We start from the raw sequence: 72,089 nt of genomic DNA on the forward strand, positions 1-72,089 counted from the left end.
CATGTAACGCAACTGGTGTCTGTGTAAAGCAAAATGATACCCGATACCTTCGGGTCAAGTTCACGCTATAGAAAACTATCCCCCAAAAAATAAAAACCCATGTTCACTAAGAGTTTGCACCCAAGAAATAAACGCACACATGCACACAGCTCAGCTCATGATGGCACCTAAATCCAGTCACTCAGAACTCTGCTGTTTAAAACACACATATTTATGGTAAGTTATTTGATTCAAAAGGGAGCTCATAATGAGACCCTCTGTGTGACTCCACATATATCTGATGGTGGTCCCTTGTGCAGATGCCTTTGGCAGGGGACGCCTGAATGCATCTCATCCACCTTCAATAATGGCATGGCCCAGATGCTCTGGCAGTCCACAGTGCATAGATTCCACTGCATCCCATCCCCGAGTACCCAACCACATGTTACATGCTCCTCAGTAAAATCACTGCACTGACTTTTACCAAGGAGGATATGGCCACCACTAGTCCTGCCTCTTTCAATGGAATGTACTTTGCTCAAGTCCCCTCTAGACTTGAACAAAGGCCACTGCAGACTTAATTTAGGATCACAGAGCTGCATTGGCGATGTGCTGTTTGAGGCACATGGCACAGCTAGCACATCTGGGTATACATAGTGCACTCAGGATGTCACCCAAACACAAAGGTGATGGGGGGAATGCTTGCAAAAGATTCAACTACTGGAAATTACTCAGCACACCTTCCACTCCAAATCCCTTTTCCCACTATGCCCATTAGGTAAAATAGCAAACGGTGATGCTATTCCATTGGAGCTGGACCAAGTCTGATTGGCATATCGCTGGTTCTTCCCTCGAGTGGCTTAATTGACAAAAAAAAGTATGAAGTGTGATACAGCCTGAGTGCTTGCTTGTGGTTGAGATTTTTGCAAACTATCCACCCGTCTTAATGTTCCAGTGTTTGCCAGTAATACATCAGAACTGACTGTAATAGCACAAAATTCGCCATGGAACTGAAATTGTAAATCTCATCCAAAAATGTAATGAAAACATAGATTCACAATGATGTTTCCCTCGTGTGCCTCAAACAAAGGAAACGTAACATGCACTGGGTTTGCTTCTTGACAGACCTTTGAATATGTGTTTCCATCACAAACCAGCTATATACCTCCTGCGTGTTTATGTTAAAACGTGTGTAAACTGTGAAAAGGAAGCTAACATTATTTTGCATGTAGGAATTAGTAAACGATTGCCACAGCCTACCTTTTCACGTCATACCTAAATGGTAATAATGAAATAGAGATTCATATGTTATAAATATATCTTCTTGGTTTGCAGGCAGACCAATGTAAACTTGATCTTATTGACAACATACTTAACAGTAGCTTTTAAAAGCAACATATCCCTAAATTAAGTAAATACTGCTGACCCCTTAAATATGTGCAACAATTCAACGGGCTTCATTTCTTCAGCAATATTATCCTAGGGGGAAGGCACTTCCAGGTATGTATGTGCCGGGATTCAGTCAAAGGATCCAGAGGCAAAGTTAAGGCGCTACTCTACCCCAATCAATATTTACATGGGAGTGGCCTCGTCGTTAATATTTCTGTTGCAAATCAGACACTTAGAATTTAGAGTGAAAGTAATTGCTTCTAAATGGGGTGTTTTTGATGGGACTACTTAGGTAGAAGGTTACAATAAGCATACCTGTTAAAAAGAAATTGGGTAATAAGGCTTTGCCATTTTTGTTTTAAAAAATTGGGTGATAATGTTTTGCCATTTTTGTCCCTTTGAAATGCATGGTAGTGAATGCCACACTCTGATGGTCCAGAAAAGGAGCATTTAGAAAGGGTGAGTGACCTGTGAAAAATGCTGATCCTTTGCTGGAATTTGATGAGCCATGTTTGAGAGACAATGGTTTTCTCTCATGATTTTAACAAGAAAATTATGAAAGGTGCCCTTGAAGTAAAAATATAGGCACATTTTCAATACATGCACAAATAGTTTCCTCATCCATGTGACAAAATCTATGACATGCTGACTAAACCATGTACTTACAACAGTAGCAGCAGTCTGTCAGGTGATTCCCCAGCACACTGCTTCAGCTTGAACTCAGAGTTCCAATGAACAACTAGAACGCTAACATTCTATATTCATGAGCATTGTTAGGCACACCTGAACGCCAGGTTGCTGGAATCTGAGCTATAGAACTGAAACCATTTCCTGTGGAACAGACTGAATTAAAAGAGCTTTGAGGATTCAATGCAGATATGAAACAAGCTAGTTAAAAATGTTAAAAAATGTGAGGATAGTTATTGTTATTTAAAAATATTTTATTTGAGACATAACAGTTTTTAAAGGAGCTAAAATGGTTAAAATGAGAGATCCCTATCTAAGCCCACCATCTCTTTTCCACATCTGTTAATGCAAGATAACATTTTCTCTGTCACTTGATACCTATTTTTAAAATAGAGACATTTTGGAAGACTACAAAGGATTTTAATCTTCCATTTACATTTATAAGTGTGCATTTTATTTTAGAGTTGCAGGAAGCTATTTACAGACAGATCATATATTTAAAAGTAATTGTATTGGGTTCCAGTGGGTGGTAAAATTATGCAAAGTAGTTATTGTTTGGTCATTTCATTTTTTCTTTTTACTTTTCTCACTTCCTCTTCTCTGTGGTTGCACATCCCTCCATAAATGTGAACCAGCTTCAAAAAAATTTGCATTGCAAGTTAAATATAAGGAATTTATTACATATATTTACATGTATATATATTTATTGTCTCTGCAATGTCTTTCTGGAAATTTTATAAATAGGCTAATTCAAAAGATAATTGATCATACCATATATTAAAACAATTAACATGGTAAATCAGATGGAAAATTAGTGTACTATTTTAAAATACATTAAAAAATGTAATTGACTACTCAATTTGCACAGAACAGGAATACTTTAAATATATAATACCAACACATGCAAAGGAATGAGTTAGGGAACTGATTTAATTTAGGAACTAATAGCAAAAGAGACACAGCATGTCCCATTTACCTGGTTGCCGTGAGTGACTCTCAAATTGACTCTTGAGGAGATTTTTGGATTGCTATAAGCCTCTAGTGAAGACAGATTAGGTACTGTGAAAGGTTTTGAACATAGAATCGTTTTGATAAAACATGCGATTCCTGTTGTACACAAAGTGAGAAATGTGCTGTTAAGTATCACAAAGGAGCTGAGAGAGCAATCATATATGCAGTGTAAAGAAAGCGCAATTGAACCGGTTGATTCTTCGCAATGGATTTTCCTAATTGTGGTGGCAAAGAAGAGAAATTGGGATCTGAGGTTATGTGTGGACCATATGTAGTTAATTAAAAAAACTTGTGGACCACTTTCCACTCCCTAAACACATTGGCAGAGTTGGGCAAGGCAAAGGTGTTTTCCATTATTCATTAAAGATCAGCTTTATCATCAGATGGAATTCAGCGTGGAATCAAACCTCTCACTGCTTTGAATATACCTGGTGGGGCTTATAGATTTCTTTCGACCATGGGTGTGGCCTAATTTGTGTTGATAACGGGCAGGCATGAATTAAATGAGTTGTGTACCAGTTGGGTTTTGGATAATATACATGTTGACAGTAGTGTGGTCAATCTGGATGATGTGTGGCACAGAGTGGAGTTGGTCCAGCCTAGGAGCAAATATAGATATGATGAGTTAAAAAGATTGAAGTAAGTTTGTTTTCAGACTGGGGATCTTGTAAGACTCACCTGGGGGCAGGTAAGAGTGGATCTAAACGTTACCCTACCACAAAAGTTGTGAAAGCATCCAAGCATGTGGTTTTGATGGAACATAGAAAGTGGTGGAGCAAAAGGAGAGTTGTGTTGGTTAGCAGGGAAGGAAATGTCAATTTAGCCATGTGTTCTTTCAATGTAAATAAGTCTGATATTTATTCTGACACTGTGACGTCTGAGGATAGTGCTGGACACTACGGTTTGGAGATGGTGAGCTTAGCCGCAAAGGTTTATGTTTTGTCTTAAGGTTTGTTAATTTTAGGAGGGGAGTTACTGCTAGATTTTAGCTTATTATTGTTTCTTTAATTGTGTGTGTTCTGTATCTAGTTTTCTATTTAGAACTCTTGCTCAGGCATTGCTTGTTGGGAGTTCCACATTATGGAGTCAGTTGACAACGGACGCTAGGACAAGCACTGGGTGATGTCATGTGCTGTTACACTGATGTAGTGAATCTTTCTAAAACCCATCAAGGCCTTTCCATTTCTTTGTGAGACAGCACAACAGTTATTTTATGTTAATCAAACTTGCCAAACCACATGTTCACCAATTTTTTGGGGTGTTCTAAGGTTAAGGATGTGAGTCAAAAACAAGTATTTCTATCTAAAAAGTCCCATTTTGCAAGCTTTCCCTGATGGTTATACAACTGCTTTCCAACCTCGTATGATCTGGAAGAGAATTCCACCAAGGGAGTGCCTGGACAGAAAAAGTTTGATGTCCCATGAGTTTCTTCTTCTAACTTCTTCTAACTTGGGACCCCAAGAAAATGGTGCTAGAATGTCTTATCCTGAGTAGAAAAGTACATTTTATGAATCTTTTGCTAAAAAATGAGGAGCTGAGCCCTGAATAGCCTTAAAGGTCGTGCAACAGAGTTTGAGCTCAATTCTTTGCCTAACAGACAACCAGTGAACTGCTTTAGAATGGAAGTTACATGGGAATACCTCAGTAGTCTGAAATTGAGGTGGGCAGCTTAATTTTGGATGACCTGGTGCCTGTAAACTTCATTTTTAGGAAGGGTTATTGTTAGAAATCGGGTCTGTAGTTGGCAGAGTTATGCACGTCGTCCAAGTAGGGACCAGCAATCTAGTCAGCGTAAGCTAAATACACACTAAAAGATAACCTGTGCTCACCCTCTGGTAGCTTGGCACAGAGCGGATAGGCTTATCTAAAGAGGTAACGTGTAAAGTGTTTGTGTAAGACACACACAAACACAGTAACAAAATGAAAATACCACAAAAATATTCCACACTAGATAATATGTTTATGAGTAAAACAAGCCAAGAACAACTAAAATCAAATAAGTAGAACCAGAGTTATGAATTTTTTAAAGGTTGAATCAAAATATAGTGCTTAGGGTAATCAAGCACCAACCGGGACATCCAGTCATTTTAGAAGGGGGTAAAGCCAAAGTGCAGGGTGACTGCGGTGGAGCGCAGGCTGGCTACAGGACTCATGCAGGACCTGCTGATTAAGTGCCTTGGATGGAGGAAGCGTTGACATTGAAGACCTCATGCAAGGAGCAGAGGAGGTGACATGTCATCATCAATCCCATGTTCCAATCAGTGCAGTCAGCGAGACTCTTTCGATGAACCCCTTTGCGATAAAGGTGATGCGTCGCCATCGAGCAGTGCAATCCATTGAAGCAAGTTCAAGTTCAAGTTCAAGTTCAAGAATTTATATAGCGCACTACTCACCCAGAGGGTCTCAAGGCGCTTGAGGGAGGGAAGGTGAATTACTTAACGAAAAGCCAGGTTTTTAGCTGCTTTCTGAAGGAGAGGCGATTCTGTGTAAGGCGGAGGTGAGTGGGGAGGGAATTCCAGGTTTTGGCCGCTAAGTAGGAGAAGGATCTTCCTCCCATGGTTACTCTGTGGATGCGCGGAATTGCGGCGAGGGCTTGATTGGATGATCGTAGTTGGCGGGTGGGTGTGTAGAAGGACAGTCTTGTGTTGAGGCATTCGAGTCCTAGGTCGTAGAGGGCCTTGTGTGCGTGGGTGAGGAGACGGAACGTTATTCTCTTGTTGATGGGGAGCCAGTGGAGGTCTTTCAGGTGACCGGAAATGTGAGCTTGACGGGGGATGTCCAGTATGAGTCTGGCTGAGGCGTTTTGGATGCGTTGGAGTTTTTTCTGTAGTTTGGCAGTGGTTCTGGCATATAGGGTATTTCCATAATCCAGTCGGCTAGTAACCAGTGCGTGGGTGACTGTCTTTCTTGTTTCGCCGCGGATCCAACGGAAGATTTTTTTGAGCATGTGTAGGATGTTGAAGCATGAAGATGAGACGGCGTTGACTTGTCTGGCCATCGAGAGGGAGGAGTCCAGGATGAATACCAGGTTACGTGCGTGATCTGTAGGTATGGGTGCTGCACCCAGGGCCGGTGGCCACCATGATTGGTCCCAGGATGAGGGGGATGATCCTAAGATGAGGACTTCCGTTTTGTCTGAGGTTAGTTTTAAACGGCTGTTCTTCATCCATTCGGCTACTTCTTTCATTCCTTCGTGTAGATTGGTTTTGGCGGTGTTTGGGTCTTTGGTAAGGGAGAGGATCAGCTGGGTGTCGTCTGCGTAGGAGATGATGTTGAGGTTGTGTTGTCGTGCGATGGAAGCGAGGGGACTCATGTAAACATTAAAGAGGGTGGGACTGAGTGATGATCCATGTGGTACACCGCAGATGACTTCGGTGGCCTCTGATTTGAATGGGGGGAGGCGGACTCTCTGGGTTCTCCCGGCGAGGAATGAGATGATCCAGTCCAAAGCTTTTCCTTGTATTCCGACGTTGTTGAGGCGTTGTATGAGGGTGCTATGACAGACTGTGTCGAAGGCGGCGGAGAGGTCGAGTAGGATGAGGGCGACTGTTTCTCCGTTGTCCAGTAGCGTTCTGATGTCATCTGTAGCTGCGATGTGGGCGGTTTCGGTGCTGTGTTTGGCTCGGAACCCGGACTGTGAGGGGTCGAGGGAATTGTTGGATTCAAGGAAGGCGGCGAGCTGACTATTGACGGCTTTCTCAATTACTTTGGCAGGGAATGGGAGGAGTGAGATGGGGCGGTAGTTCTTAAGTTCTGAGGGGTCTGCTGTGGGTTTCTTCAGAAGTGCGCTGAGTTCGGCATGTTTCCAGCTTTCCGGGAAGGTAGCGGAGTTGAAGGAACAGTTGATGACATCGCAGAGATGGGGTGCGATGATGGAGTCTGCTTTGTTGAAAATGTGGTGGGGACATGGGTCGGTTGGTGATCCTGAGTGGATGGAGTTCATCAGGCGGATGGTGTCTTCAGTAGTGATTGGGTTCCAGGCGCAGAGGTTATGAGGGTGCTGTTTTGGTTCGGAGGTGGGTGGAGTGGACTGTTCTTCGGATTGGTTTTCAAAGCTGTTATGTATGTCGACGATTTTGTTGTGGAAGAAAGAGGATAAAGAGTCGCAGAGGTCTTGAGAGGGAGTGATGTGGTTGGTGCCAGCGGTGGGGTTGGTAAATTCTTTGACGATGTTGAATAATTCCTTACTGTTGTGGGTGTTGTTGTCGAGTCGATCCTTGAATGCTGATTTCCTGGTGGATCGGATCAATTGGTAGTGTTTGCGGGTGGCGTCCTTGAAGGTGGTCAGGTTGTCAGTGGTTGGGTTTTTCTCCAGGTTTTCTCGAAAGTACGACATAACTTCTTGGATTTCTTAAGGTCAACGTTGAACCAGGGGGCCTTTTTGTTACCTTGTTTGATTTGATGGTTTTTCAAGAGTGCTAATTCGTCAGCGCTGTGGGTGATCCATTGTGTGAGTTTGGTGGCAGCATGGTTTGGGTCCAATGATATGGCGGGAGGGTTTTGGTTAAGCGATGTGAAGAGTTGGTCGGTGGTGATTTTGTTCCAGTTTCTTCGAGGAATAGGTTGTGGGGGGTTGTGGGTCGTGGTCTTTTCGTAGCTGAAGTGAACGCAGCTGTGGTCTGTCCAATGGAGAGCTGTGGCGTGATCGAAGGAGATGTGTTTGCTGGAGGTGAAGATAGGGTCGAGCGTGTGTCCGTCAAGGTGGGTGGGGGTGTCAACAAGTTGTTTGAGTCCGAGATTGGCCAGGTTGTCCAGAAGGGTGGTGGTGTTGCTGTTGTTTTTCTTTTCCAGGTGGAAGTTGAGGTCTTCCAGTAGAATGTAGTTCTCGGAGCTGAGGGCATGTGGGCTGATGAAGTCAGTGATGTCTTCGTTGAATTGTGTGCGGGTTCCTGGTGGTCTGTAGATGAGGGTGCCTCTAAGTGTGGTCCTGGGGTCGGTGTGGATCTGGAAGTGAAGGTGTTCGGCGGTCGCGAGGTTATCGTCTGAGTTAGTCGTGATTCGGATGGTGTTCTTATGGACTATGGCTATGCCACCTCCTGTTTGGTTGGTGCGGTCTTTTTGGATGATCTTGTAAGCGTCCGGGATGGCTATGGCGATGTCGGGGGCAGATGAGGCGTTTATCCAGGTTTCTGTAAGGAAGTCGACGTCCAGCGAAGTGGTGTCGAGTAGGTCCCAGAGTTCAGTGGCGTGTCTGTGGACCGAGCGGGTGTTCAGTAGGATGCACTTCAGGTGGTTAGAGTGGGAGCAGTGTTTGGAGTTCGTGGATTTGGTGTGGGTCCTGACGCAGGTGAATTTGCAGGAGTGGCAGGCGAAGGGTCCATGGGTGTGTCCTGGGGCAGCTTCGCAGCATTGTGGTTTACGGCCGGGGTTAAGGGCAAAGAGGGTAACGGTGTCATACGTAATGCGGGAGGAGTACGTTTTGCGAGGACCAGGGGGTCTGGCGCTGGGTGCGGTCCAGGCGCGGACGGGCGTAGACGGGCTTACCTCTGGCGCACCTTCGGCGCGCATAGGGCGCGTCCGCAGCACGTGAACGCTGCACGAAAGTCCATCTGTCATATATGGATAGTGGAGGGGGGCGGAGCGAGGGAGGGGCAGCTGGGAGGCGGGGGCGGGGGCGGGGTATGGTCAGTAGGAGCTTGAGGGAGCGGGGGTGGGGCCACGGGGGAGCAGCGGCGGCGTGGACAGGCTAAAGGCACAACAACAAATGCTGGTCGAGGTGGCAAGGGAGGTCGTGGGCACAAGCAAAAACGATCGCTGGCACAATCAGGGCACAGAATGCGGTCGCAGGCACAATAAGCTGGCACAGTAGTAGATGCGGTCACAGGCACAATTAGCTGGCACAAGACAAAATGCGGTTGCAGGCACAATTAGCTGGCACAATGGTGATCAATGCAGGCAACGATACCAGGCACAATGGCAGGGCAGGATGCAGGTCGCTGGCACAAATGGCTGGGTAGAGCTGCGAGAGGAGCGACCAGTTACGACCAGAGTCAGGCTGGACAAAGCTCTTAGTCTCGCGCTATCACCTAAGGTTTGTTTATGAGAGGGAAGGGCAGTTGGGAGGCGGGGGCGGGGTATGGTCAGTAGGAGCTGGAGGGAGCGGGGGTGGGGCTGCGGGGGAGCAGCGGCGGCGTGGACGGGCTAAAGGCACAACAACAAATGCTGGTCGGGTGGCAAGGGAGGTCGTGGGCACAAGCAAAAATGATCGCTGGCACAATCAGGGCACAGAATGCGGTCGCAGGCACAATAAGCTGGCACAGTAGTAGATGCGGTCGCAGGCACAATTAGCTGGCACAAGACAAAATGCGGTTGCAGGCACAATTAGCTGGCACAATGGTGATCAATGAAGGCAACAATACCAGGCACAATGGCAGGGCAGGATGCAGGTCGCTGGCAAAAATGGCTGGGAAGAGCTGCGAGAGGAGCGACCAGTTGCGACCGGAGTCAGGCTGGACACAGCTCCTAGTCTTGCGCTATCACCTAAGGTTTGTTTGTGGGAGGGAGGGGCAGCTGGGAGGCGGGGGGCGGGGTATGGTCAGTAGGAGCTGGAGGGAGCGGGGGTGGGGCCGCGGGGGAGCAGCGACGACGTGGACGGGCTAAAGGCACAACAACAAATGCTGGTCGAGGTGGCAAGGGAGGTCGTGGGCACAAGCAAAAACGATTGCTGGCACAATCAGGGCACAGAATGCGGTCGCAGGCACAATAAGCTGGCACAGTAGTAGATGCGGTCGCAGGCACAATTAGCTGGCACAAGACAAAATGCGGTCGCAGGCACAATTAGCTGGCACAATGGTGATCTATGCAGGCAACGATACCAGGCACAATGGCAGGGCAGGATGCAGGTCGCTGGCACAAATGGCTGGGAAGAGCTGCGAGAGGAGCGACCAGTTCCGACCGGAGTCAGGCTGGACACAACTCCTAGTCTCGCGCTATCACCTAAGGTTTGTTTGTGGGAGGGAGGGGCAGCTGGGAGGAGGGGGGCGGGGTATGGTCAGTAGGAGCTGGAGGGAGCGGGGGTGGGGCCGCGGGGGAGCAGCGGCGGCGTGGACAGGCTAAAGGCACAACAACAAATGCTGGTCGAGGTGGCAAGGGAGGTCGTGGGCACAAGCAAAAACGATCGCTGGCACAATCAGGGCACAGAAAGCGGTTGCAGGCACAATAAGCTGGCACAGTAGTAGATGCGGTCGCAGGCACAATTAGCTGGCACAAGACAAAATGCGGTCGCAGGCACAATTAGCTGGCACAATGGTGATCAATGCAGGCAACGATACCAGGCACAATGGCAGGACAGGATGCAGGTCGCTGGCACAAATGGCTGGGAAGAGCTGCGAGAGGAGCGACCAGTTCCGACCGGAGTCAGGCTGGACACCTGTCGGAAGCACTGTCGTCGAGCAGCAGCTGCGTTGCGTCGAAGGGAGGTGCATCAGTTTCAATCAGTGCAAAGTCATTGATGCGGGGATTCTGCTGGATCAGAAACTTCCAATGTCCCAGGACTAGGTTAGCACCACTTGGTAAGGCAGGATGCACAGATGGCAGAGTCCAAGTGCTGTTGCAGGATTGAATTATTCTTTAATGGACCTGAGACTTCAGAACGGGGGGCAAGCCAGCAAGTCTTTAGAGTCATTCTCTGTTCAAGTAAGATGGGTCCAGTTCTTTCCTCAGCAGGGCGGAGGGCAGCACATAGCAGGCAGCACAACAGGCAGAAAAGCAATTTTTCCAGAGCAGCAGTCCAGCAGAGTGGAAGTCCTTGTAGCAGCACAACAGGACATCTTCCTGGCAGAATTCTTCACAGTTCCAGTAGTGTATTACCTTAGTGGGATCATAGACCCAGTACTTCTAGCCAGTTGTGCCTTTGAGGTGGGGGTGACTTCAAAGATGGGTCTTTGAAGTGCACAGAAGCCCTTCATTCCCCATCTTGGCTCCAGACTATCAGTAGCGGGTAATCAGCCCTTTGTGTGGGGACAGGACACTACGTATTCAGTTGCAAGTGTCGGCTCCTCCCTCCATTCCTGTCCAGAAGGGCCATCAGAATGCAGATGAGTGTTCAGGCACACCTAACCTTCCTCTGTTATGTAACTGTCTAGAGGTAATGCACAAACTGAAGCTGGGACATGTTGTGGAGACAGCCTGCAGGCACACAGAGCAATAAGAGCAGAGAAATACCCACTTTCGAAAAGTACTGGAGGTAACAAATGACGGACAGAATTCTGAATAAATCAAACATTTTCCCCCAGCCAAGAGATCTGGGTTAAATCCATTGTTCTTTTGCTCACTACGCCACCCAAGTTTGGACCCAGCCATATGCAAATCAGTCTTGACCCTGCTCCTCATAGTAACAGTCCAGCCCGAACTGCCAAGCCAGGTTCTCCCTGTACTGGAAACAAGCATCCTGGGACTGGTTTCAGAGTATAGCACCCCTCATCATCCAGGCTAGAGTGAATCCAGTGGTAAAGCGAGCAAGGGACCCACATATGGGCATACCCATCCCACTTAGGGCAAAAAGTACTGTGGCAACAAATGATGGGTGGAATGCTGAATAAATCAAACATTCACCCGCCGAAGAAAGATAGACATGGGGAGCAGGGTCGAAACTGATTTGCATATGGCTGTGTTTAAAGTGGAATGGCATGGGGAGGCAAAAAAACAACACATTTAGACCCAGATGTCTGTACTGGGCTGAATGTTTTAAATTGCTCAACATTCAGCCCATCATTTTTTTTTGCATTTGTCACCTTGAGTGGGGCGGGTATGCCCAGACATTCGTCCCAGGCTCCCCATGCAACTGAAGTCAAGCTAGCCTGGCTGATGAGCGGTGAAACTCTAAAACCGGGTCCAGGATGCTTGTTTCTTGTCCAGGGAGAACCTGGCCTGGCAGCTCGGGCTGGATTGTTCCCATGGGGAGCAGGGTCAAGACTGATTTGCATATGGCTGGGTTTTAAACTGGAATGGCATGGGGAGCAAATAAACAATGTGTTTAGATCCAGGTCTCTGTATTTGGGTGAATGTTGGACATTGTTCAACATTCTGTCCATCAATAGTTCTTTTTGCACTTTCTAAAAGTGGCAATTCTAAAAAGTAATGTTAAATCCAACTTTACTACTGTAGAGGGTTCATCATTACCATTCCAATGATATACAACTTGACACAGCTACTCCTTTCTGATTAGAATTTACAGCTTAAAAGTGTATTAAGAAATTCCCAATAATAACCTATGAAAGGAGTAGGCCTCGCAGTAGAGAAAAACACATTTCGGTTTTTGTCACTACCAGGACATGCAAAACTAAAAAGTACATGTCCTACCTTTTACTTACATAACACTTTGCCCTATGGGCTGTCTAGGGCCTGCCTTAGGGGAGAGTATGTTGAGTTGAGTTGAGTTTTAAGGCATGGCAAAGAGTTTTAAATGCCAAGTCAAAGTGGCAGTAAACTGCACACACAAGCTCTGCAGTTGCAGGCCTGAGACAGGCTTGAAAGGCTACTTGTGTGGGTGGCACAATCAGTGCTGCAGGCCCGTTAGTAGCATTCAATTTACAGGCCCTGGGTATATGGTATGCTACTTTAGAAGGGACTTACAGGTAAATTAAATATGCCAATTGTGTATACACCAAAGTTACCATGTTTTAGGGTAGACGCATATGCACTTTACTTCTGGTCAGGAGTGGTAAAGTGCTCAGAGTCTTAAGGCCAACAAAGAGATACAGCAAAAATAGGAGATAAGCAAGCAAACCATTTGGGGGAAGACCACCCTAAGGATCACAGGCCTAACAGCTATGCATGCAGAATTAGCTTAAGCCAGCTGTGAAATGACCTTAGCCATAATTATAGTTTTAGGAGATTCCATAATGAGGATGGTGGATATATTTCTAATCAATTTCAGAATAAATATACATTTGGATACAACAGCACTGATCTGAGATGCCATAGTCAGTCTAATATCTATCAATACCTCAAGGTCTTAGCTAAATTCTTGGGTTGAGGAAATTCTCATCTCTACAGGCCATTAATACCTCTTCCAGAGATTAACTTTGGTGTTTAAAATCACAATCTATGTTTTATTCACATTTAACTTGAGCTGGTTGTTTTCATACAGCACCAAATGAATCTCATGATGTTCTGAAATTCCAACTACAAAGACATGGTGTGCCCTAAGCATATAAGAAGCTGAAAGTCATGTGCATAACTGTACACTACGGCCCACATGCATCATTGTGACATTTTGCACTTCCTAATTTGCGAAAAATAAGGAATCGCAAATTAAGAAGTGCAAAATGCTATGCATCATTTTTTTCGGTATTTCCTTGTGATTCGGTAAAAATCGCAATTTTTACCGAATCCCAAAGAAATACCGAATTCTTAAGTTAATTTTCGCAATTCCCATTGATTCCTATGGGCCAAAAGGCCCATAGGAGTCAATGCAAATTGCGAGTGGCACTTAGAAAATTTCATGGGTGCAGGGGGGGGGGTCCAAAGGACCCCCCCCTGCACCCCTGAAATGTATTTTTCGCATCATGTTGCACACACACATGTCCTAAGGACATGTGTGTCCGTAACATGAATGCTTTTAAAATGCGTTAAAAGTGTTAATTACACTTTTTGCAAATTTACCGAGTAGTTCAACTACTCGGTAAATTTGTCCCTCTAATTGCGAATTCGCAATTTCAAAATTAATCATGCATTGCTTTTAGGAAATCGCAAATTTGCGATTTCCTAAAAGCAATCGCATTTTTGGAAATCGCAAAAATGTTGCGATTTCAAAAAATGCTTCATGCATTCCAAAAAGCATTTTTGGAATCGCAAACGGCCGATTTTAAGGAATCGCACCGTTTGCGACTCCAAAAATGAATGATGCATGTGGGCCTACATTCCTTGAATACTAGTTCTCTGATTTGGTGTTAGCATACATGTTAAATAAATGGAGAAACATGGAGGAACCTTGCTGAACTCCTTGTATAATGTGGTCTCTAGCATACACATTAAATAAATTGAGAAACAGGGAGCAACCTTGCTGAACTCCTTATATAATTGGGTTAGAAGTGACTCGAAATGGAGCCTACCTGGGTATGGCCTTGGAGGAAGTATTTCATCTAGTTCATTGTGGTGTTCTTAAGCCCCGATTCCTCCAAATGGTCGACAAGAATCTTATGGTTGAACGTTTCGAAGGAAACTGATAGGTCCAATAGCAGCAGAGCAGAGATCTGTCCATTGCCCCCATCAAGGATGAGATCATACATTATGGCCATAATTACAGATTCCGTGCTATGGCTAGGACAAAAATCCATTTGTTGTGGCATCAAATATTCTGACATTTGTAAATAGTCAGATTTCCTGTCCACATGCGCCCTTAATATTTTTGCCGAGTAGAGAAGCAGGGATATGGGACAATGATTTTTAAGAATCTTAAGGTGGATCCCCAGATTTTTTAGAAGTGGATAACCCTAGTGCTTTTAAAGACTTTAGAGACAGAGTCTTGCAATATAGATTTATTCAGTAGAGTTAAACATTAGCTTCTATGACTTTTCCCATATTTCTCACTATGCGAGGAGGGTATACAGCTGGGGAGAACCTGATATAAACTTACCCATTAATTCATGGAGAGGACATTCATTCAAACAATTAAAGGAAGCAAGAGAATGAGTGTTTTTGTCTTCCTCGAGTGGTCAGTTCCAAAAAAGTTTTAGTGATACTAGCTCATATTAAATCTATTTTATTGTTAGAAAAGGAATTCAAGGTATCGCAAAAGTCTTGAGATGGCACCACAGCAAAAGTTACTTTATTAGGGGAGGATAGCTCATTCATTATTTTAAAGGTCTCCTTTTTTTACTGAAGGCCTTTGAGGTTTTGTTGGACTAGCAAATATATATAGTTTTAAGGAATCTTTTATATTCTGGAATTCCAGCTGTGAATTATAGTTCTGCAACTTTGTAGAGGGATATGGACAGGAAGTTTGACAGCTTTCTGTAATGAGGCTGAATTATATGCTCCACATGACTCTTTTTTTTATAGAAAGAACGGGGAGGATCAGAATTTAATTAGATAGTGGTTTGGCCATAAGCAAGAGTACACACTAGTTAACTTAATCTATGAGGTCAAAAGCAGATTGAAAGTATACCCTTTAATATGAGTAGAGTCTATTATGTGTTGTTACAGAGCTAGTGATAACGTTAACTCAAGCAACCGCTGGCCCTCAGAGCAAGGTTTAGGGTAGTTTATCCAGTTTTAAAAATCCCCAATCACTAACAATTGGGAGTAATTGATCAAGAGGAAAATACTAGTCCATACAAAATGCAGAGAAAAAAGGCCATGTATTCGGGGGCCTGTATATTAATAAGCAGATCAAAGAGGTATTGTTACAATCAATTTTTAAGCCTATAAAATCCAATGTCAGGGATCGGTTGAAGTGGGATAAAGGAGAAATGAAAAGTGTTACCGTACTATAGCTGTGATGGCTCGTCTCTTTTATTAGAGGCTCTATTCTTGTTAAGAACATGGTAGTCAAGGGGCATAGCTGCTAGTAAATCGGGCATTGATTCTTTATTGAGCCACATTTGTGTTAAAAGAAATATATCTGGTGTATCTTGCTCTACAAAATGAAACATTTCAGCCTTTTGTTTTCGGAGCAACGCATAATAACATACCATATGTTATGTAGTTCACTCTTGACCAGTATAAATAAATGCTTAGGGCCTGATTATGAGTTTGGCATTCTATGGACGCTGGACTTGTGGGGCACAGTGGTGGTGGTCTTCTGACCGCCCTGTTACAACTAGGGCGGTCAGAACACCATTGTACTGCACTGTAGATCAGAGATCCCTGGAGGTGGCGCGGTGGTCTAGAGGCTGCAATAAGCTTGGTGGGAACACTGCAGCCCCGCCAAGCATATTACAAGTTTCCTCTCCCCAACAGTTTTCATAGCGGTTCCTCCTCTATGAAAACGGCGGCGGAGAGGAAACATCGCCTCTGGCCAATGTGGTGCATGCATGGGGGCACATGTTGTGCCCCTGTGTGCATGCACACCAGTACCTGCATGGACTGCACCATTCCATGTCATATAAGTACTGCCTTTGGCACTGCAGTGGGAACGCCAAAGAACCGCCCCACAAGTGACTGAAAAAGTCAAAATCTGGCGGGTGGTGAGCACACTGTTTTGGCAGTGTGGCAGAGGGGTAGTCCCACTCCCGCACCGCCAAACTCGTAATGAGGCCCTGATTGATGAATTCTGATGGACAAACGATCAGCTTGACATTGAATCAGTTTACATGTAAAGATGGTAATTTTTTTCCATTATCCATAAAGCTGATTCCATTTTTTCTGAAACAAAAAGTATATAGTTTCAACCCTGTTTTCTTCTCTTCACCTTTTGGTACCTGGTCTTGTGAAGGAGAGGAGAGGCAGCACAGACCACCAGCAGGAGGCGCCTCAGCATCTGAAGGTAAGTAAGTAAAACATTTTGGTGCTATGTGTTTGTGCATGCACATCTGTGTATTTGTGTGTTAACACGTTTGTGAGTGTCTGTAAGCAATTCAAGCCATTAGTTCTAACGAGGTATTATTAGGATGAAGGCTTCAGTTTCTTTCTGAAGTGAAAGTCTTTTGGAATGTGGTTGCAGATCCTTAGTTCATAACCAACTTTGAAATATGTTCGGTGTTTCATTTCTTAGCTCTAAGCCACTTATGTGTAGGTATATCCCCCCATGCCCTGTCTAGGCACATTGTTTATCTTTGCATGGAAATTCAGCACCCCACAATGTATTATGTTTTCTTCCATTGTGTATGTGGAGAAAGGATTGGTGCTCAGGGTTCTGACCGTATGCGTTTTACAGTCTTGAGGGTCAGGACTGGATTTCCAGGTCAATGTGCTTTTCAATTTATTCAAAGCCCATACAGTGCACTTGTTTGAAGTACTACAGGACCAATATTGTTAAAATCTCATTATTGCAGTTTTTAACATGGTATCAACTTAAGTGATATGGCCTGTGACCACAGGAGGCTTTACATAAATGTATCTAACATCCCATGAATCCCTCACTTCCACCCCACTCTGGACCACGGCTGCTGAAAAACAACTGGGCCTCTTATAATGTGTACCCCCCAATCCACCCTGCCTGCCTCAAGGTTTTGGATTGGGAATCATGGGGGCCTCCGAGAGTTGCAGTAAGCGAAGATACTTAGGGCAGGTAAGTCCCCGAAACTCTGACATTGGGAGACTCAGAAATGGCTTCCATAGCTTTTGAAATGCTGTACTTTGATTCAGTAATATTAAGTTCACTAATTCCATTCCTATGATATACCACACTCTGTGCTCTGTTGGTGTGTGATCTGTGCCCCAGTGCACCAATATGTTCTGCAATGACGCTAACAGAGCCAAGCCAATCTGCCTGCCTCTGCGTGATTTTAGTGTAAAGGTAAGGGCGTTGGGAAGGCCCAAGATGATATAGGCGGCGAATCTCTGGAGTTCGGTGCCCAGGAACATGTCGATGTCATTGAGAACCCTTGTCCAGTATGGGGCTATTACCAGACAATCCAAAGAATATGAAGGAAGGTGCTTGGGAGGCCACACTACCGCCAGCAATACTGGGATTTGGATGGTGTAAATCTAAGGAGTCTGGTTGGTGTGAGGTACCACTATGTTATAATCTTTGTTGCTGTTTCAATCCCTGGTATGTTACAGCCAGTGTGCCTAGTGCGGTAGTGAATATCTATCCAATCGTTTGGGGTCAGTTCCCTCCCGATCTCGGATTCCCATCGGAGTTGACCTGCCGTTTTAGTGGGTGTGCTCAATGGGCCAAGGAATTTATATAGCTGTGTGATTAAGCGTGAGTTAATAGTGGTTGAGAGCAGCCAGCGTTCGTAAGGTGTAAGGTGTTGTTGTGACCCTGGGCGGACTGTCGGTTGCATCACCCAGTGGCGTATTTGTGTGTAGTGCTATCGGTCACTTTCATGAATCCCGGCATCTGCCCAGAGGTTTTCGAACTGGATGGGCCCCTCCATGTCAAACAAGTGGCCATCTATGGCTTTCCCCATCTTCATTGTTTGAATGCAAATGTGGTTCATGCTAAATACATAAGACTTTCTGTAGGGTCTATTACTTGCTATCTCAAACCAGCTTTTGGTTCTTCACTGACAATATTGATCTACAACAAAATCTAGGGGCCAACAATACAAAACCTTTGCCAGATCTGTGCAAGTGGAGACCAGGAATAAGATACATTTTGTACATGTACAAAATCACAAAAGGGAATTTGTGTTTACGGATACTTAAATGAGCATGCACAGATTGGTTTCCAAACATTCATTTTGTCAAGACAAAGATTTAGCATTTGTGAGATGGGCCTGGGTCTGCAGGAGCAGATTCAAGTACCTCTCGTATTAACAGCAAGATGCCTGGGAATGTGGCTCTGACATATTTGCCAGTCCCCGATATAGCAGTCTAGCACAGGACTGCTCCATCTAAGATGTTCACCCCGACTGTGGGTTCTCCATATAGCAAAGAGTAGGGAAAAGTTAAACGGTTTATTTAACGAAAGAAATGTTAAATATTTTATGATAAAAATTATTAAAAATTAATTTTAAACATTTAAAATGTAGCACAAAAGGTAAAAGACTCTAAACTTAATTTTGAATTAAATCATTGATTAATTTAAATATATTAAAATTAATTAAACTAATTTTCTGAAGTTTAAATTCTAAACATAATTTCCCAACTAAAGGAAAAAACTATTTGTATGCATTAATAATAATTGAAAGTGTTGTATTGAAATAATTAAAAGAAATGTAATTATATTTTAAACATATATTCTTACATTAATTTTAAAATTCAAAAATGTTAATTTTATATTTCAATAATGTTTCATTTTTATTTTTTGATATCAAACTACATGTATTTAGATTTTTCACATCTATATACTAAACACGAGAGGCAACAGGAACAGTTGAAGATAACCACATTTAGTAAAAAGTCTTGAATAATGGTGCAGAATGTGTCTTTCTTGTAAGCCTTAAAGATAGCGCAGCCAACACGTTTCACCTTACAAAGGCTTCATCAGGGCCAGATATCTGAACCACTGGGAACACTAAAAACCTTCAGGTACGAAAAGGCTGTAACAATGTTGTAAGAGTCCATGCTATTTGGTATTAATATCTGCTGAAAGGTATTTTGTGTCTCATTTAGTAATGAAAGAATGATACTCCTGATCACAAGCATGTGTGGCGTACATGCAAGTTTCCTTCTCATGACACCATCTGGTAGTTCTGAAGTGCACAAATTATTTTAGGAGATACTATCCATTACTTTGCGGCAATATTCACACGAGGAACAGCTGGAGGCACCTCATACTTCTTACAGTCCTGTATAGCCATGTACGTCGCCACAGATTCTTGTCCCGTCAACACGTTTCACCTTACAAAGGCTTTAGCAGTGCTGCAAATACAAAAAATACAAGTGTGTCAAAGATTTAAAAATTTACATGCCAATAGTAAAGGTGCTGCAGCTTTGTGAAAAACATATTAGCTATACATAACTTTACAGATGTAGTGTCCTATTTACACAAACTAAACATACATGAATAATGAGCAATAATCAGTTAATCCTTATTATGCGAAGTGTCAGAAAGTTCAGAAAAGTCTTACTATACCATCCTAATAACATAAGGCTGGCTACTCAAACCTGTGTGACTGTAATCTCAAGTGCTTAGAAACACCAGAAAGAATAATTCCGTAAGTACAGTAGAAACAAAGAAAGATAAAAGAATATTGCAAATGTAACCACGTGCGCACCCAACTCCAATTCAATGGTTTTTAAGTTGGAAATCCAGAACAAGGAATATTTTATCAGTGAAATAAAGCTGGATATTTGTAGTCTGACTCGTTTAAGAGAAATAATGTCATTAGGATGGTATAGTAAGACTTTTCTGAACATTCTGACTCTTCCCATAATAAGGATTAAGTGATTATTGCTCAATATTCATGTCTTCTTGGTTTGTGTAAATAGAACACTACATCTGTAAAGTTATGTATAGCTAATTTGTTTTTCACAAAGCAGCAGAACTTTTGCTGTTGGCCTGTATATTTTTAAATCTTTGACACACTTTTATTTTTCGTATTTGCAGCCCTGATGAAGCCTTTATAAGGTGAAACGATTTGACAGGACGAGAATCTCTGGTGCTGTACACAGCTATACAGAACTGCAAGACGTCTGAGTTGCCTCCAGCTGTTCCTCGTGTGAATATTGCTGCAAAGAAACAAGTAATGGATACTACCTCCTAGACAAATTTTTTCTCTTAAGAACTACTAGATGGTGTCATGATTAGATAACTTACATGTACGCCACACATGCTTTGATCAGGAGTCTCACTCGGCGATTACTGAATGAGACACAAAATACCTTTCAGCAGATATCAATACCAAAAAGCATGGACTCTTAGAACATTGTTACAGCCTTTTCTTACTTGTAGCTTTCTCATATTACCAGTTCAAATATCTGGACCTGATGAAGCCTTTGTAAGGTGAAACGCGTTGGCTGCGCCATCTTGAAAGTATACAAGAAAGAAAAATTCTCCACCATCATTCAAGACTAACCACATTTAATAAAAATGAGAAATCTTATCTTCAAATGTTCCTGTTGTCTATCGTTTTTTATATATAGATGTGTTTAATGTAAGGTCAATGTGCAGCTGGCCATTGAGGTGGGCAATGGCTGATCTACTTGTCGTGTTGTATTTTGTAGTGACTATTTTAGGCTGTGCGGAGCCAAATCCCCTGGCGGCATTTTTTATCTCTGTTTAGTGTATTTACATTTTTAAATATTTTACAATATTTAGTATATTTTAACATTATTTCCTATGGGGTTTTACTTTCAGGCCCTGCCTTCATTATTGGCTATGGGAGGGTTTTGCAGTAGCTGGCCCATGTGTGGTGCTAATTTACTACTGTTTTGGGTATCATTTTGGCTGTAGTAACCTTAGAAGTGCAGTTTGTGACTGGCAACACTTTCCACATTTATAACTAAAAAGTATACTTACATGTGCTGAGAGCCCCTCAATCAGGGTGGATATCAGAAGAGAAAAAGATAGAAGAGGCAGAGGTGTAACCTCCACACGTAAGTTTGTAAATATAATTTTATAGTATGTTTGTCCTACACTAGTAATATAGTACTACAAAACATGCTCTAAAATGCAGTTTGAAAATAGGCCCTCATGACTTAATAACAGAGTCACCATTATGCAAAAGCAACAAAGAAGAAAAATTCAATTATTTTGAGGACACTTGTATTGGACACTTGGACCACTCAGGACACTGGAGCATACACACGCTGCAACTCCCCTGGTAGCTTCTGTACAATAGCACACTTTCCCAAGAGGCAAAAATGAACAGCGTAGTAGAAGGTGAATCAACTGGTTCCAAGCCATCCTTGGAATGAATCATCGAAAACAATATCCGTTTATAGAGATATTTAAATAGTAGAAGACTTACCAAGAATTAAAACTAGCAGAAAACCTAAGGGGCAGATTATGAGTTTGGCGGTCCGCCTACTGCACCACCTTTGCTGCATCTGCAAGAGAACCACCAAGCCTGTGGTGTGCTGCCCGCCGGATTCAGAGTTCAATCCCGGTCAGGTGTGCAGCACTGCAGCAGTCTCACGGTGGTGGCTGTGTTAGACACATGGAGGAGCCTTAACAGTAGACTACCACCATAACAGCGCATGCAGTACGTTCCTGTCGTGCATGTCATACCGAGCAGGAACGGAGGTGCAATTCCAGGGGGCACAACATGTGTCCCCTGCATGCACCCCCAGGCCTAGGAGCTGTAGGGGGCCCTAGTTGCGTCTCCGCCACACTTTTCATGGCGGGCTCACTGCCATGAAACGGGCAGTGGACATACAACACATGATATGCATTGCAAGGGGAAACAACCTTAACCACAGCGTGAACTACATAGGGCTGAACCATGCAGGCACGAACACGCACGTCTAAACCACGAATATGCCTTAACCACACATAAGCATGGCTATGGCATATGCACAGTCTAGTTGCTGCTGCCGGGTTTAAGAGCAGGAAGCAGGAAGAGGAAGGATTGGGACGAGGCAGAGAGCTAAGTCAGGTTTTGAGGGGGTGGGATGTAGTTTGTAGGGGTTGTGGGGTCATTTTCAGAGCTGGGAGGGGGTTAGGGTAGTTTACAGAGACGACTGGGCGTCAGGAGTTTTAAGACTCAGGGCACAGAAGTGGGGGTAGATTATTTGGGTTGGGGTAGTTTTGGGGGTGGGGCATCGTGGTAGTTTTCAGGGGTCAGGAATTTTAGGGCTTAGGGCATGGGACATGAAAGGGCAGTTTTAAGGCTGAGGGGCAGTTGGTCTGGGACAGGGGTAGGTTTTAGTGGGTGAAGGCTTTTTTTAGGCCTCAGGGAGGCGGCTGGATTCACAGTAGTTTTAAGGGAGCAGAGTTGTAGAACTCACGGTAGGGGGCAGGATAAGAGCAGTTTTCAGGTAGAGGGGGCAGTTGGGGTGGGGTAGAGGAGAGGTAGGGATTTTGGGTTTAGTGTGTTTTCAGGGTTTAGGGCTGGAGTGTCATCTTTACCATATATAGACAACAGGATGTGGGAGCACACCGCTGACCTCTCAGGCATGGTTCGCCCCTGGCTTTCTGGGAAATGCAGTCGCTTGTAGCTCGCTCCGATATTTTCGAGTATTTCGTCAAGGTTGACGCAGATAGTGCTGATCTCTAGACACGTGTTTCTGGTTTATTAACTGTTATCCGTAGAGAATACAGTCTTGTATTTTGGGGTTTGCTGAGTAGGCTGACAAACATTATATCAGGTCCGGTACCTCTCACTGGCACGCAGGTGCTTCATCCACGAGCTCGTCAGCTCAATGACTCACGGGAGAACTTTAAACAGACAACAGGATTTGGGAGCACACCGCTGACCTCTCAGGCAAGGTTCGCCCCTGGTATTCTAGGAAATGTAGTCTCTTGTAGCTCGCACCGATATTTTTGAGCATTTCGCCAAGGTTGGCGCAGATAGTGCTGGTCTCTAGACACATGTTTCTGGTTTATTAACCGTCATCAGTAGAGAATACGGTCTTGTATTTTGGCGTTTGCTGAGTAGGCTGCCAAACATTATATCAGGTCCGGTACCTCTCAATGGCACGCAGGTGCTCAATCCACAAGCTCGTCAGCTCAATGACTCACAGGAGTACTTTAAATAGACAACAAGATGTGGGACCACACCGCTGACCTCTCAGGCACGGTTCGCCCCGGGTATATATGAGGTATAAGCACGAATACAAAGGGAACAAAGCATCGGGTCATAATTACCATTCAGATTGCAGGAGAGCATAATGACCACTATTACAAACAGAATTATCAGTTCTCCTAGTCCTAAGGAAATCCTAAAACAGTCTAGTAAAAACATTTTCAGGGCTCCTATGCATTTCAGTGACCATCCATTTCAGTTTCAGAATAGCTAACAGGACATATCTAATAAAAACATTTTTAGCAAACTTTTCCATTGTTCCCTTTATGAGGGCTAGAACATTAATCATATTTGGGACCAGGAGGACCACACAGGGCCATAGGAATTAGAACGAAGAGCTGCAAAGGGCTACTCCTCCAAAAAATAGGAAGACTAAAGGGATACATTATTAACAAGAAAAAGAAGAAGTCCTTGGGGAAATTGAAGCCGCTGTACTACCAACCAGAGGGAAGTCTTCTCCCTGTGACCGTTTGAGCCTCACAGGCAGGCTCTTGTTGTTTCCCCGGTGGAGCTGCACAACTCGCAACTCAAGAATCACAGCCCAGTTTCAAGGAAAAAGTCTCTTCTTTCAGGATAGGGTATTCACCCACCGGGCAAATGCTCTCAACGATTCTGTCCAGTGTCTCAGGCAGTGCACCAGTTTTCTTCACTTCAATCTAACAGGCACCAGAGACACAGCACCTGTACCTTAAACTCAAGTCCTTCACTAACTCCTGTATTGCTCAGCTGGTGCACTGCTCATTCATTGGGGCCACACATTGCATTCAGTGTGCTCAGATATCTTTGACCAACAAACAAAGGAGCAAACTTGCATTCACTTTAGGACCAGGATTCATAGGTCTGATGCTAGGATCTCTGAAGCAACCCTTGTTTCAAAAGGGGTCGTTCTGGTCTGTGACAGCTGGGCATCAAAAACTTGATCCACAATTTCTCCTTTCTGGTTTGTGACCCCGTCTTTCGCCCGAGACAGTGGCAGGGGTACACACTTCATCACAGGGCTTCAGCCTTCACTGAGGTCCTGGTTGCCACCAATGCCTGTGCTGGTTACCTCCACTTTGGCTTCAAGCTGGACTGGTGCTGACACTGACTCTCCAGGCTGAATCTGATCTCCGGGCCCCTCTGGCAATGGTTGTAAGGCAGCAAATATCTATTGGTGGACAGAACAAAAGGTCTTTAGACAAGGCACAGAAACAGTCTATTAACAGAGAGGATGGTCTCAGAATACTTCCTAGTCTTGGGACGCCCCATATATTAGCAAGGCACCCAAGAACCACTTCATTTATCTATGTGAGAGTTAAAAAAAACTGGACCTATTGGCAAGTATAAAAGGAACTTTTTGGTGAACTGACAAGAGTAATACATCACCCAATCCCAAGCAGCCAAGGAAGTGTGTGTTCATTTACTAAACTCAGAGGAAAAGAGAAGAGAAAAACAACACAGGCATACTCTAAATCCTCACATTGGTGTATTCCTGTGTACTAATCTGAAAACCCTAAAAAAAAAAAGGAAATGTTCTACACTTTTGCTCATAAACTTTACATTACTTGTACAGGACTGCAGCCACTTCTAAAATAATTCTTCTTAATAAAAGCACCTACATTGTACGCTTAGGATCATGCTCTCATGTTATAGGAGCAACAGGAAAATCTAAAACTGCTAATTTAACAGGGTTTCGTATCTATAAAACAACATTTCCTTCCAAACATTTTTTTGCTAAGGATCACATGGGCATTTTCCCTGCGTTCTACTTTTCATGATCCAAACTATGCAATATGAGCTCTAATAAGGACTGTCAGTTTATTTCGACAGACTAGCTAATAAAAGCTAGCAATGCCCTTGCAAAACTATGTAGCATGAGAATAACATACAATAATGGTGTTATCACCTTAAGACTTGTAAAACAAAAACTAACCACATCTAGTTCCCCTTAAAGGTCAAATAAGGGAACAACAATCTAGACTATTTATCCTGTCATAATTTCATCAAACAGGATGGCCAGTAACATAACATATATACTTATTTGTTTTATTAATGCTAACAATGTTTAAAACAGTATTACTGAATAGCCAATTAAATGTCACATTGCTATTTCACAGACAGCTTAAACAGGCTAAAAAAAAATAATTGAGAAAAAGAGAGAGCAACATACATTTTACCTAGCCTTAATTTGTAGAGGAGATAGCCTCCTTCCTCCATTTTGACAGTAGGAAACCTGAAACAGGTTTCACTTCTGTCAACACTATCAACCCCTATTTGTAGCAACTGGGCATAAACAAAGTTATAGGAGGTACATAGCACTTTTGAAAGATCTAAAAAAACATGAATACCCAAACCCCAATCCTTTTAGCAAATGTATAAATGTAACATGAGGGCGAATGAATTCAAACTAAATATCATTGCCTCAGCTTTTTTACAGTAATCCTCAGACTAAAAGCATTAGTGCTGTATATAAATATGGCAAAGCTTATCTGTTAATCAAAGTTCACATATACCATTATATAGTTTTCTATCATATGAGTACATGAAGTGCTTGCTTTGCCAAAAAAAGTAAAACTTCTCCTTTTCTCCCCTGTCGTCTTTCAAAAAGTTTCAGAGGTCAAAATATCAAAGCAAACGTTACTCTGGGAGCCATGCTATGCTTCTAAATATAGAACTGACATTTAACTGGTGAAGTGTGGCTCAATGGTTAGAGCGACAGACCCTGATGCAGAGGTCAAGCCTTGGACCAGGGTTCAATTCCCCTCCTCGGCGGGTCTTGGGCTAAAAAATTCCACGGACCTGATAATTCTCGCCTCGGTGCCTATTCCAATCATGGAGTCCCACTCTGCAACTCTGGGCAATAGCTTGCTTAATCTCCACAACGGCCCCCACAACGCTAAGGATGCCTAGCCTCCACCTTGGGGGTTCCTAGGAGTGGACGCCTCACAGGGAAAGCCAGGATGGGTTCCACAGAGGTATTAAGTAAGTAGTGCGCTATACAAGTATCAATTTACATTTTACTCTTCCCAGCTGTCCTATTCTGTATTCAAGGGTGTCCATGCGACTGTCCCAATTCAAAGTCACCCTAGAGACAGAAAGCTGGAAAGCACTTATCCCCCTGTTTGTCAGTTTAGAGTTAAAAGAATAACTTCTGCTGATTTTATATATATTTTTTCAATTGTAAGCAGGGTGCAGTATACTTGTCTAACAATATAGAAGTCAGCTGTTTGTATTATACCTAAATGTATGCATTTACTGAAGCCTAAGGCAGTTTAAAAGCTGCTCTGAATGCAGAATTTGTTTTTAAATTAGTGAATTTTGCCCAATTTCGACTTTGATATTTGGGGCACTTAAAAATGAATATCCTACAATTTTATTTGCGTATTAGTCATCCTCAGAATGTTCTCTACAAATTCCAGAGATTGGGTCAGAAATATATCATTTATACCCTTATAAAAATGAGTTTTTTACGCCTGCGCAGAGTGATATTTCATATGCAAATTTCCTCATTATGCAGTATAACACAACTTAAATTTAATTTTAAAGCTAGGAGGTCACAGTATGAGTATTAAGCTTTATAAATATTAAAAAACGAATTTAAAAGCACTTATTTTTTAAATAATTCTTTCATCATTATTATTATTTTTTTTTTAAATAAAACTAATCATTTTGATAATTGAATTCCACATAGGAAAAGCAAGCTTCATTCTTTGCCTATCATATTTAGACACATTCATTCATAAGCCTAAGCACAGAAGCCTAACTTGAAACATGAAAAGTTTTGCGACACTTTTTGAAAGGACAATCATTATTTAACATCAGAACCAAGAATGTGCTTGTGTAAAAAGGCCTTAAGAAAGGAAATTCCTACTTTAAATGTTTTCCTGTTATCCAAAATAATGAACCTCATTTTTGTAACTTTTTAAAACAGCAGTCTGAAATGCACGACCCCGTGTTTAAATGACAAAATCCTAGCTGAGTCAACATTCCTGTCTCTCCATGGCCTACAATCAAAACACAGCCATTGGAAAGCTATTTTAGTGTTGAAATGTAAGCATGGTGGCAGTCTATTTAAAACTGAGGCATTTCAATGCATGTTTTATAATATGTGTTTAGTTCAGCAACATCCAATTTACTCAGATGATGTGTTTGCCTGTTTATATCTAACACAATGTATCTAAGGAAAATGTTGTAACATGTTATAATTGTTTATTTATTGCAAAACACACAATTTTGTTTTTGAGGCCTATTTTACTCCTATTCAATGTGAATTCTAATTTTATCTTTAGCAATGCGCATACATGTATAGTGGCTTACTCCATCAATTTAATAGTAACATGTAGCTATTTAGCATATGGCATATGGTTCATTTCTGGATTTTTATTAAATTTGTATTTAGTAATAATTAAATGACATTTTGCATAACAGACTGATAACAGCAAGAAAAAACACAAACAAACACATTGAGCCCATTCCAGACATATAGAGAAGGGGTCATACACTCAGAACACACAATACAGCGAGCTTAAGGCTAGCCATTCTTTCACAAAGAGCGCAATCGCTATTTACTCACAGAAGTACTAATGGGAAAACCATAAACCACATAGACATTTAAACCCACGATTAACCCACAGATCAACACTTAGGACAGAAACAATGGACAGCCCACTGAATGTACTTAAACTAAACCATTTGTAAATACTAGTTGTAAGTCATATTTACAAGAAGAGCTTCTCAATATTATTCCAACATACTGCAAAAAACAGCCCAACAGACTTTTATTTTCAAGAAGCCAAAGTACACTCAATTCACTAGCTTTGTCTGGCAGAACACCAAAAAATCGCTCTGCATTTCTCCATTTATAAAAGTGCGCAGAAAAGGATCCTTGTTTGTATTATTGTCATATTTTAATTCCATTGGGGTACAGAGTCACCAAGGAAGAAATATGTTTTTATACCTAAACCTATTTAGGCATTCCCTCTAGGGGAGCCGGCTAATTCACTTCACATCTCACTATGGTGCCTCCAAAAAGCAACACATTCTTAGATGTGTGCTTGAAACAGGCATGCCAAAAATATTGCAACGTATGCAAATATTATAACCAAAGTAGCACTTAAGGTACTCTTGTACTGTGTGCCGTTCAAATCAATTCAAAACAGAGAAAAGTCTCCTCATTACCTGCCTACATAAATTGCAATTTATACATTACAAATTTCAAATACAACTATTGGCCAATCATACAAATCCAAAGCCACAGTAAGCGTTACTAAACTACCATACCAATCCCAGGCATCAAAACCAATAGCAAGTGCCGCATAACGACTCTTACCAATCACTTGGTGTCTAAATTCTAACTGCCAAGTTCTGAATGACCTAACGGTCATTTTTAGAATACTCACGCCAAAAAGGTTCTCAGTCAGGAGTGGTAACCATCATGTGGAGAATCAAAATCAGGAAGATCAGAAATATACTGTGCTGCAGAGACAGAGAATCCCCAGAATCTGTGTGCACAGAGTACCTCCTTAGTAGAGTCCTGTCCTGTCCTCCTCAGTAGATTTCTGTCTCCTGATAAGATCACTCCCTTAGATAGCCACTTCTGTGATGAGGTCCACGTTGGAGCGCCATTTGAAGAAAATAAAAACCTTCTCAGGGGTCCCACTGATACTTGGTCCTTTTAAACCAACAAAGAAGAAATTGGCTCAGAAGCTGTAATATAAAAGTAACATCTTTAATAACCTCAAATGGGGGAGACTACGTCACACGGAAGCCTTAGCAACAGAATGAGGCAGTCTAAAGAGTACAGAAAACATGGGCCTTATATATGCTTAGGGTTACATAGTCAGCATCAGACCAAGGGGAGGTCCTGGCACATGTAAGCATGCAAAATGATCATTATGGGCATACAAGATCTGCTTGCTCAACAAAGTGGGAGGAGAGTTACTTCTCCATACAGCAGCAAACATAGCCTGACAGTTGTATGAGAGAAGCAGGTGCATTCTACTAGTTAGGCACTTCTGTGCATGTGCAAGGCTCTGAAGAGGGAAACAGCACATGGCGAGCACATGGCTAACTAAAATGGCTGCCAAATACAAAATGGCTTTCAGCTCATGTTAACAAATCATTCCAATCTTTAACAACGGAAGTACTTTAAATAGACAACAGGATGTGGGAGCACACCGCTGACCTCTCAGCCAAGGTTCGCCCCTGGCTGAGAGGTCTCTTGTAGCTGGCTCCGATATTTTTGAGTATAGATAGTGCTGATCTCTAGACATGTGTTTCTGGTTTATTAACCGTTATCAGTAGAGAATACAGCCTTGTATTTTGGGGTTTGATGAGTAGACTGACAAACATTATATCAGCAATGTCTGCACCAACTTTGGTGAAAAACTCTAGCTAATTTTGAAGTAAGTTTGAACTGTGTACTGCATTTACCAGGATGCAAAGGGGCGAACTGTGCTGGGACTGTGAGGCAGTGTGCCCCCAACCTCCATTCTGTTTAAAAGGCTCCCTTGAGCCAGCAAGCTTACGAGCTTTGGAGATGCACCTGTGTGCCTGTGAGTGGTACTGTGACCTGAGAGAAACTTGGCAGCATTTCCAGCAACCCTAGATGATTTTTCTTTGCTCTCTAATACTGCTGCTATCTACTGAAGATGGGCTCAACCCAAAATATAGATATACAGCAATGGCTGCACTAACTTTGGTGAAAAACTCCTGCTAATTTTGAAGTAAGTTTGAACTATGTACTGCATTTACCAGGCTGCAGAGGGGCGAACTGTGCTGGGACTGTGAGGCAGTGTGCTCCCAACCCCCATTCTCTTTACCATACATGCCCATTTACCAAACATGTCTTTACCACAAAATCACATAGGAAAGGCATGCATCGTAAAGACGCGGTCAGGGTTTAGACAGCATGGTTAAGTCATGTGTTTTTCCATCACACAACCGCTCGGCGGTGCCCCTTTCCGCTGAGCCACCACTGTGGGATCCAGGATCTCGGTGGAGGCAGTGGTCCTGTGGCTATCCACCCACCACACTCAAAATACTGCAGGCGGATCTGGAATGGTGGCGGTGGTCAGACAACCACTGTGAGTAGCCATACTCATAATGAGGCCCTTACACACAAAGCAGGCAATCAAATAAGACACTACCATCCTTACTATCTAGTGGAGTTCTCCTATTTGCAAAGAATCATTGCCTACATTTCGAAATTCACAGATTATTCTAAAAAGTTCCCAACAAAAAAATGAACAGCAGCAAACAGAGCCTAACCCTAATATACAGCCACTAAGCTTCATTCAAATATATTTTCTTAATTATAATTTATGCATATTCATTCTGAATCTATCTAAAATATGCAAACAAACTTGAAAGAAAAACAAATTAGAATGACAAATGCTTTACTATTATAATATTTATGAAAAATAGGCAAACTAAAACACAATGTAAATGTATATAAAAATAACTCCTAAATTATACAACATATACATACCATGAAATACTGATACAGATTTAACATTTCAAATTATAACAAAAGCTAACATCCATAATACAATCAAAATCTTATAAAATATAATAGTCCAAATATTAATTATTCATGTAAAAAAATACATATATCCCACCCAACATTTCACTGTAAAGTAAAAAAAAAGTTACCTACTGTTCTGCAGCTGAAGTCTTAATCCATAAGTGAAATAGCTAATCCACAGAAATGATGCTTTAATGTAAAAACAAAAATCTAAATACTCCAAGGAAAATGTTAAAGTTATGGAAATTAATTAAAAAACTTTAGACATAAATAAATTCAACTTATTGTCTTATAATAAAAATGCAATCTGGAACAAAACCATGATAGTAAGATACTTGTAAATAAAAGAAAACAACAATATACAAAAAACATTAAAAATCCTTAAAAACATATGTCATAAATTAAGTTTCTGCATTGGTTGTTGTAAGAAATTATTTTTTGAAAATGTTTACTGAGACTCATCTATTTATTTAGTTAAGATAATTTCCTTAATTAAACCTTTCAGCAAGAAACTAATTCTCAAATGCCAGTTCAATGACTGCCTTTGGAGAAGTAGTCAAATCAGAATTAAAATGAATTGCAGCATTGAACTACTGTACGGGTTCAAACTCCCCATTGAAGTTCTTTTTGGAACTCTGGTTTAGTCTCTGCTGGTGCAGTTAGGTGCTATAGGGTCTTGGTGAGTTTATCTTGGTGCAAGCTGCTCTGCTGACTTTCCTGTGAAGACCTTAAGGGTGATTCATTTCAGGTCCTTGACTTGAAGAGTTCACAAAGGCCAAATAAGAAGATTTTGTTTATTTTTTTCCTTTGAATTACAAGTTTTTATTTGCTTGAATAAAAATGAGTTGCAAAGGTCATCCTTCAATTTTTGAATTCCCTGCTGCTTTACTTGAGGAGTTCTGGAGACTTTCAACAGAGTTATTTGGGAGATGGTAATGTGAAATGAAAATATAACTTTGAAAGCTTTGTTTTCTTCTTGCCTGATGGAAACAATTCTGGAGCATATAGATTACTTTGGAGATTATTTAAGAGCATTGCAGTATTTGTTTGTAAGTGACTACAACATAATTTCCAGTATGTTTATTTTCGGAATGCCTGGCAACTCACTGAACTATATGTCTGTTGGACTTGTAACTCTGATTTACAATAATAAAAAAAAAAAGGTAAAGATACCAGGGAGGGAAAATTGTTAAAGGGTGAGTGCAACACCCAGTCTTTCTTTACTTTGTTCTAAGCAAATGTATATTTGTTTTAAGACAGAGAGTTACTGGAAAGAATATATATATATATATATATATATATATATATATATATATATATATATATATATATATATATATATATATATATATATATATATATATATATATATATATATATATATATATATATACACAGAAATCTTTGCCCAAATTTTCAGAGAAACCACACGCAGGAAAGATTGAAATCTGTGTTTAATTGAGGCGGACTGCGTGGCGCTGGCAAGAGGTGTTCACTGCAATGATTAAAAGGTGCCTGACGCGTTTCATGCGCAAAGCGCATTTCTTCAGAGGCAAAAGGAAATCAGCTGCACAAAGCTTCCATAGTCTATTCAAGAGTCATTTAAAGTGTCTAACCTCGTGACCAAAGGGCGTGGGCACACCCCCGGCATTCTGGTATCAGTAGTTCAATTTTCCACTGGATTACTTCGCTCGTGCTTGTGAAATGGATTCAAAAATTAAACACCCCAGTGGGCTAGGAAAACCTCCAAACACAGCGCTGTGCACATAATACCTTCCTCGACACGTCCTTCCTGCTTCTCAATGTGCTGCATCCCAGGACGCTGCACACATCCATATACTCCATGGTTGGGCTTCTCTCCGACCAGGACAGGCCGGTTAAACATCCAGAAATCTTTGCCCAAATTTTCAGAGAAACCACACCCAGGAAAGATTGAAATCTGTGTTTAATTGAGGCGGACTGCGTGGCGCTGGCAAGAGGTGTTCACTGCAATGATTAAAAGGTGCCTGACGCGTTTCATGCGCAAAGCCTCAATTAAACACAGATTGTCCTGGTCGGAGAGAAGCCCAACCATGGAGTATATGGATGTGTGCAGCGTCCTGGGATGCAGCACATTGAGAAGCAGGAAGGACGTGTCGAGGAAGGTATTATGTGCACAGCGCTGTGTTTGGAGGTTTTCCTAGCCCACTGGGGTGTTTAATTTTTGAATCCATTTCACAAGCACAAGCGAAGTAATCCAGTGGAAAATTGAACTACTGATACCAGAATGCCGGGGGTGTGCCCACGCCCTTTGGTCACGAGGTTAAACACTTTAAAGGACTCTTGAATAGACTATGGAAGCTTTGTGCAGCTGATTTCCTTTTGCCTCTGAAGAAATGCGCTTTGCGCATGAAACGCGTCAGGCACCTTTCATCATTGCAGTGAACACCTCTTGCCAGCGCCACGCAGTCCGCCTCAATTAAACACAGATTTCAATCTTTCCTGCGTGTGGTTTCTCTGAAAATTTGGGCAAAGATTTCTGGATGTTTAACCGGCCTGTCCTGGTCGGAGAGAAGCCCAACCATGGAGTATATGGATGTGTGCAGCGTCCTGGGATGCAGCACATTGAGAAGCAGGAAGGACGTGTCGAGGAAGGTATTATGTGCACAGCGCTGTGTTTGGAGGTTTTCCTAGCCCACTGGGGTGTTTAATTTTTGAATCCATTTCACAAGCACGAGCGAAGTAATCCAGTGGAAAATTGAACTACTGATACCAGAATGCCGGGGGTGTGCCCACGCCCTTTGGTCACGAGGTTAAACACTTTAAATGACTCTTGAATAGACTATGGAAGCTTTGTGCAGCTGATTTCCTTTTGCCTCTGAAGACATGCGCTTTGCGCATGAAACGCGTCAGGCACGTTTCATCATTGCAGTGAACACCTCTTGCCAGCGCCACGCAGTCCGCCTCAATTAAACACAGATTTCAATCTTTCCTGCGTGTGGTTTCTCTGAAAATTTGGGCAAAGATTTCTGGATGTTTAACCGGCCTGTCCTGGTCGGAGAGAAGCCCAACCATGGAGTATATGGATGTGTGCAGCGTCCTGGGATGCAGCACATTGAGAAGCAGGAAGGACGTGTCGAGGAAGGTATTATGTGCACAGCGCTGTGTTTGGAGGTTTTCCTAGCCCACTGGGGTGTTTAATTTTTGAATCCATTTCACAAGCACGAGCGAAGTAATCCAGTGGAAAATTGAACTACTGATACCAGAATGCCGGGGATGTGCCCACGCCCTTTGGTCACGAAGTTAAACACTTTAAATGACTCTTGAATAGACTATGGAAGCTTTGTGCAGCTGATTTCCTTTTGCCTCTGAAGAAATGCGCTTTGCGCATGAAACGCGTCAGGCACCTTTCATCATTGCAGTGAACACCTCTTGCCAGCGCCACGCAGTCCGCCTCAATTAAACACAGATTTCAATCTTTCCTGGGTGTGGTTTCTCTGAAAATTTGGGCAAAGATTTCTGGATGTTTAACCGGCCTGTCCTGGTCGGAGAGAAGCCCAACCATGGAGTATATGGATGTGTGCAGCGTCCTGGGATGCAGCACATTGAGAAGCAGGAAGGACGTGTCGAGGAAGGTATTATGTGCACAGCGCTGTGTTTGGAGGTTTTCCTAGCCCACTGGGGTGTTTAATTTTTGAATCCATTTCACAAGCAGGAGCGAAGTAATCCAGTGGAAAATTGAACTACTGATACCAGAATGCCGGGGGTGTGCCCACGCCCTTTGGTCACGAGGTTAAACACTTTAAATGACTCTTGAATAGACTATGGAAGCTTTGTGCAGCTGATTTCCTTTTGCCTCTGAAGAAATGCGCTTTGCGCATGAAACGCGTCAGGCACCTTTCATCATTGCAGTGAACACCTCTTGCCAGCGCCACGCAGTCCGCCTCAATTAAACACAGATTTCAATCTTTCCTGCGTGTGGTTTCTCTGAAAATTTGGGCAAAGATTTCTGGATGTTTAACCGGCCTGTCCTGGTCGGAGAGAAGCCCAACCATGGAGTATATGGATGTGTGCAGCGTCCTGGGATGCAGCACATTGAGAAGCAGGAAGGACGTGTCGAGGAATGTATTATGTGCACAGCGCTGTGTTTGGAGGTTTTCCTAGCCCACTGGGGTGTTTAATTTTTGAATCCATTTCACAAGCACGAGCGAAGTAATCCAGTGGAAAATTGAACTACTGATACCAGAATGCCGGGGGTGTGCCCACGCCCTTTGGTCACGAGGTTAAACACTTTAAATGACTCTTGAATAGACTATGGAAGCTTTGTGCAGCTGATTTCCTTTTGCCTCTGAAGAAATGCGCTTTGCGCATGAAACGCGTCAGGCACCTTTCATCATTGCAGTGAACACCTCTTGCCAGCGCCACGCAGTCCGCCTCAATTAAACACAGATTTCAATCTTTCCTGCGTGTGGTTTCTCTGAAAATTTGGGCAAAGATTTCTGGATGTTTAACCGGCCTGTCCTGGTCGGAGAGAAGCCCAACCATGGAGTATATGGATGTGTGCAGCGTCCTGGGATGCAGCACATTGAGAAGCAGGAAGGACGTGTCGAGGAAGGTATTATGTGCACAGCGCTGTGTTTGGAGGTTTTCCTAGCCCACTGGGGTGTTTAATTTTTGAATCCATTTCACAAGCACGAGCGAAGTAATCCAGTGGAAAATTGAACTAGTGATACCAGAATGCCGGGGGTGTGCCCACGCCCTTTGGTCACGAGGTTAAACACTTTAAATGACTCTTGAATAGACTATGGAAGCTTTGTGCAGCTGATTTCCTTTTGCCTCTGAAGAAATGCGCTTTGCGCATGAAACGCGTCAGGCACCTTTCATCATTGCAGTGAACACCTCTTGCCAGCGCCACGCAGTCCGCCTCAATTAAACACAGATTTCAATCTTTCCTGGGTGTGGTTTCTCTGAAAATTTGGGCAAAGATTTCTGGATGTTTAACCGGCCTGTCCTGGTCGGAGAGAAGCCCAACCATGGAGTATATGGATGTGTGCAGCGTCCTGGGATGCAGCACATTGAGAAGCAGGAAGGACGTGTCGAGGAAGGTATTATGTGCACAGCGCTGTGTTTGGAGGTTTTCCTAGCCCACTGGGGTGTTTAATTTTTGAATCCATTTCACAAGCAGGAGCGAAGTAATCCAGTGGAAAATTGAACTACTGATACCAGAATGCCGGGGGTGTGCCCACGCCCTTTGGTCACGAGGTTAAACACTTTAAATGACTCTTGAATAGGCTATGGAAGCTTTGTGCAGCTGATTTCCTTTTGCCTCTGAAGAAATGCGCTTTGCGCATGAAACGCGTCAGGCACCTTTCATCATTGCAGTGAACACCTCTTGCCAGCGCCACGCAGTCCGCCTCAATTAAACACAGATTTCAATCTTTCCTGCGTGTGGTTTCTCTGAAAATTTGGGCAAAGATTTCTGGATGTTTAACCGGCCTGTCCTGGTCGGAGAGAAGCCCAACCATGGAGTATATGGATGTGTGCAGCGTCCTGGGATGCAGCACATTGAGAAGCAGGAAGGACGTGTCGAGGAAGGTATTATGTGCACAGCGCTGTGTTTGGAGGTTTTCCTAGCCCACTGGGGTGTTTAATTTTTTAATCCATTTCACAAGCACGAGCGAAGTAATCCAGTGGAAAATTGAACTACTGATACCAGAATGCCGGGGGTGTGCCCACGCCCTTTGGTCATGAGGTTAAACACTTTAAATGACTCTTGAATAGACTATGGAAGCTTTGTGCAGCTGATTTCCTTTTGCCTCTGAAGAAATGCGCTTTGCGCATGAAACGCGTCAGGCACCTTTCATCATTGCAGTGAACACCTCTTGCCAGCGCCACGCAGTCCGCCTCAATTAAACACAGATTTCAATCTTTCCTGCGTGTGGTTTCTCTGAAAATTTGGGCAAAGATTTCTGGATGTTTAACCGGCCTGTCCTGGTCGGAGAGAAGCCCAACCATGGAGTATATGGATGTGTGCAGCGTCCTGGGATGCAGCACATTGAGAAGCAGGAAGGACGTGTCGAGGAAGGTATTATGTGCACAGCGCTGTGTTTGGAGGTTTTCCTAGCCCACTGGGGTGTTTAATTTTTGAATCCATTTCACAAGCACGAGCGAAGTAATCCAGTGGAAAATTGAACTACTTATACCAGAATGCAGGGGGTGTGCCCACGCTCTTTGGTCACGAGGTTAAACACTTTAAATGACTCTTGAATAGACTATGGAAGCTTTGTGCAGCTGATTTCCTTTTGCCTCTGAAGAAATGCGCTTTGCGCATGAAACGCGTCAGGCACCTTTCATCATTGCAGTGAACACCTCTTGCCAGCGCCACGCAGTCCGCCTCAATTAAACACAGATTTCAATCTTTCCTGCGTGTGGTTTCTCTGAAAATTTGGGCAAAGATTTCTGGATATATATATATATATATATATATATATATATATATATATATATATATATATATATATATATATATATATATATATATATATATATATATATATATATATATATATATATATATATATATATATATATATATATATATATATATATATATATATATATATGTGTGTGTGTGTGTGTGTGTGTGTGTGTTGGAATAGAGTGCAGGCAGCCAAGAAATTTCAGATAGCATAAAGGCTAGTGGCAATAGTCTTTGTGTGTGTAAAATCCACATCCTCACCAACAGTCTTTGTGTGTGTAAAATCCACATCCTCACCAATATCTGAAGTAATTGGGGTATTTTATTCCCTTGGGTAATAAACTGTTGTTTAGTGCTACAGTGAACAACTGTCTGCTGTATCTCTTCCCATCTCCTTTTCCCCGGAGGCCTCCTTTACTCCTCAAGTCTAGCATTGTTTAGGAGTCTATTCTACAGTCATCCATGATCTCCCTGCGGGGGAGCTCAAGTATTTGATTGAACTTAAGGCACATACTATTTTTACATGTAATTTTGAAAATGTTTTTAAGCATGTTTTTATGGATTTCTATTTTTTGTGAATGTTTGTTTTATTGCTTACAAGTATCTTACAGTTATGAATAGAAAGGTTTTCGTTCCAGATTGCATTTTGTACTACAAGGAAAAAAGTTTATTTTTTTAATGTCTAAAGTTTTAGACAAACTAACAGCTGTTTGTCAGCAGATATGGAAGAGGATACAGTGGCCACTCACTGTTTACTCTGCTCTGAATCCTGCTGTTGGGCGCTGCGGAGACCAGGAGTTCCTTTGGATTGCCGTGACCGGGACTTTTGCGGGGACGCCACAAGCGCAGCACTCGAGTTCCCAGAGTGCAGCTGGACGCTGATTGACGACCCACCGCTGCGGGACTGCGAGGCTTGGAAACAGCTGTAGCCTCTTCCCGCAGCGGCCACGCCCCCTTGATTGTTGAGGGCTATAAAATCAAACCAGGGTTTTCCGCTTAGCGGAACGCGTGCGTGACGAGGCCCAGGACGAAGCCCGGACTAAGGGCGGACAGTCTTAGACAGTCCGACACAGGTCGTGACTGGACTGGGCACGTTATACTGCCCCTACGGAATAGGATTTGCCCGGATGCAGTAAGACTATATGTTTTTGATGATATTTTATCTTGGTTGCACTTGAGTAGTATTTCCTTTGCTTTCTTTACTAAACTCTGTTACACGAGTAAATTTCGGTATCTTGACCAATACAACTGAGGATGCCAAAAAAGATTCCAGTTGCTGGGGGAAAAACTATGGACAATTACATGGTACATGTAGTATCAAAGATTAACAATGAAAGGAGACAATCATTAGGTTTAAGCCAATCCCCTAATCTTTCCCCCCTGAGCCCACCTCCAAACCCACCATGGGTAGATATACCATCGCAGGACGTGGGAAATGAAATCCCAGATACAGACATACATGATAGTGGGACACCAAATCAGAGCGTTCTCATAGAATCTGACCATGGCCTAGCCCAGGATAATGATACCGAATCCCAGGCAGACGATACAGAACAAGATCTCCTTGTGCAGGAGGGTGCACAGGTAAATATCGAAGACTTAGACCCCCCTGCCCATGCCCCAGTTACACGGGCATTTAGAAAGTGCAGAAAACCACAAACGCACCGGGGCGGATCTCATTCTGGGAGGAAGAGGGCTGTGTCGCCACCAAAAATTAAGGATAAAAATAGGGGGAAAGGAGATGATGCTGAGAAGCAAAATGTGGATGATGAGTTCCTATCCAGGATAGCCGATATGATTGACTTTAAATTTAAAGCACTCATTAAACCAGTAGTGGCTAAACTAGACAAACTGTCTGCTGACGTAAAGAAATTAGGTACGGATCAGAAAAAGTTAGTGGAAGAGGTGACAATTATATCAACTATACTCACAAATTTAGCTGCTTCCACAAAAGAGCTAATTGCGTTAGGAACAGAGGGAGTCATAAATAACATACATGACAACCCCACTGAGCAGACCCCAGTAGCAGCACCTAATCAATCATTGCCAAGAGAGGTTCAGCCCCCAAACCCTCCAGTATCGACCTTACCAGGTATAGAAAACAGGCTATGAAATTTAGAAATAGTATGGAAGGATAATAGTATTGTTAACTGAAATGATATTTTTTAAGATCTTTGAATGTTCTTATATATTAACTTGAATGTTTAATGTGCCTGCAACTTTTGTGAGTATTTTTGTCCTGTTAAAGTAACTTTTTTAATTGGCTCTTTTTTTTTAATGACAAATTGTGTTAATATATGTAATATGTCAAATGCTTTTATGGTTGTCAATAGATACAACCGAATAAAGTTTCTTGACTTGACTTGACTTGACAGTGGCCAAAAAACTGGACTAGATCTGTATTTGTACCTATCCTAAGCAAAAGGAATTGCAAAAGATTGCTCAAAATACAGCATAATAGCCTTTATATCATATGCCAGTACGATTAAGCTGAGGATCACACAAGCAAGACTAAAACCAGGCATGAAGCACAAATTGCCAGATGTAGAAGCAGGATTCAGAAAAGGAATAGGAACAACATCTTTTTCTGCTTTATGGAGTATAGCAAGGCCTTTGACTATGTTTATAATGGAAGATTGTGGCATGTTTCAAAAGACAGTAAACCAATCAAGAAGCCACAGTGAGGACTGATCACGTAGGGACAGCGTGGTTCAATGTTGCAAAAGGTGTTCAACAAGGATGTATCTGTGCGAAAATCTGGGCTTCATGACATTCAGACTTGAATCAAAATTGGAGGGAAAAAAATCAACAACCTGTGGTAAGCTGTTGACACAACCCTGATTGCACAAACAGCAGAAGGTCTCAAAGCAATGATTGTCATAATCAAACAAAACTGTGTTGCAGGACTAAAGTTAAATTTGAAAAAAGATTGAAATCATGTCAAAAGGAATCTTACAAAGTCTCAGAACTGACAATAAAGAAATAGAGCTGTCAACAACTTCATTTTCTTAGTATCATAGCTAAGTTGAGATGGCGATTGCAGGCATCTTGCTGACAACAAAGATATGAATTGTCAAAGCAATAGTCAGTTTTTGGATGTAAAAGCTGGATTAATTATAAAGATAATCATCGAACTCTGGTGCTGGCAAAGGATTTTACCTATCCTATGGACTGCTAGAAAAACGAATCAATCAATATTGACCAGATCAAGCTGGAACTTTCACTAGAATTATGATAAAAAATAAGCCAAAAAGTTGGCCACATAAAGAGAAGAGAAGATTCCTTGGAAAAAAACATTATGTTGGAAATGATGGAAGGAAATGGAAAAGAGGAAGACCAAGATCACAGTGGTTAGATACAGTGAAGAACAATACAAACAAGAACTTCCAAGACATAAAGAATTAGTTTATCAACCAAAACAATTGGAACAATTTTATCCATCGAATCACAAAGAGTCGGACACAACTTAATGGATAAAACAACAATCTACAGAACTACAAATAAACAGAAAACCCTAAACATTACGACACCTACCACACTCAGTAACTGATTTACTCTTGTTACCAAGACAATATGAAAAACACTTTCACAATACTAACCTACAAATATTAACCTACCAAATAACCCACTCAACCTACTAGTTCAGGTTAGAGAATAGGTTTAAAAAATGTCCTTATCTGAATCAGAGAACAACACCCAGTACCATCCAATCCACGAGGACCACTACCGAAGGTTTGAGCAAAAAAGTTACAAAATACAGTCATTGGTAAAAAATAAAATGCATTAAAAATGTCAATAAAAGAATAGTTTAAATTAAAGGCAACAGAGTAAATATGTAATAATATTATAAAGCAAGAAAACATTACAATTCCCAACAAGTGTCTAAAATTGGTGTTATTCTTTTAAAAGTTACACTAATGTAATATGAATACTTCTGACTAACATTTTACAAAGACACTATTACATTTTTTCAAAGTACCTTATAGTGCAAGGTTACGGTACCACGCAGCAGTGTGGAAAACAGGCAAGAATCACCACAGTGCCGGCATCAGCACTGCCGAGCGGATTATGACCTGCCTTTCCTCCAAGCATATCATGGCAGGAACACTGCCATGAAAGCTGTAGCGGAAAGGCATGTAAAGAGGCTCCCAACAGGTCTCCTGGTGAATATTCCCCTCATAATTGCATGCTTGTGCATGCACTGTGTGGCATGCATGACATGGTTAACGCCACGCCATGCACATAAATTCCGTAGGCCCTGTCATTGAGGTGGTATGCTGTTTAGGCTCCCCTATGAGCCAGACATTACTGCCACTGTGACATCACTGCTCCTTCACTGCCTGCCCTGGATTACTGTTGTAATCCAGCAGGCAGGAATGTCGATATCTTTGCGGTGTTCCTGGGACTGCAGTGGCGGCTGTCCTACAGGAAGACTACCAAAGTCATAATCATACCCCAGATCCCAAGGTAGAAATATTGACCATGCAAAGGTGCTGAAAGTATCAGACCGACACAAAGACTGCCCTGGCTGCAAAACTTGATGTTCTACGCTCGTAGCTTTTCTCGCCAAAATCAAAAGCTTCAGTGGGACCTCACTTACACCTATCTGCCTTCTAGTTTCTTCTGAGAAACATTGTCCCTCATTACGACAGCGGTTGGACGAGAGTCTGACCACCATAGTTTTGGGCACGTGGAGGGAGTCGTAAAATGCTGTTTACCATTGCGACTTGAGCAGGGGCCCAGGAAAAGGGCTGCTGCACAAACCGCAATGGTAATCAGCATTTTTCAAACATTCATGCACTGTGCCTGCCACACAGTGCATGGATGTTTGTGGGGGCACAACAGCTGACCCCAGGCCCACATAGCAGGGCTCCATGGGGGCCGGGGCACTGCTAGGGGCCCTCAAAGTCCCTTTCCGACATCCTTTCAATGGCGGTCGGACCGCACTGGAAAAGCTGTCAGAGCAGGGCATCATATTCCCTACGGCGGTGCCTGCGCAGGCACCACCTTCATTGTAGGGCTTACGATCTGACCGATGGGCACCTTGAGCCTGTCAAAAGCGTTAGTTGGTCCCTTCAACAACTTCGGTTCAACCGACTGCATAATAATGCGGCGGTTAGACCACTGTGCTGGATGTCGGTGGGACCGCCACCAACGGCCTGTCAGTGGTAGGCCCACTAACATCATTATCAGGCCTTATGTATTTTTCTAAAATCAAAAAAATATAACATTAGAGAACATTATTAAACTTTTGGAGAGAGGTTTCCTTTTAACACTGAAAATTAAAAAAGTAAAAAAGACAACAATTCAAAAACAAAAATAGAGAACTACAAAGTTAAATTGCTTAGAACAAATTCAATAAATCACTATTCCAAAACATATTTTTTTTAAAGTAGCATTCTATATTGCTCAAACTTCTTAAAAATACATTTAATAGAATAAAGATTACAAAAATTAGTTCAAAACAATTAACACTATAGTTAATTAATAATACTAATTATACATTATAATTATAAATACAAATCATCAAAATATGAAATACGCTAGGAGAGGCTTCTTATTAAAACAATTGTAATGTTACATTTACCCCAAAAATATGCAATAAAGTTACCATTAATTTATTACATGTATGAAAGACTAGTTAAATATAACCATTGAATTGAAATGAAATTAAAGTGTATATATGAAAGCTCTACTCTATTCCACTACAAACCCAACAACCTGCCAAAACAATTATAAAATAAATATAATGTTATCTTTAAATAAACATGCAACAATACTCATGAATATAAAAAATAAATATGAACATTCAAAAAATGACTAATAACTCTAAATTGATGTATATATTTTACAATAAGTCTCTAGAATAAACCCAAACCACCCTACAAACGTAGTAAATAAACAACAAAATACATTTAATTATTATAAGAACATAGACATAAAATAACCATACACATAACCCTTATAACACACCTTAATAAAAAAAATACAAAAGGCAAACATTTAAAAAAATACTAGTAACCTATTAATAAAGAATGAACTATAATAATTTACATAATTATCTAATTAACCTATTAACAATTAAAACACTTTAACAAATTACAAAATATATATATTATTATACTTCACCCCCTACTCCCCCACAAACTCAACAAACTGATGATTAAGTGTCAAGCTTAAAATGACTAACGATTTAAATTTAAAAGAGCATAAATGAAAATAGATATTTTTACAACACTGCTAAAGAAACTGATAAGAAAATGTTTTACACTCGATGCTAATTGCCACTTTATTCTTAAAATCACAATATTAATTCTACTATGTTATTTATCAACAATGTTATTGAGTCGCTATTAAGGTGGAACACTCCATTAGTGACGTTACGAAGTCTTAACTAATAACATGAAACAGCAGAAGCTGTCTAAACCTGTTTTAAGTGTGGTGTTTAGCTTATGAACGTGAGCAAATAGTAAATTGTCTGGTAACCAATTAACATTTCAAGAGGGGTGGTTGGGCAGAGAGTTGACCATAGCTGCCCCATCTAATCACATTGTATCATTTATACCACTATACAGTGGGCTTCAGACCTCTGCATCCCAGCCTTGTAAAAATAGAAGTCAGTTGCTTAATTTAAAAAAAAAAATCTCTTTCCACATTTCTGCTAATGAAGATTATTATATTTATAAACATTGGACCCAGCAAAGGCCTAATCTCTTCGTTCTCTTTCTTAGAAAATAATCACATCCTCTTTTTCAAACAAGATGAAGTATCTGTTGAAAAATTGTCCTACAAGACATAAGTCCTCTGACAATTTATTTGTCAACGACATCAAGAAATTAGACACACACCCATGCACGTGCATAAACACGCACACACAGACCTCTTTCATTTGCGCGCTTTGAACCTGTGCTTATTATTGCCCAGTCTTCCGATTTTCAGAGATAATTGCAGAAAAAAACCTAATAGTGATTTCAATACTTATGTTTAAAGTGGATAAAAGCAGGAATGCTTCATCTGGAAATTGAACTGTTCCTTTGAGTTCAGAAAAATGGAAACCTGTACTTTAAAATGCTCCCACTAACGCACGTTAGAGTGTGATAAGTGCGTGTGGTGAAACACTTTGTTCTGCACACAGTGTATATCATGTCATTAAAATAACTGTGGCAATTATGCCAAAAATGAACGTGAAAGCAGAGAACCGAAAATGGAAATAGTTAGAGGTCCTAAAATCAGAAGCGTAGTAGTAATCAGGTAATATACTCACGCACATGCTATCTACAAGCACATTCCCTAATGCAATCACCCTACTTTGGCAATGAGACACAATAAACAATTGGTAAGGAAAAGATCCGAAAATGTGTTATTGCTCTTCCATTCTATAACAAGCAATAGTCAATAGTTCTAGCGCTGTTCGTCAGTCTTTTGGCATTCACAATTCTTTTTTGCTCTCTCGTGGTTATTGCAAAACGTTATTGCTGTAAAAGCTGCAGGCTCCCATCAATCTAAAAAAAAAACAATGACTATAAGGCAAACTTTTTTTGTTGTATCAAAAAAGCATGATACTTTGTGAGTGGATTGCTCCTTGGGACAGGGCAGTATGCGATGACTGACAGTGAGGTCAGCCAATGGCTGAAGTAGGTTGAACCATTGCCCCGTGATACATGCTGGAGTGGGTGGAAGAACAATATGAATGACACAACAACAGACTAATGGAGGAGGTTTTGCTGAAAACCCCTATAACCAACTATATAATGCACAGAATACTTGATAAAATCATATTGTTGTGGCTAACAACCGATGCCAAAAAGCCAATCGGTCCGCCACTGGAAGACAGCCTTTTGCCTCTACTAATTCTTTTTTGCAATGTTTCTGTAAATCTGTATTACAGCTCGTTACAGAGGGTTTAAAACATAGATAAATACAGAGGCTTGCATGGACAAGTAGATAGATACATATTGCAAGCAGGTAGATAGATACATAGACAGACAGACAGACAGACAGACAGACAGACAGACAGACAGACAGTCTCAGACAGGCAGGCAGGCAGGCAGGCAGGCAGGCAGGCAGAGAGAGATAGATAGATAGATAGATAGATAGATAGATAGATAGATAGATAGATAGATAGATAGATAGATAGATAGATAGATAGATAGATAGATAGATAGATAGATAGATAGATAGATAGCCCCCGGCCGTCATGAGTCAGGGTGGGCATGTGCGCATGACGGCCAGGAGCCGTCATGTCCATGCCTGCGATTGGAATGTTCAGCACTGCGGCGGAATTCTCGCCACAGCGAAGAGGTTAAATGATTCTAGTATCTATCAGCACCTACTTAATATGCCACTATTTCACATTCTAAAAAGGTATTTTTCTTCAACAATTTTACTTCCTAAGATTGCATGCTATCCCAAAAAAGTTCCCTCCCATAATATTTTAAAAGCCTTGCATGAACAATTGTCTGTGACTTAAACCTTTGATTGTTTCCCCATAATTTTTTGAGTGTAATCTCCTTACCTTCCATCCGCTGCATATCTCCTTTCTGAATACAGTCTACTCTAAGGGGCCTATTAGGAAGGTGGGCCATCCATCCCTGCAGAGCAGGGACCATCTGCCATAAGTGCGCCAGTCCCGCCTGCCGTATTATGATGCGGCCGCTACACTCCCGGTACTTCAACATTGCGGACGGTGCTGCTGCCTGCAGCTCCGTACGCAATGTTAAAAACTCATGTTATGCATTGCGATGCACAACGTGGCAGCCATCTTGGGCATTACAATGTCCGGGGTACCATATGTACCCCCCAAGTGCAGCCCCCTCCCCCTTGGGGGCCCGGAATGGGCCCCCAAAGTGATTTTCCGTATGCCTTTCCATGGCGGATTCTCCGCCATGGAAAGGCTTATCTCCATAGTAATATAAATGGCGGTGCCTGCAAGGCACCGCAACCATATTGAAGTCTTTTATCACCCGGCTGGCAATTGTGACCAGCGGAAAAGTGGCGGGCAGACTTTCCATCCGCAGCGGTACTCCCCGCCACGGTAATATGGCAGGGAGTAAATGTAGTTGTGATGGCAGGCGGATTGCCACCGCCGGCCGGGCGGTGGAGATCCACCCGCCATCATAATAGGCCCCTAAGTCAGATGCCTGTTTGTCTTAACCTCTAATATTATATCTCTGCTAATTGACTACACCTAATTTTATAGATTACAACCTCTTCTTCTTTATAACTATAACCCTGAAATCAAATGATACATAATTTCCTCTAGCCTATAATTCATCCCACCAACCATTTGCATTTGCTCATTTAGCTCCTGAGTGATCGATCACATATAACTCGTATTCATTTAATTAGAGTATGCATGAGATTAGTCTCTTGACACCACAAGGCTAATCCCAATAACCAAAAAAACATAACCTAGTGGATTATTCACTCACTTTGGATTCCCGAGTAGTGTGCTACTTGTCTTAACCAGTTTTAATGCCTCAACAAGGGTAGTAAGTGCTATATAAATGCAAATACAATCTCAATCTCATCTACACCACCTTAAACCACTTGACGTGACGGTGGCAGGTGTCAGAGGGATTCAAATATCAAGTAACAAAATGTTCTGATTAATCCATATTTACATTGAAGAAAAGAAACACTGGAAGTGGAGGTGAAGGAAACTGGGTCATAGCTAATAAGGCACCTAAAACACCTTTTCTGCTCAGCTGCTAAAGTGCTTCTTGATTCTTGTGTCACTTGTGTGGTGCAGACTGGCTGAAAATTGGTGTGTTTGGTCTTACCAGGTTTAACAAGACTAAATGTAATTGAATGTTATTTTACATTGTTATACAGTCCCATATCCTGTGGATGCAATTCATATGAATGGCAGAAATAGGGGGACCATCTCCCTCCAGATCATTTCAGACACTATTTCCAGTGTTGTACAATTATAGTAAGCTAATTCATTCCTTATGTCATAGTTTTCCATTGCTTCCATTGAACTAATTAAACAAATCCACCGGAAATCAATGATGTGTAGGTGAAATGTTCAGGACTGGAGCCAGTGCCTACAATGATCTATAGTGAGGTGTTTCAGCCTAGCTCAAAATGTCATGAAAGAAACAGATCCTTTGTTTGCTTTAATTTAATATCCATGTATTGATTCTGTTTACTTGAAAGGCGCGACTGCTAATCAGTTTTGTCTATTTTTTAGAGGGTATGTTTCCAACCCTGAGGCATTTGGATAAGTCCACCCTATTGTGTGCTGAGTCTAGCAGGAATAAGGGATTCAGGGTTCTTGGTCTATGGTGCAAGCGCTTAGAGACCTTTTGGTGATTTGGCGCTCTACAAATATAAACTAACATAACATAACATAACCCCTCTGAAATTGTTCCACTTGTTTGAAGTATTGAAAGTCTTATGCAATATATGTGAGAAAATGTGGTAATTTTTTGGGGGTTGGGGCACACAAATGGGGGGGGGGGGATGCAAGAGTTAAAATGTTTGAAGGGCATTACCCTAAACTGATCTCAAAGGATTCTAATTTTCAAAGCTTTTCTGTGCATAGGTCTGACCTAGATATTGAAGAGATGTTACTAATTGATGGGGGAGGGGTGCGCACGCTGTGACTTGACAAACTCTGCAACTAGACTCAACAGTCTTCAAGGTGCATATTCACATAATTTGCTAAAGCAGAATTTCCCCACATTGAACCAGGAGCAGTATCGCAAAATCCAACCATTAAAGGAAAGGTGGATGGAGGGACAGCTTAAAGACAGTGTAAAAGACACAGCAGCGGCCAAGTGGTGTTCATCTGTTAGGCTCAGCAAAACTGAAATGGTATTCTCAGGTCATTTGAGAACTATGCACAGGATTCAGGATCTATTTAGGGGAAGATTGCCAAGATGATCACGTATAAGCTAAAATACTGAATGCATAGCAATCAGAGTAAAAACACTTAATCGCTTCAGTTGCAGTTGCATTGTAACCCTAAGTGAGTGCAGCGTCATGCGTAGGTGAAACGGCTGAGATAACCTAGAACCAAAGGAGGCAAACATTCTCAGGAGAAGGAACCTTGTAGTCGTGCCCTGAGGGAACTCTCCCTGCCCTGGAAGTCATACCACGTGTAAGGCTTAACCCAGAAGTTGTCCTGGCTATGAGTTCGTGGAAGCACCCCTGCTGCTAAGGTTTTGTGTGCCACATTCTCCATGCACTTTAGAGATATGCCCCATGAGGTACAATAAAAGGACATTGAGAATTACATATTGCTTGAAAAATATCATCAGCCAAAATATCAACAAGATAAGTATACATGGGTAACTCCCCCTATATCTTCAAGGTATCTACATTTGGAGTAAAAAATAGTAAATCTATACTTACCTACGATCTTACCATGTGAAGATTTTGTCAGTTGATATTTCTGTGGTAATTTGGCAGTATGATATTTTTGTATTCAATATTCCAATATACAACCTGCCCATGATGCACCCCCCCCCCCTCCATTATGGTGCCACCAGAGAAGAATTGGGGCTTTGAGTTATGCCCCTGGCGATCCTGTTTGCGAAACCCTTGCAAAGTTCCACTAAGACTGTAGAGTTTCCGATATCTGTGAGTGATACATAGAAGGCAATCGTATAGTAGTGTCAGAGAAGTGTCAAGAAACTGTGATGAAAAGGAGGAAACATGCAGAGTCTATGATATATATATATATATATATATATATATATATATATATATATATATTCACTGAAAAAAACATAGGTTTCAGGCACGTTATAGTTAGGAGTTAGCATTTAAAAAAACCTTAGAAATTCACTAAAATAACATAGGTTTCAGGGACGTTATAGTTAGTTGAACATTTGACTCATTTAAAACCAGAGAAATTCGCATGCTATAGTTAGTTGAGCTAACTATAACTTGTGCGCCCGCACTGTTGATGATGTCACATATTACATCACTCATGACATGATCAGTGACATCACTGATGACATCCCTGATGACATCTCAAATGACATCACTCATGACATCATCCAGTGAAGGTGTTTTTCTGTAAAGTTTAAATATGTTTTATATATATATATGCCAAGGTTTATTGAAGAATTAATACATTTACCAGTGCCTTAAGGAAGTATTTTGTAGGTGCGTGACTGACTGTATAAGTGAGTGATTGAACATGTCTTACTGAATACATGGGTTAGTGACTAAACCGTGTGAAAGTCTGTATTAGTCTCTCCATTGGTGTGTAAACAACTGCATGGGTTGCTGAATAGCTACTCGAGTGTCTATATAGGTTATTGATTTATTTTTCGAGTATCTGTATGGGTCCCTGAGTGTCTGTAAGGGTGGGTGGGTGTATGACTCTGTGTATAGATGTCTGACTGGGTGATTCAGTGGTTGTATGGATTAAAAAGTGAATCTGGGAAGGGCTGTATGGGTGAGTTAGTGTGTCTATGGATGTGTTGGTGAGTGAATAAATATCTCAGTGGTGTATCTGTGACTAACTACATATGTTTTAAGCCACTTTATGTGAGTGTTGGAGTATTTAAATGAGTATACATGAGACTGCGTTATTTGAAGAGTGGGTGTATAAATAAGTGTCTGCTTCCATCAGTGATTGTATAAGACAGTAAATATGTCTTAGTATCTGTATAAATAAGTGATGTGGTATGTCTATAAATAACGGAGTTGGTGTCTATAACTGTATACATGATTAAATGGGTATATGATTGATTCTTTGCACTACTGGCTAGGTGTGTGAGTAACTATGGATGACTGGCAGAGTGAGAATGCATGTATAGATGTATGAGTGCATATTATAGTCCTGTATTGATGAGTAACTGCATTTATAAGTGACTGGATGTGTGTGCAGAGTTAGGAAATAGTGAGTGCTATGTAGTATATGGCATTCTTCTGTGTATGGTTTAAAAAATAATAGTCAGCATTTTAGAATCAGTGTATCAAAGTTCATATTGCAGCATCAGTATGTGCATCAGATTGTCATATGGATGATGTCATGAGTGATGTCATGAGTGATGTCATTTGAGATGTCATCAGTGATGTCATCAGTGATGTCACTGACCATGTCATGAGTGATGTAATATGTGACATCATCAGCAGTACATTACGGGCGTGTGAGATATAGTTAGCTCAACTAACTATAACAGGCAAATTTCTCTGGTTTTATATGAGTCAAATGTTCAACTAACTATAACGTCCCTGAAACCTATGTAATTTTAGTGAATTTCTAAGTTTTTCTAAATGCTAACTCCTAACTATAACGTGCCTGAAACCTATGTTTTTTTCAGTGAATATATATATATATATATATATATATATATATATATATATATATATATATATATATATATATATATATATATATATATATATATATATATATATATATATATATATATATATATATATATATATATATTACCTACTGGCGGTCGCCAGTAGGTAGTTATAGTTAGGATTTTTTTCAATGCAAAATCTCAAAATTCTATTTGGAATAACTTTGGCGCCGGTTGACGAATCTGCCTGAAAATTTCCTCAAATTTGCCTCGTCGAGCTCCGGTCCTTCCCTGAAAGTTTGGGGGGGATTCGTCAAGCGGGGTCCGAGATAAAAGGGGGGTCCCAAAACGTGTTTTCCCCATGTTAATTTCCATAGGGCGGTCAAACTCACTTTTAGCCCGAACCGCTGAATGGATTTGCACCAAACTTGGCAAAATTGTAGGGACTGGTAGCCTGATGTGCCTTTGCTATGTCTCAAGATATGTGCTCCAGTGGTTTTTGAGTAATTTAGGTTCTAAAAAATATATATATCTATGGCAGCGCCCCGGTACGCGCTCCAGGGAGCGCACCGGGCGCCGCCACGCGACTTGCGCACGGAAAGCTGATTGGCTCTCGGGTGTCTGTAAACATTTGAAACAGTCCGGAGAGGGCGCCATCTTGTGTCTCGGTAAAATCGAGACACAAGAGGTGGCAAAAACAAAGGGGGAAATGACCATAAGGGGGCAGAGTAGACCCCCTCTGACCCCCTAGATGTGGGGGCCATAAAAGGGCCCCGCGGGGCAAAAAAATGTTTTTTTTTTTCGATGTGCGCGGGGGGAGCGCCCGGTATGCACACCGGCGAGCGCACCGGGGAGCGTACCATGGGGAAAAAAGAATGACAGATTTAAAAAAAAATTAGCATTTTTTTAGAAATTGGAGGTAGTTCTAAAAAGAACTGTTTTTTTAATTCTTTTTGTTGTTTTATATTTTTTTTATTGGTTTTTTAACATTTTTTTCTTTTTTGGGCTTTTCTGAACATTTTTTGTTTTTTTTGTATTTTTTAAGGGGAGAAACAAAAAACAGGGAATTCTAAAGGGCTCAACAGGAGCAAAAAAAAAAGCGGAACAAATTAATGTTTCCTTGGGCACTTGTGGTTATCCCAAGCATGATTAATAAGTGTGATGCATTGCTCTCCATAGCATATTGTTTGTCCACAAAAAATTCAAACAATTTTAAAATTGGAAAATTTGGTTTGTATGGTGGAGCATATCTCCCTAACTTCTGGTCCCGATGGGGTGAAAACATTACTTTGGGAGGTGCTGGCAGAAGATTGGACAGGGTTTCTGGCCAGTTCCCTGACCTCTGCCCTAGCATAGTTATTTGGATGCTTTCGAAGCATATGTCTGATCATCGTGTGGTTGCCGAAGGAGTATTTTTTGTTGGGATTCCCCCTTGACAGCTCCTGATGACAGATTAAGCAGGTTGTCTTAGGTGCATTTACTTTTTTTTTATCATTGGGGATTGAAAAAAATTGCCAGATGATGTGCTCTTTTGGTTTGTAGGTAATATTGTCCTCTCAGACGAATCTACTCTCCTCCTCGTCCTCATCCTCCTCCTGTTCTTGATCTCCACCACTGTGAAGTTGTGGAGGTCCTTGTTGTGGTGGTGGTCCAGAAGATCCAGCAGCTGCAGCTAATGCAGCCATTTTCGACTGATATAACTGCAGGTCTACCTCTCTCAAAGCACAAAGGTAGAATAAGGAAAAAAGGTGGGGGCTTTCATCATTTGGAAAAAAAAAAGATCCTGAACCAATGAAAAGTGTTATTTTCAGGTCACATGACCAGGGGTTTCATCATTATGAAACCAAAACTGTTATGAACCAATGAAAAGTGTTATTTTCATGTCACATGACCCGACGCGCTTATGCTACGCGCCCCGGGGCGCGTCCCGGGGCGCGTCCAGGAGCGCGTCACGTAAGCGCGTCGAATGCTTCCGGGTGCGTTTACGCCGTGCGTATCACGCGGACGCGGCTATGCGATACGTCACGATCATGTTTTCGTTCGCGACATTGGCGCTTATGGGACGCTTCCCGGTTCGCGCACCGGGGCGCTTCAAAATACTACGCTTTCCGGGGCGCTCACCGGGGCGCGCACCGGGAGCGCTCCAGGGCAAAAAAAACCACAAAAAAAACATTTGGAAAAATTGTAGGGACTGGTAGCCCGATGTGCCTTTGCTATGTCTCAAGATATATGCTCCAGTGGTTTTTAAGAAAATTAACTTTGAAAAAATATATATTGGGCTACATTGGGCTATATATATGTTAGAGCCCAAATGTAGCCCAAATGTAGCCCAATGTAGCCCAATGTAGCCCAAAGATGGCCACCAGAGACAAAAAAATACAAATGTAGCCCAAATATCAGCCAGATGTAGCGCAACCATAGCCCAATGACAGAATGTACCAGAGTGTTCTAAAGAACAACTAGAGCGCTAACAGTCTTACTTATAAAGTGAGACTTATAGTTAGGAATTAGCATAAAAAAACCTTTGAAATTCACTGAAAAAACCATAGGTTTCACACTAGTTATAGTTAGGAATTAGCATTTAAAAAACCTAAGAAATTCACTGAAAAAACCATAGGTTTCACACCAGTTATAGTTAGGAATTAGCATTTAAAAAACCTATTAAATTCACTGAAAAAACCACTGACCATGTCATGAGTGATGTAATATGTGACGTCATCAGCAGTGCATTGCACGCGCAAGTTATAGTGAGTCCAACTAACTATAACGTTGGAATTTCAATGGTTTTATGACAGTAAAATTTCCAGTTAACTATAACCGGTGTGAAACCTATGGTTTTTTCAGTGAATATATATATATATAATGCGCTTTGTGCGTTAATGTTTTTTTCTGATTTATAAATTGATTTATCATGTAAGAATGATTTAAAACCAAACATTCAGGGAATGTGCATTATAGTAACCCTAAACAGTTACTCTTTGTTTTAGAAAATGCATTTTAAGTTGAGTTTCCGTGTGATGTTTGTAAACACGGAAAACTTTCTTCCCTTTTTATGATTTTTTCACTATTTAAATGAGATTGATAAAAATGGTGGTCATGTGACCAAGAGCCCGTGAGCTCGAAACGCGTCGTTTGTTTATGCCCTAATAAACAACTTTTTTGGTACCTGATGGTGTGGCTCGTCATCCTTTCCCTGATCAGAAGGAGTCCGTGGATATATATATATATATATATATATTAGACTTTGCATGTTCCCTCCTTTTCATCACAGTTTCGTGACACTTCTCTGACACTACTATACGATTGCCTTCTATGTAAGTTTTAATTTCATATTTTTATGTTTATAAAACCTATATTTTTTCAAATATTTTTTTCAATTTTTTCGAACTCTATTATACTATTATGTAATGTTTTATATCTTCGCCAAAAAAAATGTATATGTTTTTTTGGGGGGGAGAAAACTGCACTCCCATACCGGTCGCGTACCAAGCTCCATCACCACACGAATGCTATCCGCCATATTGCTAAACTCGTAAAGGATGCCCATTTTATATCCAACGACTTCGTGTCACCGCGTAACATCATTTACGCATGAAGTCACCCCTGGTGCTACTTTGGTATCCGACGGGTACACAGTACCAAGGCACGCGTTACGTCATGTACGTATGGGGTTGCGCCCGCTGCGCTTTGCGTATACGACGAGTACACGCTGCCAGGCCCTGTGTTACGTCACAGACGTATAGTATCGCGCCGGGTATGCCATTCCCTTTTTTTTGTCTCAAAGGTATATCTAAATACCTTTAAACAGTATATGAGAGCAAGCGATAATCTAAAATATTTTAAACATTTATATATTTCTAACTGTAATAAACGTATATAATGATAAATATATTTTGTCAAAATCTCTTCGGATGCGGCCTCCTTGCGCCCTCGGTGCGTGATTGCCATGTGAGCTTAAAAAAAACCATTTGATTAGTACATAACATTTCCCTTTGTAACAGTTGGGCGACCCCACCCATTTTACTCATTCTCTCTACAGCGTTTGATGAGAGACACCTCTTCTGCTTAGAAAGCTTTTTTGAAAAGTGTTTTCCTGTATACACATATCTTATACTACACACAAAATGCAACGATCATCTTGATCAATATTCATGCTCTGTACATTAGGCTTACATGTGTGATTGCCACAATGCCCCTGGTGTCTGTGTGTGCACATTATTGTGCTCCCTTTCGGCCTCAGTATTCGTGGCTCTAAGAAGTATCAGGAGCCATGGGCAGAGTGCACATCCTAGATCACATGTGACAAACAGTAAACAGCAATGTGTAGATTTATTTTGCTGTACGCTCTGTTGTCAGGCTTTACCAATATAGTACTGTGTTATATGTGAGACTCTCAGATTCACATTTGAAATGCATTGTTGATTGTAATGAGCGTTATCACTGTGTATGACATAGCCTCACTACTGATCCTCCCTCCATCCGAGCACATTCACATGTGTACGCTTTGCGATCGCAACACTTTCAATAATACTGCACACCATTAACATGTGTGCCTGCGCATATCCACAACCTTCACAACAACATGTAATGTTCACCATTCAATCTTTTCAAACACCATTTCATTAACAATAGTTTCCGGCCTCCCGACACATGCTACACTGATCTAAATTGCACACTCTGCGAGGTCAAAACTACAAAAGAAATACACATAAGTACACTTCCTGGCCAGACAGGAACTGAACAACGCCAAGGTCCCCGGAATAATTACTCACACCCCTATGCTGGCCTGGCATACACAAGCCCTGCCCACTTTGCGTACGTATAAATAGGATAACCACAACGCCACACGTCCCTCTTCTTCCACACTACCTCAGGTGATATGCCGCATCCACATCGCATATCACAATGCACAATAAAAAAAGGAAATGGATCCATGAGGTGTACACTATCCTGGCAATCAACACAGGCTCTAAATTGTGAGCCCTACTGCCTGTCTTCTACGAAAGGGATCCATGAGGTGTACACTTTCCTGCAATCAACACTCCATCTGAATTATGAGCACTGCTGCCCGTAGTGTTTGCTCACACAACAATGACTGCAGGTAAGCAGAGCAGCCTGGGTGCACAGGGCCTCCAATTGAGCGCGGTGTGGTGGGAGGGGTGAGGTGCATCATCCTGGCTGCGCAGGTGCGAACAAACGATTTTGTCGTGCAAAATGATGTGATCTCTGACCTCTTTCAGTCACATCTGTCTCATTTTAAGGACTTGCTGGCCCGAACTGTAGGCCTGAGCCAGCGGGCAGCGCTGCCCTACAGACATGTGGCGTTGGCTTTTAGGACACTGTAGTGAGCTCGTTACTAAATGTACATGCACACATGCTCCCACCACTGCATTATACGTGCGCATTAGGCTTCTAGCATGCGCTCTGTTCCTTTCTATATAAACCTTCGTATAACGTATAATTATTTAACCTTGTGAATTCTTGAGCACTCCATCTCCTCTTTGAGCCACGAGTACCACTTACAGTTGGTAGATCGTACTTCAAAAACGAAGGATGCACTCAACTCCTATTTTCTATCAAGCTTGAAACAAACCTTCACTTACCTCCAGACGTTTCCACCATTAAATTATTTCTCCCTTTTCAGACATTCCATTGATTGCCCCAAGAAGGGCGGAGCGGGAGCTGACCCCACAATGATGGCCTGGCATTCTGACACCTTCCATCGTGGTATCAATAGACCGGCCCCGACTGGAACCTGGTCTACCGTACAAACGTACCCCGGACTGGGAGCTTGTACCAACACGTTGTGGGACACACCAGTGGTGGCAGGTGAGCAGTAAAGCCTTGGTGTGCAAGACCTACAATTGAGCACAGTGCAGGGGAAGGGGCTGGGGTGCAGCACCCTGGGTGCACAGGTGCATGCAAGCGATATTCCCATAGCTAATAATGTAGGACTATATTATCAAAGAACGGCAATAACATTATCACCACTTTAGCTGCAGGAAACTGCCGCTAAAGCGGCTATAATGGACTTGATACTATGTCCTTGTCAATTCCCATAGAAGCCCAGGTTCACACCAGAACCGGGACTTTTTGGGAAATTCACAAGGGCATAATCAACTCCTTATCGCCGCTTAGGCGGCAGTTTCCTGCCGCTAAAGTGGCGATAATGGTATCGCCGTTCCTTGATAATATGGCCCATAATCCCTGGCCTCATGTGTTTCATTTTAAGGACTTGCTGAACCACACTCTTTCTCGCGGGACCCCAGTGTCCTAGACAAATGGGTGACAGGAGGGTAAACACTAAGGGCTGGGTGCAATAGGCCGAGGCTCTGTCTCCTCCTCCCTCTCTTCTTTTGACTCTCCCTCCCCTTTTCCCTTCCAGCCACTCCCCCTCCATTCCATTCTCACTAAAGTCCTTTCATTCGGACTACCTAATATTAGAGTGCACCTACCAAATATAATCTAACTGACTATTAGACAAATGAAGCCTGGGTAATTGTACAACTGCAAGAGTTCTATGAGTGTATCACTTTATAACACCATAAGTACTGCTCGTGTGATTACTGAACTAATAAGGCACTGCCTAGGACCACCGAGGCTTCAGGGACTGCCGAGGTCCACCCTGCATATTTAAATAAAGCCCCGGAGTGTGGAGATCGCCGGACGTCAGTTGGCCTCAACCCCGGAACAATTAGTAAACAATACCGGGGAAGTTGGCACTCACCTAGGCTGCAAAACGTCTCTGTGCCCTTCCGCACCTAATTTACATGTGACAATAAGATCCCCAGTCCTACAGAGACCCTGCAATATAATAATTGGATTGACCACGGAACATTACCCACCAGGGGTCTCATTCATTTAATAGAACGAGTGAGACCCCACTTTTTTTGTTTCTTTGTTTCTCACCATTTTTACCATCCGCATCCCCTCTATTAAAGCGATACAAGGTTTTCCTTCTCTTGCTTCAAGTAGAGTCAAACAAGTATTTGCTATCACAGGGTGGAAGCCATGCACCAGCCCTCTAATAGCAAACACAAATGTCCTGCGAATGCACACCCCAGGACAATGTATGCCCTGCCCCTCACATGTCTCCCTGCTTAGGACCATGATGCATTTGTTAGTATAAATGCATACTAACACTACTTACACATGTGTAGTACAGCGACCAGAATGTAGTGAAGAAGCAGAGGAAGCGCAAAATATAAATCCTACCAGAAGTCGGATGACAGTTCAATGAGCCGACGACCCTGGCATGAGTAGAAACAGCTACACGAAGAAAAGTCTTCAGCACAACGCAAGCAATTTTGAAATATTGCTGAGTTGTACTTTCTTTTTACCTTCTCCCGCTTGTCGTCAAATTTATGTAGTGAAGAGGCAGACAGCTGTGGATCCAATAAGTAGACACCTGAAACAACCACCAACAGGAGCAGACAGCAAGGCAACCGTCTTCTCCAGCACCGTGTACAAACTCCACAAGGTTCCCCTCATGACAGCCCTACATTCTAACATTACATACTTAGATTCTAGTAGAATTACATACTAACATTTTACTATGACTTACATTGAAATACTACACAGAGCACATGACTTTACAGCAATGAGCTCATGGTTTCATCCAAGAGTCTTGAGACTGGTAGGAATAAGTATTTCGCTTCCCACTCCCTATATTGTATAAATGTAAACTAACACTTCTTTCACAGGTATGCTACAGCGCCCAGAGCACACCACTTTACAGCAATGAGCTCACAATTTAGGCTCACGGTTTAATCCCAGAATCTTCACACCAGTAAGGGTGAGTAGTTCGCTTCCCGCTCCCTATACATTATAAACGCATACTAACACTACTTACACACTTATACTACAGCGGCTAGTATCCTACAGTGCCCAGAGCCCATCACTTTACATGAATGAGCTCGGTTTGATCCCCGAGTTTTCACACCGGTAGGCGTAGGTACTTCGCTTCCCACTTCCAGTATAGTATAAATGCACGGTACCGGTCAGTAGTTCGCATCCCATTACCTGCATGGTATAAATACCTACTAACGCTGCTCACACACATATACTACAGCGCCAAGAGCCCATCCTTTTACAGCAATCACCTTGATTTCATCCCCAAGTCTTCTCACTGGTAGGTGTAACTACTTTGCTTCCCGCTTCCAGTATACTATCAACACACAGTAGCTGTCAGTAGTTCGCTTCCCACTCCCTGTATGGTATAAACGCCTACTAACACTACTTGCACACGTATGCTACAAACAGCAGTCCACATCACTTTACAGCAATGACCTCACGGTTTAGACTCTCTGTTTCATATCCGAGTGTAGCACCATATCATATCAGCACCATGCCATTCTGAGCAAAACCGTACTTTCAGACCGGTAACAGTGATAACTACCTACTGGCGACCGCCAGTAGGTAATAAAGAACAAATTACAATTAGTTCCTTGATTCTTTTAGCTTTCAAAACTTCTCTTTATTACTGTCTTTCAAATTTTCCATATAAACAATTTTATTAATATTCAAGTACACATAGAAGTCAGAAATGCAACGTATTCTATCAACACACTTTCTAAAACATTTTACAACACGTGGAGGTTAAAGGTTCATCAATTTTTTTAAACCTAACGATATGTTTTTACAACATTTTCCCAAACATGTAATGGCACGTGCAGGTTAAAAGTTCACGATTGTTTTAAGTTCGAACAGTGCCTTCCAAATGCAAGTAGCAGGTGTGGTTGAGTTGAGCAAATGTTATCCTATAATATGTACTCCACGTGCAAACTGCTTTTTCTTAACCAATCACAAAGATGCTTTTCCACAAAATGAATGTGCACCCTACTTTTAAAAAACAATGCTTTTCATCTCCCAATCAGGTACCGTTTTCTATGCGAAAAGAAACTAGTTCCCCATCTTTAAACATATCTCTTTTCTAAGAAGGAACTGTATGAGCTACAGACATCTTTCAATACCTTCCAGCCTTACCTTCAAAATGCTAGTGTGGATCGTAGGACATAGCTATGTTTTCTGGTGCAAAAGGTATGCAGAACAGAGACATATTGACTTAGACATAGGATTACAAAATGTGTTCATTAAATGGTTTGGACAGAGAGGATTGAAGTGGCACCAATTGTTGCCTTTGGTTAAAACCTGTTTGCATCTCCAACACCCTGACCTCATGATTGTGCACTGTGGTGGAAGCGACCTAGGCACATTGACTGGGGTAGGTTTGGAAATGCTTAGGAAGGACACCTTTGGACAACTGATGTTACTTTTGCCTCAAACTGTCTTTGTATATTCCAATATATGCCAAAGACAGCAGTGGAAATGGTCCAAACAATGGGGCCTATTAGGATGGCGGACGGACGCCCCAGAGGAGCAGGGACCGTCCGCAGGGGCAGCGGCGGTCCCTCCGTGCTAATTAGGATGTGACCGCCACCCTGGCGGTCACATCCTGTATTTTTAACATGTTATGTTATGTTATGTTATGTTATATAATGATTTATAACGCGCTCCGTTAGTCGAGACTGTCCTGGCGCGGGGAAGAAACTGAATCAGAGTGATCGGGGGAACAGCTATTCATGATGTGTAAAAAGGTGAGTTTTTAACAGTTTTTTAAAATTAGTCAGGTTGGGAGAATGTCTTAGAGCATCAGGAATGGCGTTCCACATCTGAGCTCCCCTTACCGTCAGAGATAGCCCCCCTAGGCGAACTCTCTTAAATCTAGGGACGACCACCTGCTTTCGGGAGGCAGATCGCAACTGACGGGTCGGTATGTAGAAGGCAAATCTTTTTGCAAGGTTGGGTGGGCATGGTCCATGTAGGGCTTTAAAAACGAGTACCAGAGCCTTGAAGCGCACTCTTTGGGCCACTGGGAGCCAGTGAAGCTCCCTCAATTGCTTACGAACGCTGAGCCTCCGCGGGATGTTATAGAGGAGTCTCACCGTTGCATTCTGGACTACCTGTAGCTTTCTAATCAGAAAGTCCGGTGCCCCGATGTAAAGGGCATTCGAGTAGTCCAGGCGGGAGAGCACCAGTGCTCTGGCTACAGTTTCTTTGGCCTCTTGGGGGAAAAGGGGAAAGAATCTTCGAAGGGTGGTCAGAGTACCAAAGCAAGTCCCAGCCAGTCTAGAAATCTGGTCGCGGAAACACAGGTCGGCTCCAAAACAGACTCCAAGGTTCTTAGCTATCCCACCCTCTCCCTTAGGGCAAGGTAATTCACTAGGCCAAATGGACTCCCTAAAGTCAAGCTTGAAGCAGCACATGCCGCAATGTTAAAAAAAACATGTTTTCCTTTGCGTGCACGAAGCTGCAGGCACCGCGTGGTACCTGCCGCTTCATGCACGCAAAGGCAGGGGGGTACCATAGGTACCCCCCATGTGCACCCCCACCTGCCCTTCACCCCTGGGGGCCCTCAACGGGCCCCCAAAGAAAAGTCTGTATGCCTTTCCACAGCGGAAATGCCGCCGTGTAAAGGCATAGGACCGCTGACATCCTAATATGGCTGGCAGTGTCTGATAGACACCGCCAGCCATGTTAGAGCTTTTCCAACGGGGTCGGAAGGTGACCGCGGCGGAAAAGCGGCGGAAGGAAAAAAGATCGCCCAGCCACCCTAATCTGGCGGGGGTCTTTTTTCAGTCTGCAGCGGTTAATCCGCATCCTCTGGGCCAGCGGTGGCTTCCGCCGGCCCGGAGGATGCGGATGAACCGCAATCCTAATGAGCCCCAATGTTGTCCTCAGATTGAAAAATCTCGGAAGAAAGTCAATAAAGCTGTGTCTGCATACCTCAGAGACCACAAAATGGGCTCCATCTACAACAACAACATACGTTTTGATATGGCGTATATATTTACAGAAGTGATGGAGTACACTTCACAGATCAGGGAAACCAAGTTTTCCTGAATAACGTGAAGCTGTGCATTCGCACTTATATGTAGCTCCAACTAACGAACACAAGGGCTCTTTTTAGAGCCACCCTATAACTTACAACTTAGGCCCGCTATTTTAGGGCCAGATAACGGCAACTCCCGGCCCCTTGCCAAAATGTATTCTCCACACAGCGGCCAGACCATCTCACTTTGCAGCGCAGACCTCTTGCTTTGATCCCCGACTCTGGTACTTTACAGATACCGTATTAATTTACCTTCACACTCCCTATATAACACCACCTAAGCACCATATGCAAGTTGAACACGTGTGGCACTGCGCCCAGAGCACATGACTTCACAGCATACCACACACACTTTAGGCTCACGGTTTCATCCCCGACTCCAGCAGCAGCTCAATTTAACAACATGACACTCTAGGCAATACCTCACTTAATTTCCGTACCCCGCACTTTCAGACCGGTAGGGGTGACTGACCATGTCATGAGTGATGTAATATGTGATGTCATCAGCAGTGCATTTCACGCGCAAGTTATAGTGAGTCCAACTAACTATAACGTTGGAATTTCAATGGTTTTATGCCAGTAAAATTTCCAGGTAACTATAACTGGTGTGAAACCTATGTTTTTTTCAGTGAATTTAATAGGTTTTTTAAATGCTAATTCCTAACTATAACTGGTGTAAAACCTATGGTTTGTTCAGTGAATTTAATAGGTTTTTTAAATGCTAATTCCTAACTATAACTGGTGTGAAACCTATGGTTTTTTCAGTGAATTTCATAGTTTTTTTTAATGCTAATTCCTAAGTAAAAGTCTCACTTTATAAGTAAGACTGTTAGCGCTCTAGTTGTGCTTTAGAACACTCTGGTACATACTATCATTGGGCTATAGTTGCGCTACATCTGGCTGATATTTGGGCTACATTTGTATTTTTTTGTCTCTGGTGGCCATCTTTGGGCTACATTAGGCTACATTGGGCTACATTTGGGCTCTAACATATATAAAGCCCAAATATAGGCCAAAATATATTTTTTAAAAGTTAATTTTCTTAAAAACAACTGGAGCATATATCTTGAGACATAGCTATCAGTCCTTACAATTTTTCATTTTTTTAAAATAAATTTATATATATATATATTTTTTTTTTGTCTTGGAGCGCTTCCGGTGCGCGCCCCGGTGAGCGCCCCAGAAAGCTTACTATTTTGAAGCGCCCCGGTGCGTGAACCGGGAAGCGTGCCGTTAGCGCCAATGTCGCGATCGAAAACAACATAGTGACGCGTCGCGTAAGCGTGACGTATCGCGTAGCCGCGTGATGCGTCTTATGACGCGCTGCGTAAACGCACCCGGAAGCGCTCCGCGGCGCGGCCCGGAGCGCGTAACGTGAGCGCGCCGGAGCGCGTAACGTAAGCGCGCCGGAGCGCGTAACGTAAGCGCATCGGGTCATGTGACCTGAAAATAACACTTTTCATTGGTTTAGAACATTTTTTTTCCCAAATGATGGAAGCCCCCACCTTTTTTCCTCACTCTGACTTTCATCTTTGTGCGAGGAAGACCTGTTTCTGCTTGTTCAGTCATGGCATCTGTAGTAGCTGCAGCTGGTGGACCCCCACCACCACCACAACCACTTAGGAAGGAAGGACCACCTGCTCAGTTCCTTCCAAACCCAGAGGAAGAGGAAGAAGAAGAGGAAGAGGAGGTAGAGCCGAGGCAGTTCTTGCGTGAAGAGCCCCGGCAATCCCACCGCTTAGACCATTTTACATGGCAATTTTTTTCTTACCCTCGAGAGCAAAAAAAGGTCAATGCCCGGCTGGTGACATGCCTCATTTGCAATGCAGTTCTGTCCCGAGGCACAGACAAAAAGTATAGTTTTGGAAACTATACTATGCAACGCCACATGCAGAGGTGGCATCCAATCAATTACAGCGTTGCTGAGGTGCGTCACCTCCAGAATAACCCACCAACTCCTGTGGCCAGTACATCGTCACAGGAAACTCTATCGGGACCAGAAGCGAGGGAGACGGTCCCAAATATTCAAAACAATTTTTCGCACATGAAGCTAGTGTGCATTTATTGTGGTGCACTAATTTGTTATGGGGAGATGAGTATCATTTTAATTAATAGAGCATTTGAAAACCACAAGTGCTCGAAACGCCCCAAGAAGTAATTTTTTTTTGTTGCTCCTGTTAAGCCCTTTCTAATGCCTGTTTTTCGTTGTTCCCCCCCAAAAAAACCAAAAAATATATAAAATTGTTCAAAAAATACAAAAAAATAAAAAAATGTTCAGAAAAATAATAAAAAAAATATAAAACAGCAAAAAGAATAAAAAAAAGTTCTTTTCAGAACTACCTCCCATTTATAAAATATTGGCAACATTTTTTAAACTCTGGCATTCTTTTTTCTCTGTTGTGCGCTTCCCGGTGCGCTCCCCGGTGCGCGTACCGGGCGCTCCCCATGCAAAAATCGAAAAAAAAAAATATGTTTTGCCCCGCGGGGCCCTTTTAAAGCCCCCACATCAAACCTAGGGGGTCAGGGAGTGTCTACTCTGCCCCCTTATGGTCAATTCCCCCATTGTTTTGGCCACCTCTTGTGTCTCCATCCTACCGAGACACAAGATGGCGGCCGCTCCGGACTGTTTCGAATGTTTACAGACACCCAAGAACCAATCAGCTTTCTGCGCGCAAGTCGCGTGTCGCGCCCGGAGCGCTCCCCGGAGCGCGTACCGGGGCGCGCTTATAGATATATATATTTTGTTTAACCTAAATTACTCAAAATCCACTGGAGCACATATCTTGAGACATAGCAAAGGCACATCGGGCTACCAGTCCCTACAATTTCGCCAAGTTTGGTGGAAATCCATTCAGCCGTGCGGGCTAAAAGTGAGGTCGACCGCCCTATGGAAATTAACATGGAGAAAACGCGTTTTGGGACCTCCCTTTTATCTCGGCCCCCGCTTGACGCATCCCCCCCCCCAAACTTTCAGGGAAGGACCAGAGCTTGACGAGGCCATTTTGAGGAAATTTTCAGGCAGATTCGTCAACCGGCGCCAAAGTTATTCCAAATAGAATTTTGAGATTTAACATTGAAAAAAATCCTAACTATAACTACCTACTGGCGACCGCCAGTAGGTAATATATATATAAATATACATATACATATATATATATATATATTACCTACTGGCGGTCGCCAGTAGGTAGTTATAGTTAGGATTTTTTTCAATGCAAAATCTCAAAATTCTATTGTGAATAACTTTGGCGCCGGTTGACGAATCTGCCTGAAGATTTCCTCAAATTTGCCTCACGGAGCTCCGGTCCTTCCTTGAAAGTTTGGGGGGGATTTGTCAAGCGGGGACCGAGATAAAAGGGGGGCCCCAAAACGTGTTTTCCCCATGTTAATTTCCATAGGGCTCACTTTTAGCCCGAACGTCTGAATGGATTTCCACCAAAGTTGGCAAAATTGTAGGGACTGGTACCCCGATGTGCCTTTGCTATGTCTCAAGATATATGCTCCAGTGGTTTTTACGAAAATTAACTTTGAAAAAATATATATTGGGCTACATTGGGCTATATATATGTTAGAGCCCAAATGTAGCCCAATGTAGCCCAAAGATGGCCACCAGAGACAAAAAAACAAATGTAGCCCAAATATCAGCCAGATGTAGCCCAACTATAGCCCAATGACAGAATGTCCCAGAGTGTTCTAAAGAACAACTAGAGCGCTAACAGTCTTACTTATGACAAAAGTATGGCACACCTGAAGTCATCTTGATTGGAATAAAGTGTTAACACTTAAAACATTTAATTTGCAAAGGAACAAAATGAGGGGGTTCATTTTGCCATAGAAATTATGATTAGTGCCGAAGAAAGAAAAATTAGGGCACATTTTGAGTGACTTCTCAAATCCTCTTATATTCCATTAAAACAATTCTGATATGCAGTCTCCCAAGATGGCCACCAGAGACAAAAGAGCCCAAATGTAGCCCAAATATCAGCCAGATGTAGCCCAACCATAGCCCAATGACAGAATGTCCCAGAGTGTTCTAAAGAACAACTAGAACGCTAACAGTCTTACTTATGACAAAAGTATGGCACACCTGAAGTCATCTTGATTGGAATAAAGTGGTAACACTTAATACATTTAATATATATATATATATATATATATATATATATATATATATATATATATATATATTCACTGAAAAAAACATAGGTTTCACACCAGTTATAGTTAGGAATTAGCATTTAAAAAACCTATTAAATTCACTGGAAAAACCATAGGTTTCACACCAGTTATAGTTAGGTGGAAATTTTACTCGCATAAAACCATTGAAATTCCCACGTTATAGTTAGTTGGACTCACAATAACTTGCGCGTGCAATGCACTGCTGATGACGTCACATATTACATCACTCATGACATGGTCAGTGACATCACTCATGACATCACTGATGACATCTCAAATGACATCACTGATGACATCATCCAGTGAATGTGTATCTTTCTGAAAAATAAATATTTTTTATATATGTATATCTAAAGGTTGATGGAAGAATAAATGGGTAAATAAATGTCTAAATGGATGCTTTTTTTGTGTAAAATTGATTGGTTAACTGACTTATTAAATGTATCTTAGTGAATACATACATTAGCGAGTAATGTTTAAATATTTAAATATCTGTATCTGTGTCTCACTTTGTGTATAAGTGGCTGCATGGGTTGGTGAGTAGCTACATGAGTGTGTATATGGGTTATTAGTTGTTTTTTTGAGTATCAGTATCAGTGTCTGTATGGTTCGGTGGGGGATATTACTTAGAGCACAGATGCATGAATGAGTGACTCACTATTTGTATGTATTTTGAAGACAGCATGTGTGCAAGACTGTATGGGTGGATGATTGTGTGTATGGGTGGGTTAGTGAGTATGTGTTTTTATAATTGATTGTTTAAGAGAGTAAATATGTTTCCGTTTCTGTAGAAGTATGTGTAGTGGTGTGTATATATCAGTATAATCAAGTAAATGGTTTTTTGATAGTTTATTTGCATGTGTGAATTTGTGTGTGAGTAACTATATGGATGAGTATTAGTGTGCAACAGGATGTATAGGTGTATGAGTACATATGATGAGTAAGTACATGCATGAGTGATTATATAGAACTGTTGGTGAATGAGTGTATGTGTATGTAGATGCTGGAATTACCTAATAAGTTGTTGTAATTGGTATTGGTTTCTCCTTTTTTAAGAAAATGTTAGTTTCTATTTTTGAATGTGTGTGTCAAAGGTTATTTTATGCTGATAGGAGGTCTGCCACTTTGTCACAAGGATGTTGTCATCAGTGATGTCATTTGAGATGTCATCAGTGATGTCATGAGTGATGTCACTGACCATGTCATGAGTGATGTAATATGTGATGTCATCAGCAGTGCATTGCACGCGCAAGTTATAGTGAGTCCAACTAACTATAACGTGGGAATTTCAATGGTTTTATGCGAGTAAAATTTCCACCTAACTATAACTGGTGTGAAACCTATGGTTTTTTCAGTGAATATATATATATATGTATATATGCATCACTCTATGCCTGAAAGGGTTTTGTTTTGATTGATTATATATATATATATATATATATATATATATATATATATATATATATATATATATATATATATATATATATATATATATATATATATATATATCCAAAACCAAACGCTCACCTCCAAAGAAAGTAAGCGGGACACGGCTCCGAGTGCTAACAGAGGATTTATTTAAGCAAACCACAGCTTTGTCCTCGCAGTCCGTGAAACGCTATGGCAGACGCGTTTCTAGCCGGAAATGGCCGTCATCAGTGCCGGCTTCACAGGCTGGTTATTAAAGTCCTGGACAACGAGACTGCCCCCTAAGTAGCAGTCTCTCGGCTCCTCCTCCTTAATGCAGGTACTTGGGTGGATACTTGTGACTCAAACGAGTGGTGCATGGTGGGAACTGGAGTCCATCGTGGTGCCGCATACAGTGATGAGGTAAACCAAAACACCAGGTGGTGTTCCAAATTCATGGCGCTGGACTGTGTACCTCCATACCACTCCCAGGTTTGTTTTTCCAGCTTAAACCTCCGTTAGCACTCTTATCAGGGCGTAAGATACCGCCTACTCTCTCCCCTTGCCGAAATGACCACCTGGTGGCAATGACTATTGCTTGGGGGGGGCCCAGCGTTGTGCACTCCTCGTAATCTACCACAGTTCTGCCTTTAAACGCGGAGCACCAGATCGAGAGGGTGTGTCCTGTACCGGTATCGGCAACCCGGTATTACAAATCCAAAACCAAACGCTCACCTCCAAATAAAGTAAGCGGGACACAGCTCCGAGTGCTAACAGAGGATTTATTTAAGCAAACCACAGCTTTGTCCTCGCAGTCCGTGAAACGCTATGGCAGACGCGTTTCTAGCCGGAAATGGCCGTCATCAGTGCCGGCTTCACAGGCTGGTTAGTAAGTCCTGGACAACGAGACTGCCCCCTAAGTAGCAGTCTCTCGGCTCCTCCTCCTTAATGCAGGTACTTGGGTGGATATTTGTGACTCAAACGAGTGGTGCATGGTGGGAACTGGAGTCCATCGTGGTGCCGCATACAGTGATGAGGTAAACCAAAACACCAGGTGGTGTTCCAAAATCATGGTGCTGGACTGTGTGCCTCCATACCACTCCCAGGTTTGTTTTTCCAGCTTAAACCTCCGTTAGCACTCTTATCAGGCAGTAGGATACCGCCTACTCTCTCCCCTTGCCGAAATGACCCCCTGGTGGCAATGACTTTTGCTTGGGGGGGCGCCGCGTTGTGCACTCCTCGTACTCTACCACAGTTCTGCCTTAAAACGCGGAGCACCAGATCGAGAGGATGTGTCCTGTACCGGTATCGGCAACCCGGTATTACAAACCCAAAACCAAACGCTCACCTCCAAAGAAAGTAAGCGGGACACAGCTCCGAGTGCTAACAGAGGATTTATTTAAGCAAACCACAGCTTTGTCCTCGCAGTCCGTGAAACGCTATGGCAGACGCGTTTCTAGCCGGAAATGGCTGTCATCAGTGCCGGCTTCACAGGCTGGTTAGTAAGTCCTCGACAACGAGACTGCCCCCTAAGTAGCAGTCTCTCGGCTCCTCCTCCTTAATGCAGGTACTTGGGTGGATACTTGTGACTCAAACGAGTGGTGCATGGTGGGAACTGGAGTCCATCGTGGTGCCGCATACAGTGATGAGGTAAACCAAAACACCAGGTGGTGTTCCAAATTCATGGCGCTGGACTGTGTGCCTCCACACCACTCCCAGGTTTGTTTTTCCAGCTTAAACCTCCGTTAGCACTCTTATCAGGCAGTAAGCTATATATATATATATATATATATATATATATATATATATATATATATATATATATATGTATATATATATATATATATATATATTACCTACTGGCGGTCGCCAGTAGGTAGATATAGTTAGGACCTAGTTTCCATAGGAAATCCACAACATTCTATTTAGAATAACTTTGGCGATGGTATGCGAATCTTCGAGAAAGTCTCCAAGAAAATGGCCTGCTCCGCTTCCCTCCTTCCCTAAAAGTTTGGGGGTGATTCGTCAAGTGGGGGCCAAGAAAAAAGGGGGGTCCCAAAACGTGTTTTCCCCAAGCAATTTTTCATAGGACCTTTAGCTAGGGCTATAGCCCGAACGGCTGAACGGAATTACACCAAATTTGGCAAAAAGGTAGAGTTCGGGGCGCAGAGTGTGATTTTTGTTAAATGGTGTAAATCTGCTCAGACGTTCCTGAGAAAATCAAAAGTAAAATCATAGCGATATCTAGAGACAAAGTACTGTACTCTGTACTGTACACTGTACATTCCCGAGCATGAGCTGCATGGTCATTGGCTGTCAACTGTCTGTCAACACTCCAAACCAGGAAGTGTTGGTAGCCATCTTGTGACTCGGTAGAACCGAGGCACAAGAAAGCAGTGAAACAAACGTGCAAAACACGAAAAGGGGGCAGGTAGAAACACCCTGACCCCCTAGGCCTGCTCAGGGGGTCCCACAAGGGTCCCCAAGGCCCCCCAAAATATATATATTTGTTTTTTTAATCGCGGGGTACAAAGTACCATACTCTGTACTGTACTCTGTCCTGTATATATATATATTACCTACTGGCAGTTGCCAGTAGGTAGATATAGGTAGGACCTAGTTTCCATAGGAAATCCACAACATTCTATTTGGAATAACTTTGGCGCTGGTGGACGAATCTTGGAGGATGTCTAGAGACTAAGTACTGTTCTCTGTACTGTGCTCTGTACTGTACTCTGTACCATCCAGAGCACGAGCTGCATGGTCATTGGCTGTCAACTGTCTCTCAACACTCCAAACCCGGCAGTGGTGGCATCCTTCTTGTGCCTCAGTAGAAGCGAGGCACAAGAAAGTAGTGAAACAAACGTGCAAAACATGCAAAGGTGGCAGGGTAGAAACACCTTGATCCCCTAGGCCTGCTCAGGGGTTCCCACAAGGACCCCCAAGGCCCAAACATTTTTTTTATTTTTTAGATCGCGGTACCGTACTGTGCAGTACAGAGTACTGTACTCTGTACTGTACTCTGTCCTGTACTCTATACCTTCCTGAGCGCATACTGTGGGTTCCTGGTGGGCTAGTTGGCCCCAGGGACCTCCAGTATGCAGAGGGAATTAGTTCCCCCTCTGCAAATGCGCCAGGGGTCTGCGATGCATAGAGGTGTAAAAAGGGGGGTGGCCACATTACACCTCTCTGCAATGCAGCCCCCTGGCGCATACTGGAAGTTTCTGGTGGGCTAGTTGGCCCCCAGGAACCCCCAGTATGCAAGAGGAATTAGTTCCCCCTCTGCAAATGCGCCAGGGGGCTGCGTTGAAGAGAGGTGTAAAAAGGGGCGTGGCCTCATTACACTTCTCTGCAACGCAGCACCCTGGTGCATACTGGAAGTTCCTGGTGGTCTAGTTGGCCACCAGGGACCGCCAGTATTCAAGGGGAATTAGTTCCCCCTCTGCAAACACGCCAGGGGGTTGCGTTGCAGAGAGGTGTAAAAAGGGGCATGGCCTCATTGCACCTCTCTGCAGGGCAGCCCTCTGGCGCATACTGGAGGTTCCTGGTGGGCTAGTTGGCCCCCAGGGACCTCCAGTATTCAAGGGGAATTAGTTCCTACTCTGCAAACGAGCCAGGGGGCTGCGTGGCAGAGAGGTGTAATGAGGCCACACCCCTTTTTACACCTCTCTGCAACGCAGCCTCCTGGCGCATACTGGAGGTTCCTGGTGGGCTAGTTGGCCCCCAGGGACCCCCAGTAGGCAAGGGGACTTAATCCCCCAACTTAGAACAAGCTACAGGGTGCGTTTGCACAGTGGTGAAGGTAGGGGGCGGGGCTTGAGGTGAAGTGAGTGCAAACATGCCCTTTGGCGCGTTTTAAATTGGGGAATTAATTCCTCTTCAATCCAGAGGTCCCCTAGGGGGCAACTAGTCCAACAGGTATCTCCAGTAAGCGCCACAGAGCTGTGTTGCAGAGTGTTGTAAAAAGGGGGCGTGCCCTCTGAACACCTCTCTGCAACACAGCTGCCTGGTAAATACTGGAGGTACCTGGTGGGCTAGTTGGCTCACAGGGGACCTCAGGATTGAAGAGGAATTAATTTCCCAATCTAAATCGCACCACAGGGCGTGTTTGCACACGTTACCTCAGGCCCTGCCCCCTTCCTTCACTATTGAGCAAAATATTCCAGTAAAATCAGCCGAACTACGAATTCCGATTTACTCACCTGTTATCACAAGAAACATCAGTGCTGCATCTTTGAGTGCACTACTGATCCTGAAAAGTAATTCTAACCATACTTACAGTAACTTGAATTTCCTTACATAGGCTAACATTGACTTGTTTCACTTGGAAATTCTTCTAAGTGTGGAGTTTTGGAACTTTAAAAAATTCCTCAAAAATCAGCCGAACTACGAATTCCAATTTACTCACCTGTTATCAGGAGACACCTCAGAGCTGCATCTTTCAGCCCACTACTGATCCTGAAAAGTAATTCTAATCGTAGTTACAGTAACTTGAATTTCCTTTCTAGGCTAACATTGAGTGGTTTCACTTTGAAATTTTTCAAAGTGTGGAGTTTAGGAACTTTATAAAATTCCTCAAAAATCATCCGAACTACGAATTCCTATTTACTCACCTGTTATCAGGAGAGACCTCAGTGCTGCATTTTTCAGCCCACTACTGATCCTGAAAAGTAGTTCTAACCATACTTACAGTGACTTGAATTTCCTTCAATAGGCTAACATTGACTGTTTTCACTTGGAAATTCTTCTAAGTGTGGAGTTTTGGAACTTTAAAAAATTCCTCTAAAATCAGCCAAACTACGGATTCCGATTTACTCACCTGTTATCAGGAGAGACCTTAGTGCTGCATCTTTCAGCCCATATTAAAAAAAAAACAAATTTGAATTATTTTTGAATTTAGTTTTGTTATTATTTTACATTAGGAATATGAAATATAACTTTAAAAATAAAATAAATAAAAATATTTATAATATAAATGTAGTAAATCAGTATCAAAACAAATAAATATAACAATTAATACATTTAAAATTGTCATTTACAAAACCTTCGAAATTCACTGAAAAAA

Source organism: Lissotriton vulgaris, chromosome 6 (assembly GCF_964263255.1).
Source record: "Lissotriton vulgaris chromosome 6, aLisVul1.2, whole genome shotgun sequence".
Lineage (NCBI taxonomy): Eukaryota > Metazoa > Chordata > Amphibia > Caudata > Salamandridae > Lissotriton > Lissotriton vulgaris.